Source organism: Cryptomeria japonica, chromosome 8 (genome assembly GCF_030272615.1).
Source record: "Cryptomeria japonica chromosome 8, Sugi_1.0, whole genome shotgun sequence".
Taxonomy (NCBI): Eukaryota; Viridiplantae; Streptophyta; class Pinopsida; order Cupressales; family Cupressaceae; genus Cryptomeria; species Cryptomeria japonica.
This window is the reverse complement of record NC_081412.1, coordinates 246,325,444-246,397,532: the sequence shown is the minus strand read 5'-3', so window position 1 is coordinate 246,397,532 and position 72,089 is coordinate 246,325,444. Positions and strand designations below refer to the sequence as shown.

The window sequence follows — 72,089 nt, the reverse complement described above, 5'->3', positions numbered from 1 at the left end:
GAACATAATCTTTGTAAGCAAAGTAGTAATCGGAGAAAGAGGGCATATTACTTACAAATTTGTTTTGCCAAACATGAGGTGATCTTACCAGTTTGGCATCTCAATTTCTGTTTCTCTGAGGATTGTTCTTGAAATGTCTAGTCACTATAGTCCTTTCATTTGATCTCATCTTCTTCCACAATTTTCTTGACTTGTGGACAACAACATCTGTTTGTCTTCTACCGGTAGGATTTCTTCTAGGTTGTTTTCTTCTCAAGTTATTTCTTACAGTGAAGCTGCATTCTCTCATCTTTCCTTTTCCTTTGGGATTCATATTGTTCCTCTTTGCAGCAGCGGTCTTCTTTAGCATCATGTCCTCACTGGTTGTAGTTAGATCAACCTTCTTCCTGGGAGTATTCCGAACAGTGAAGGTATGTCCTTTGTTATCTCCATTTGAGGAGACAAACTGAATGTCTTTGTGGGAGACATTCTTGTTGGTGGAGCATTCATCGGCATCACATCCTAATCCTCTGGTATCCTTGGAATGTTTTTGGTTCTTCAACATTTTATCCAAGGCATCATTGTTTCCATCGAACCAGATCCTCACCTTGTGTTCATCTTGACACTTCTCAAGGTCTTTGTTGAGTGTCTCCACTTCATCTTTTAGCCTCTTACACTCTTTGTCTTTGGCCTCTAGCCCTAATGCTATATCTTTACACCCACACTCCTTGATGTGAAAATCTGAATTTGAATCTACACTCTCCCTTTTTGCATCATCCACTTGTGTTGTCAGATTTGCAGGGTTTGACTCTGACTCTTGAATGCATTTGATCAACCGGTTTTGTTCCACAACCGCAACATTCTTGAACAACTTGTATTAATTCCTCAGTCTACTAAGTTCCTTGAGTGCACTTGTAAGTTCTCCTTCAAGATCAACTTCTGCTTCGTCTTCTTCTTCATCTTCACTATCACTCCCAAACACATCTTGATGGTAGGATTGATTTGGATGATTACATCCAGATGTGTGTGTCTCACTTTCTGTCTCTTGAGCCATCAAGAGGTGAGTCTCCTCTTCATCATTATTGTTGCTGCTACTAACTGATCTATCTTCATCTATAGACCCATGTGACATATTTCTCTTCTTTCTCTCACAAACCTGTTATGCAGTGGTAGGCTCATTTCCATAGAGCTTCTTCAGTCGGTCCCACAAACTCTTTGTTGATCTGCATCTATCCACCTATGAGGAAATATTACTGGATAGCCAACTGAGTATAGCATTCATGGCTTCAGCATTGCATTTATTTCTTCTTTATACTTCAGGATCGATGGGAGGACTGACCGGTCTAGAGGGACAATTTACAACTAACATCCACACATCATACCCTAAGGAGGGTATAGGTAGACTTCCATCCTACAAATCCATAAAGAATATTTTGAACCATCAAACACCCGAGTAGGGGTTGAAACAAAATAAACCATTGTGTTTACAAAATCTAGAATCTACCCAAGCTGGAGAAAGCTTATCAAACGGGAACCTAGGCTCTGATACCAATAGTTGAACACAATATGCCACTAAGAGGGGAAGTGAATCAGTGGTTTCCAAACTTAACCCTTTTAATCCTAAAGCATGTCTACGGTTAGCAGATCTAACACAAGGTAAACATACCAGTGAGATAGGGAGGTGACATAAATGCAACCACACACAAAAGGCACATCACATAACACCAGATGTACAAGGAAAACCCAACATGGGAAAAACCTCGGTGAGAAATGCTGCTAGAGTCTACTGCTCCAATCCAACCTCATAATAAAACACTGGTTACAACATTTAGGGCATAAACCCAAGGAGCACCACCCCTGCTTTAGGGCACCAAACCAAGGAGAACCAACCCCTAATTTTAGGGCACCAACCCAAGGAGCACCAACCCTTGTACTGAGCTCCATCTCAGTGATTACAATGACATATATCAATACAAAGGTAATATCCCGGTTACAAATGAATTTTGTAACCTCTCACAATCAACTTGTGCTGTCAATTCTACTCTTCTCCACCAGTCTTCCTCTTCTCTGCTCACTCAGATCCTCCTCTCATTCACTCTCTACTAAAATCTTACCGGTTCAGCCCTTCTCAATCTGCTACTTCCATTCTTTGTCGGGACTTTCTTCTATCAGACACACTGCTGCTTGCCACCACTAGTACTCTTCACTTTGATCTCTGTCGGTTTTATCCTTACCGGTCAAGCCCTGCTTGAATCTTGCTTTTCCAGATCTTCACTGACAATCCCACTGCACTGTAACACCTTCTCTACCTTTCTACAGGTTCTAGCACCACCAGTTTACACCACTACAACTCACTTTACAGTTTACCGGTCACTCTAACCTTGCTAGTTAAGCCTCTGCTAAACCCTCTCACTAGTTGCACCTCCAATACTCAGTCTCTATGATCTTCAATGAAGTCTCTAACTGGTTGGATCTCTTCTTCTTTTTCACACTCCACTCTTCAACATCCGGCACCTAATCTTCTGGCAGCATCAATCAATCTTGATCTTTAGTTGGCATATTTATATGTGTGTTTTCCTACCATGACCAACATTCAAACTTCTAGTGCACTAGGGTTCCTTCATCAATCATGAGGCATATCAAATCCAATCAGATCTCCTTCCAGAGATCGACCACCTACAAAGGATCACTCAACTCTTCCAATCATGCTTCTTCCAAAACATGTTTGCTATATTTAGCAAACAAGGCCTCAATCTGCACTTGTCAATCACCATGAAGTGATCACGTGGTTAGCTTCACCTACCCTCATTAGCACCTAGACACACTACATCAATCATGATGCCATAAATCAGATCTCTATCCTATGATCAGTCTCAAGCCGCATCCTTCTGCTCTTGACCCGTGATATTCGCTATCAACATTAATATCAACTAACTCTTCAACTGCCTCACCGACAATGCACGGTCCTTTTTTTTGACACCTGGACACCGCATGGCGTCTCTGTCAGCATGTACCTCAGCTTAGTCATTGTGCCGGTTTGGACTCTATCATCGATCACAACATACAATACCGATGCTTCATCTATCGGTTAACCTTCAATCCTACACTTGGTAGATCTACCAGTCACCAAACATAAAAATCCACCACATGCCCATCTTCATCAGGTAGGAGCACATCACTTAGCACTTTGTCCACTTTACTAGTGGATATTCTTACCAGTAACCACCTTGATGACACCATGTCAACAATCTTCAATTGTCTCCATCTGCATTCTGGATGCAATGTCTGTCTATAGCTATTAAACCTTTCCTTCTTCTTCATCAGCCCAAACATCATCTCAACCGGTTTGTCAATGTGACAAACCCATCACTTCTTTACTCTTCCTTCATTGTCCCTGTGGCTCAATTTGCCAACTCTAGCTGATTTGGTTTATATCTCTAATTTCATGCACCTGAGGCATCCTTATGTTTCATCGGTTGATCCAGTGTGAGCCTTCAATCATTTGCCTTTAATATCTTTGACTTGTCCCAGAGCATTGTCACTTACCGGTGGGAAAGGATCCATGTCATCTGCTTTCAACATTGCACCAATATGCCTTAGCTGAAATTAAGAAGATACATCTTCAATCAAGCACATATGATCCAATTGGGTACACTCATTATCAGTCATATGATCAATCATGTGATATCATCTTCATCTAGTGGGAGTCCTGCTGATTGACATCCAACTGCATATCTGCTCTGCACTTCTACATTAGCTCACCCTGCATTCTCACTGGACACATGCTTGTTGGTTGGCAACTATACACTGCCAACATATCACTTACCAGTTATTATATCATACCGATCTCCAGTCCTTATGTATTCAACACAAGTCAACATTAACTTGTGTACCGGTTGTGTGTGTGAAAAGTGGTAATTTGTAAGTTGTAAGGCACAAACACTTCAATAAATCATTGCATACATGGTTAGACAGATATAGTCATGAATATAAAAACCATAACAAAACAATCTATTGCCTCCTAAAAGAATGAGATTGACATGAGTCACTGGGGGAGGATTAGCATATGCCTGTGGTGATCGATTGTTGTATGTGTACGGGGGTGGTGGCTTTGCGGCCATGATAATTTGCACTGTCTTGGAATCAATGACTCCATCGCTAATGGTGTTTTTGTTCTTGTTCCAGTACTGTTGTCTATCATTGTCAGGCTTATCAGAATATTCTTTGTAGAGCTTGATGACTCCATCAATTAAAGCTTGCTCGACAAATGGTCCTTTGGACATGATGTCTTTAAATGTACTCATGCAATTCAAACGAATGTTATAGGTGAGCTTTGGGTGAAGGTTGTTGATGAAAATCGGGAACAACTAGGTATCCGGTACGGTACATGGGAGACGACCAGTCAGGGTTCTCCATCATTGAATGTAATCAGGTAGGCTTTCACCACCTTTCTGCTTAGCCTAACATAAATCAAGCATAGAGATGTCATTTTCTATGTTGTAAAGATATTGAGCCACAAAGCACTCAGATAAGTCTGCAAAGGTGGTGATGACATCGAATGGCAATTTGTAGAACCATTCTAAAGAAGAGTCGCTAAGACTCTTAGGGAACAACCGCAGAAGATAGTTGTCGCACCACAATACCTCCTGACAAGCCATGAAGAACTCTTTGACATGATGTCGTGGATCTCCTTTCCCCTTGTATTTGTCGAATCTTGGTGTTTTGAAGTGTTTGGGGAAAGGCATAGTTGTGATGGACTTGTCGAATGGGTAAGGACAAAGTACTTCGAATTTGAAGACCTATTCAAAGCTATTCTCCTATAATGACTTGAGAGTGGCTTTCATTTCCTCCCATTCGGTATTGACTGGGAAAGCATCAGGAGATGGCGTAGCCGATTGATATCGTGGTACCTGATATGACATTTGTTGAGAATGGAGATAACCATGTTGGTGTGGTGGGTTATGACAGCTTGTCGTGTTTTGATAATTGGGAATCTGTGGTTGACCTAGTGATTGTTGTTGATATTGGGTGGCAATTGCAAGTAATCGTAGTTGTGAGACAATAGGTTTGAATGTTACTTGTCGTTGGTATTAGGTAGTGCCAACAATTTGCATCATTGATTGAACGGGGGTGGTATCATGATGATGGTACTGTGTAATTCATGCCCCCAGTCGCAATCTGTGTGGTGATGAGGAAGGGTAGCCTGGGATTCCTGTGGTCCAGGTCGGCGTTTGTGTAGAAGACACGTTGATGGGTCGAGATACCAGATTAGAGAAAGGTGTGACCTGCATCACACTGGATGTCATGAGCATATGTGTCGTCAATGGTAGTGAGGCGGTGAGTTGTGTAGACAACACATTAACCGGCGCATTGTAAACACAGCCTCCTGAAGATGAAGATCCTTGCCACCTAGTATAAAATGGTTAATAGTGTCGTGTAAGTGTATCCATCGACGTTTGCATAGGTAGCGTGGACATGTTGTTTTGCGACGACGTTGGCATGGGTAATTGAGTTTGTTGTCGAGGAAATCCTTGTTGGCTTGTAGTTACAGGTGCATCAGGTGATGCAATAGTCATGTTGTTGGCGACAATATTGGCAAAAATAAAATTTTTGCAAGCTTCAATGATTTCATCAACCATTTGGGCATTATCTGTGTTAGCAAAGAATTGATCAACCGGATTGATTTTGGCATCTGTGTCATTTGGTTGATCGACAATGGTATCATCAGGAATGACAGGATGAAGAGTATCGTAAGTGATGGGAACGTTTCCTGTCATGATGGGACTGACATCAGACAGGGTTTTGTTGCGAATCTGAAAATCCCAATCCTAACTGAGATGATTGTTCCATAACCTATCTAGATCTAGACCGAGTAGTGATGGGCATGAATTGTACAAGACAAAAAGATTGTGAATGACGAGTTCAAGAGATTGGATTGACTGATGATCAAGTGAGAAAGAAATGACGACCTAAAAAGTGACTGAATATTGTCTGAATAGAAAAAATGTGACACTAAGATAGCTCAGGAGGATACACCAAAACGAAACCCAGTAAGGTAAAGCACTATGGATCAAACCTCCAACTCAAGGTGATAAGATCATAATGAATTATGAGATGACAACCTTGAGACACGATATAGTCCAAGGAAAGATGATGACTATCGCAAAAAGGATGCAGACTATTTGATCAAGATGAGACCGACAAAAACCCCAGGGGGCTAGAAAGACCTGGGTCAATGAGCGGAAGATGAACGAGACAAAAGAGCGATATGATGAAAGATCAGCTCAAACAGGACAACCGACAACTCGATGACGCAAGTCAGCTAAGCAAATGGAACGATTGTGATAACGAATAACTACCCTGACAACTGGACAAGAACACAAGTGAACAAACATCAAATTGTCATAAGAAAAAGCGACAATACCGATAAGGATCATGAAAGGTCAGCGATCTGACTGAAAATCGGCAACACTCGAACGCTGTAGGAACTCTATGACCCGACCCAACCTACAAAACCAAGGACCAACGAAAAGATACAAGGAAATCTAGCGCAAAAACGGACAGAACACCGACAGCATGACAACATCTAAAAAAGCTAAACTTGTTGGGATAAACACAAAAGCCTAACAGATCTAACAAATTCTGACGCAATGTGGACAGAATTTCGGCAGCGTGACGACACCCAAGAATTAAAAAACACAAGAAAAAGACACCAACACTAAAGATCCAAAGTCATTGTGAGGTGCGGAAAAATTTTGACAACATAATTGGACCAAAACGACAAACCCTCTGCAAGACAACACAAACCTGCCACAATAGGTCACGAACCCGCTATAGAAGATTAACTGGCATATCTTGGTCTAAGAAAGCAACTGAAAAATTTCGACAGCATAACGATAACTAAGAAGCAAACCCACCGTAATAGATGACAAACTTGTTGGACTGGACAACGAACCCACTATAACAGAGGACAAACCCACTAGAAGTGTAAAATACCTGAAAACTCCATAACAAAGACAGCGAACTCGCTAAAACTAAGAACCAATAAGACCAAACGAAGAAAGACATGAACCCACTATAGCATGAATACAAAATTAGGACCAAAAATGACAATGCAAACCCACCACAACAGAGAGTGATCTCGCTAGTTTGAGATGCAAACCCGCAAAAAACAGTGATTGCACTAAGTATGTCAATCTAGCTCAAATATGATGGCATTCCCGCCACAATAGACTACAAACCTGCTATACTGAACTGCAAACTCACTAGAAAGATGTTTTGACAAAAGACTTTGACACCAAACACAGCAAGCATGTCGGAATGACCCGAATTGAAATAAACAGTCAAGTACTCCCTAGGATAGCCAAAGACAATACATGTTGAATCCCCTAGCCCTGAATACCACATGCAATTGGATAGATAGAAGCTTGGAAGCACTGGCTCAACCCTCAACACGCACTTCTCAGGCATGCCAAGCTTTGAATTTCTAAAGATCCTAAGATCTCGAGAAAATTTCTATCTCAAATTGAGGGGTACATGAGGGGTATCTTCGGTATGCGCGTATCACAACACCTGAGTCAACATGTAGAAATATTGGGGCTGCTAAAACAATTTGGCTCGCAATGGGGGAGCTTTCGAGGTAAATTGGGTGGTTATACATGCGGTGGCTAGCTCATTTAGGAGATATCACAGCTTGTAAAACACAAGTATTTATGCATCTGCCACACAAGCACCGGGGCATTTTGACTTTCGTCAAAACTGCAAAGGTATTTGCATGGTGATATTGAGGGAAACCATCAGTATAACACAGCAACACCAGTTGATTTATAGCTTTCGCTAAAATCATGAATATTTATATAGCGGACCAAACGAAAGTACCACTTGGTTTGTTCTCCCCTGACTTGGTCTTATGGGCTACTCGAGGGGGGCAGGCCCTCTTATTAAAGAAAAATCGAGCGTCACTAACACTTTTCTCTCGCACCTAGGACCATGAGAGCCAAGGGAGAGGATAGTGTGTGTTAGCAATAGGACCGCTTTACACATGCACAAGCGTGTCAATCACTAAAGACATGGGGTTCATTTCCTTTATGAAATTGAAGTGTGCCTAATTAACATAAGACACAAAATGCAAAATTGAAAGACACTAAAAGAAATAAAATTATTTCAACGGAACCCCTCTTTGGAGATCCTGCAATGAAAGCGTTAAATGTTTAAGATTTGGGGTCTTCGACACGCTCGATTCATTGCACAAACATTAATGAAATACCATCAAAACACAAACGTCAGTAGGTTAATCCACATTAAACCAACTAGTATTCTAGAAATTGATAGTAAAAAAATTTTGTTCAAACCCGCCACAATATCCAACTTGAATGCAAACCCTCTATTTCAAATGACAAACCTGCTCGCCATTTCATAGTTCAAACCTGCCATTTTTTTAAGCAAACCTGCTATTTCAATTAAAATAGCTATCTAAAAATGACATAATGTGAATAAAAAATGCTTATTAAACATACCAATGCAATCCTATCATTTCAGAAGTCAATCCCGCCATTTTAGGAGTATGCAAAAAAAATTTAAATGCAAAAAACGAATAGGCAGAATGTTGTGAACTCTATCAGTTCATTCTCGCCATTTCATAAGTCAATCCTGCTATTCCTAACCACGAACCCGCTAACTGATTTTATAACACCAAAAAGCATTTACAGAATCTCGAGAGCAAAAAGGTTAAATTTTACTGTCTGTATGATTGCAGGAATGTGTTCACGTTGCTTCATGTAGCGAACCCATCGTTTCTCAAGAGAGACCTTTGGTTTCTTGAATTTGCGAAGTCGATGAGATAGACCTCTATCGAGGCAGAAATCCGCGTATACAACTCCCACGTTTTCGCCTGCAAGTGCTCAAAATCTGTGAAAAACACACTCAACAAAAAAACGTGAGAAAGTGACCCGTGAAGCGGGTCCCACCGGACATGCTAGAAAATGTGTGAATACAAAGGATTAAAAAGCTAGCTAATTAACCAAGCAAACACAAGACATCATACACCTCAAGATAAGAACGATAAAATGAAAATGAAATCAAACATAAAATAGCAAACACAAACCGAAAATCCCGCTTAGATTTTATAGTTCCTCAATATTATGTGTGCTCGATGACGTCTTCGGATACTCAATTGTGCTCCATCATTATTTATGCAAATGATAATGGATGTTTGGTGAAGTATGAGATCGATGTGTGATGTTGAGTGGTAATTTTGCTAGAGTAACGATGCGATTGAATGAAAGTGGATGGAATGGTTAAGAAAAGGAGGGTTTAAATAGGACATGAGAGGAATGAGGGGGGGTGAAAATGCAACACTTGTCCTCAAGGAAGACAAGTGGCACTCCAAAGGAAGCCATGTGGAAGAAGATTCCATACAGTACAAGTGGCTCAAGGGGAAGAGACAAGTGTCCCAAGGGAGGGACACATGTCTTGGAGAGGAATAACATGTGTCTGCAAGGACACATCTCTATTTGGGGAATAACCACCCCAAAATGGAGAATATCTTTTATTTAAAATAAAAGATATTTGGGAATGTGCACACAACATCTGTGAGGGGAGATGGTTAGGATAAGGTTGGTTAGGGAGGATAGGGTTAGTTAGAACCCAAGGGTGAGGATAGGGGTTAAATTAAATAGTGGTTAGGTTAGGTGGTTAAAAGTTAGGAGACGTGACCAATTTGGATAATTAATTAATTATTCAATAATTAATTAATTATTCAAATGAGGGAGGGGACAATTAATTAATTAATAGGATAGGAGGAAAAGACAATGAGTTAAATAAGATAAAGTAAATTTTATTTAATTTAATAGAGGAAGGGCTAAAAGGGGGATTTAATTAATTAAATGGTTTTAAGTTATCTATTAATTAATCAAATGGGACCTAGCCTAATTAATAAAATTAATTATCTAGGAGGGGAAGAACGCTAATTAATTAAATAATGTGTAATTATTTAATTTAAAAGCACCCAGGATAGCAGAATTTAATAATTAATTAGATTAATCAAATTTTATCTACAATGTGCAAAGTAGAAAAGGGCATCATTTTGTAGGCTTTCAACTAACAAGAAAACAATTACAAATGTTTTGTTGGGGTTTGCGACAAATTTGTCATTATGCATAGGTAGTGAATGTGAGTTCACCACAACAATTTCAACCTAGTACTACTAGACATTTCATTATAGGCAGAAATTTTCCTCTCAATGTTCGAATTTTTTTTTAAATATATAACTTCTCTAACTTCATTCGCAAACATTTTAATTTACATAAGGCTTGGGCATCTATTAGTATGGTGCTAATGGTCAAACGAGGTGTAGATGAAGTGGACTGAGTCTCCTAATTTAAGTTTAGGAGATAAAATGAGATCTTTTTTCACATATTCATTATTATAATATAGTAGGAATAGGTAATGGAGAGTAACTCTTTGTCTTGGGAGAAAATGTGCAAGCTTTTATGAAATTAGTATATACATTTACTTCGAAATACTGAAAGATATCAATCTTGAACTTTTTTATTTTAAAATTATTGTACTTAAATTATTTAAGAAATATTATTTTTTACTTCAATTGTATACTTCATTTATTTTAAAATTATTGTACTTAAATTATTTAAGAAATATTATTTTTTACTTCAATTGTATACTTCATTATTGATTTAAAGAGTTATGTTTACTTGAGTTGTCATTTTATATTTTTCAAGTATGATAGTTATGCTTTATTTTTTTTTACATTTTCACGTGATAGTATATGTTGTTTCCATCGTAGCCCACCTCTCACTATAATTATATGAATTGGAGATCAATCCAAATAGCCATTTGATGTAGTTGAGTGTTTGCTCACAATTTTTGGAGTTCTATCTCCAAGGTGTTGCTACAAGTTACCTTAGTTTTCCTTTCATTGTAACTTTATCTCTGTTTTTCTTGTTCTATTTTAATATTTTTGCAAGTAATCCAATCATTTGTTCTCTTAAATTCTAACTCAACAAGTTGGTGACTAACCTAAGGAATATGTAGTTTGTGAATCAAACTATGTTCCCTTTACCCTCCTTGACCCACCAATCCCTAAACATAATCTATTTGCACCCATACGAAATGGTCAAAGCTCTTTAAAGATGTCACTTGGTCTTTGTTCCTCTCTAGAATTCTTTGCTCCCCTCACTTTTCTTGCACCTTCATTTTCAACTTCATCATCTTGGAGCTAACCCCCTTCGACAATTCTCAAGTAGTCCTCCCACCATTGGTGACCGTCCATCTTATGAATCCTCTTGACAATCCCTTCATTGTCTTTGCATCCACCTCTCAAGGCTCCAATCATAACAACTTCTCTAACTTAACATCAAGAAGTAATCTCCTTTTATTCCCTAGGTCTCAACAAAAATTTGCCCATCTACTTCACACATCGTTAGTATCATTTGTTTTGTTGTCAACTCCATCCTTCATAAATTTTTGTCTTTGCTCTCTTTCTATTATTCTAGTGGACTTCCAAAATATCCATGCAAAGTCCTCTTCACAAAATAGCAACATCTTCTTGTATGCAATAAACTTGTAGATAAGTATCCCCAACTGCATCTCACTTTTTTGGGGGGTTCCTCTATTTTTATGCAGTTCCCATTATGTTGTACGAAGTGCTGCCTTCAACCTCCATCGTTGCTTTTCATACTATACTTCTTAATAATAACAAGCAATGAAGGTTGGCAAGTTAACAGATTCTTTCCACAACCATGAGAGGAATATGTGTTATCACAAACTGTGTGAAGCTTGTCACCACTAAGTCACAAACCACGCCCCACCCACCTTCCTGCTTCTTTCCAATGGACTTCACTTATTAAAAACTTATTTTCAAAATTCCTTGTCATGTCTTAACAACCACCTAATCCTCAAGCTTCAAAAATAACAATAGATAGCAGAAAACAAATCGTATAAGGGCATATCATATTAGCAACAATAATAATCATGTCTCTATTATGACACTAAACCCACAGTTCAACATCAAAAGTTAACCTTACATGGTGGCATCCACATACATGAATTTCTAATCTAAATTATTATTCTTTGAATACAATAACAATAGTACATTTGCTCGTCATTTCATCTAACATAGGTAATAACAAATAAATGATTAACAATAACAAACAATTCGTAATAGAATACAAGTCTTCCATAATGCCAAGTATTTGGTAATAATAGGGCAAATTTGGCCATATAGACACTCTCTGGCAGCTCTAACAAAACAAAAGCTTAGTTTGTGACCCTAACACTTTCCTTGAACGCCTATCAGTGCCTTCTCTAGTTTGCGTAATTATATTATGCTAAAGCCCAATGTAAGGATTCAAATTCTTTTCTTGCTTTCAAGGCAAATGCAATTTTGGATCCAACTTTCAGCCTCGGCTAAGATCTCAGTTATCTTTTGTCCCTATTGTAGGCACTAATGCATTCCCATTATAGGTCGGCAATGCAATCTTTAACGCTTCTGTTTCTCCAATGAAACAACAAATTTGTCAGCAATCATGAAATGGCATGTAATTAGAATTTGCAAAGTTTGTCCATTTCTTGTTTCTTGCTCCCAAAACTGCTCAACTTCGGTACCATATGTTCTGTTGTAGGGTATTGATGTTGCTATAATCTTCCCTGGCACTTGCACCTTGAAGAGAAGGGGCATCCAACTACACTCTGTCAGAAGTATGTGATGTCCCCATCTATGCAATCAAAACATGATAATGCTGCTCTGAAATAGAATTTAATAATAAATAATAATACAGTTAAGAATATAAAACTATATATGTATAACCAAATAAGTGAATAGAATGAACTAAATAAAATCTTAATAATAATAAAAAACAAGATTTAACATAAAATTTATATTTATTAAATATTAATATTAATTTCATATTTATCAAATATTAATATTAATTTTACAATATTATATTATTGACAAAATACAAATTAAAAAAAAAGTTCTCAACTCACCGGTTCCTTGAATTTGATTGCTGCTGCTAGCATATCAAATGGTAAACTTTGTGACAGACCAAATCTGACGCATGTCAGAATGGTCTCCCTTGCAACAATATAAAATCCTTCTAAACTCCTCTAAAGTGAAATACGCAGCGATTGGTATTAAACAAAGTATGCAGACCATAACAGGATGTTTGACTGCAACTTATATTAGAAAAGAAGAAGGAGCGGTTATAAGACAGGTCATCAAAAAAAGCTCAATCCATTAATGTAATAATTAACATCTATGTGCAGCAATCTACTTCAATGATAATGACACAGAATGACAAGGTTATGATAAGCATCGAGTATCATTGAAATGGTAATATTGATCATAAACAATGATCGATAAACGGCAGTGATAATATTAAAGATATTAAGTAAATAAATTAATAATATTAAATAGAAGAAGTGGCTGTTTGAGGAACCCATTCCATTGAAAAGACGTAATTCTTAAACACTCAAAAGATGCAACCCTTTGATCTTGCAAGATATATCACGTGGATCGATCCCATTCTCAAAAGGACATCATGGGATATCTCTATTTCTTATATCACCCATTATGGATTCGTTTTTATTGAGGATATATATGGGAAAGGAACATGACGATTAAAAAAGAAATACGTAAGAGGGAGTATTCAGACATTTACGTGAAAGGAAGAAAATCGAAAGAAAGCAGTCCGAGACATTGATGAATATATAACAAATGGCAACATTATAAGAGGCTGGACTATATCAAATACAGTGATCTTTATGTGGTAGCGACACCATACATGACAATTAATATATTTGACTAAGGAATTATAAGCTCCAGTAGATATATATCTTCACCTCGATAATCAAAGGAACCAGAGAACGTGGGAACTAATTAAAATATTATTTCAGAAGTATATATGAATATGATAAACAGATTATAAGGAAGAGGTTGTGATCGCTTGTATCAAACTAGTGTCTCGTTTTATAACAGTTTCAGAAAGTGATATAAAGAATGTCATTCCGAAGAGAAGTATGTGGCAGACTTATAATCATTTTGTAGCTCAAGTTAAAAAGGGAGAATTTAGCATATGTTGTTGAGAATCTATTATGATTCTAATCTGAAGGATCAGTTGAGCGGCAGTCATGTATTTCATTGAGGCATAAATCTTAAGTGGGCAAGTCAAAGAATAATATCAAGATAAGTTCTATCTTCCGTACTGTTCTTAAAGTTTTAAGTTGAATATCATAGTAAAATGTCTTCAGTTTGGGAAAACTTCGTATCACAGTTCTCACTATAAGTTGGAATTGTGGTTTCAGGATTAAATTAAGGAAATTCCCAAAAGGGGACAAAGTATCATACAATCTTTTCACACAGAAGAATATGATACTATTCTATTCACTAAAACCCCTTTGTATGCATTACTGCCTTATTTTCAAAGGCAAAACCAATATAAGAAGTAATTTATCATATAATCTTTCCTCACACAGAAGAATGATTATTTATATCCACCAAAACCTCTTTGTATGCATTACTGCCTTCTTTTCTAGGGCGAGACCAATGATAAGAAACTTAGCATTTAATCAATAAATCTCATTATTTAACAAGAACAAGAAATGCATTATCGATTCAGTTTTCACCTGCCACAGAGCATCAACTGATCTTCTGTTGTGCAAACTTGACACACCTCATTTAACTTATAACAAAACTAGGAATATAAAGAATAGGTTTAAATGACATTTAGGAATCCAAAAATCAGTGCCGGATGATTACCTTCAGAAAAGGGTTCATGACATATAGTTGCAATAGAGATTTTTGCTTAAAATTGCAAAATGCTGACAACATTGTTCTCAAGTGCCTGAAGTAGATCAAGAACTTTTCATTTCTATACAGCTCTCCAATCACAATGGTACATACATGCTCATTTGAGCAAAAATCATGGAAGTCATTTGAGATGCCTGTGTGATGTTGACGAATGGTTAATGTTTGGGATTCTAAGACGAAAAAGATATTGATAATATCTAACACGTGTGCCCTTTGAATATCATATCACATGCATGCCTTGATCAGTTCGTACAGGCCTGACTTAAAAAGTAAAGAGGAATCTTGTAGAGTTACATCGGTCATTGAGTTTATTTAACCCATGTTAGCTACAAGCCTAAGTCCTTAAATCCACCTTGCTGATACATACCATTTGGATGAAGCTCTTCCATTGAGTCAATGTCTTTATACCCACCTATTTCTCGCAGTGCTAGCCAACCACGCTTTGCTAAAAATTCACGGAAGTCTTCTTCACAATATAAAATCTTCTCTTCAGTCACTGCTGGAAGCCGACCAGATCCATCATAATAACAGATCTTCACTGTCAAACCTGCAAAGATTGAGATATTAGAGATTAGTGTGCAATATTGCTGGAGTAATTACCCTCATTAGTTACCAGCTACAATCAACTACTTGGCAAACAAATGTAATAACCAACCTGGATCAACTTGGAGATTATAAGATCTTAAAGGCATGTCCCGATCAAAGCTGCGGACAACCCCATCTTCATCTTCTAACCAGAATGCCCGTTTTGATCGCAGTCCAAAAACACTCTTAATGGAATCCTTAATGGCCTCTGCAGAACCATCAATACCTATTCTTCTGGTCACATCACCCCATTTTACAACGATAACCCTGCCTGAAGTTACATTGCGTTCCATCCCAGCATTCCACTGAGGTAAACCTGAGGATATGGTCCAAAGTAACAGTTTTCAGTTGATGATCTCACATTTTACTTCTACATTAAAAAACAGACCAAGATATAAGAAAGTGCGAGCTACCTCACCATTGGCACTGGTGTCCCTCCAATTCCATGGACTAAGTGGAGATTCATGAGACAACAATGATGTTGCTTGGCTATCATTATCTAACCTTTGGTCAAGAGTTAGAGCAGGCCTCTCAAAGTCTGTTATCAACAAATTTTGTCAACCATCCTGATTGAAACAGCATCACATAATTTTTACAATCTTCAATTTAAAAAAAAATTAAAAAATTTGGAAAAAAAGGGAAGACTTCTCAAACCCAGATGATAAGCATTCACAGACAAGAATTCTGTGATTGAAAGCAATTTTCTATAAATTTTACATGTTTTGCGTATATCAACCAAACAATACTTTATGAAATCCTATTCTTCATTTGAAGCTTTAAACTAATTGAAAACATGCTCTCTTTAACTACTTGATATAGGTTATAGTTATAGCCGTTATACAATGAACTTCAGGTTCAATATAAGGCAAGGGAATTCAAGACAAACATGAACACTAGCTGAAAAGAAATCAATTCCTGGCATTCATCCCACCAGAAACTGATAGAAAAGTAATTTAATGTCTTTGCAAAAGTATGAACGAAGCTATGTGACTGCTAAAATGATTGACTTCTCCCTTTAATGATAAAAGAATTAACTAACCCTTCATCATGTAATACTGTCCCAAATATGCTCTTTTTGTAAATACTAGATATCTAAAGACAGAGAATGTTCTGAACATGCTAGAAAAGAGCTTAGTGTCTTCTGGTCAATAAGTTGTGATAGATAATCCATGTGAATTTGCCTTATAAGCAACCTTTATTTCTGCTACTTACTTTATTGTTCCCATTAGATTGTCATTTCCTAGGGCTAGATTGGCTTTCTAGTAACCAAAATAGAAGTGGATACGACTTCAAGTTGCAAAGAGAGATAGAGGATCTGAGGGAAGGAAAAGAAAACTTAATGCAAGATTATCATTGCAAGAGAATCAAGATAAAGCAACATGCATAGAACGATCCCTGCAATTTCCTGTGGCAGAGAACTAATGAGTTAGTACCATAGATTCTAGCTAGAATATATCCAGATGCTGCATATGATGCTCTATGTATTTGCAGAAGAATGATACAATAAGAGCATCATTGCATATTCAAAGCTAATCATCTGACAAATACTCTATTGCTCCACAATCTTCTATATGGGCCATAATTCACATATTCAATGATTACTTGTCAAAGGCCCTGAGGCCCTTCCTTGACATGCTAACAAGTAGTCAAAGTTGGAACTCAGGATCAAGATATATGTAAACACAGCTGGGACAGAGGAACACACTGCAGCTTGAACAGGTAATCCCTACACCTTTGATGTAACGTCCACCTTTGAGTAAACACCTAACAATATAGAACAAATCCTCTTGTTGAGAACATTAGTGAGGCTATAGGACTGTTAACCATTTGCAGGGCTAACGTGGTATCAACTTGCCGTTATGTAGAATCCCTAGTCCATAGGGCTGCCTACCCTTTGGATGGATGTCAGAGAATCTACCCAAAGCTGTACTTAAACTTGGGTGTATTAAGTAATGCAACTAGCATATGAGCCTTCAGCATTAGAAACTCAAAATCGAAAACAATTGTCACAGACACATCTGATCCCCTGAATTCTAAAGGGATGTGTACTCTTCATTGAACTGTAATGAAGAACTTGTGGTTATTAAATGATCACCACTAAAATGACTCTTATCCCTCAATAAAAGAAAGCAATGTCTTAGTAAATGTTAAGATATAAGTTAGTCATTACATTGTATAGGCAGTTAGCGGTTAAGGTTGCAGTTACTACAACTGTATCTGCTTGCATCTTCGCCTTGTATAAATGATTGTCCTTGTTGAATAAATTATCAAGCATTCTGCTATGTCATATGGTATCAGAGCACTGTTTTCTCCTGCGCCTGTGCATATTTGCTAATTCAATGGCTTATGAGCTCTAGTTTGTTGAGTGCTATTTGGTGAGGCATATGGCATGGCAGGAAGGATGAAGGCGAGCAGGCAGCACTAGATGGGATGAATTGGCCATTGAAACCTGAGTGACACTAGTATCTTGATTATAGTGATGGTGTTTGGCATTGGCCATTGCAAGTTTGAGTGCTAGAAAGGGAGCTAGAAGATAAGAGTTTACTTCCCACACTAGTAAAGTAAGAAAAATCAGTCTTGAAAATTACAAAAAAAGTCAAGAGAAATGGCATTGAAGATTGAGACTTGCATAGGATCCCTATTACCATGATCAAGTGAGTTTTTGTATGTGTGAGCCGTTGGTTTAAATAGTTTCTGGTTGCTATTGGTGATGGATTAAAAGGTTCCCCCACTCTTGCCAGACTATTAAGATGGAACGTAGTTAAGTATTGAAATTTATTTGATTAACCATTTAATATCTGTTTTGGACTGTATGGAATGAAGATGCACCATACACAGGTACATATAATATACAAAAGAAGAAATTTGATGTCGTGCAAGATTTTACTAAGGAATTTAATTGTTTATACATCTGGCCATTTTCCTTAATTAAGGAACTTGACAGTAAGACTCGGAAAGCTTCCCTCCAAACCATGTTGGATATTCCTGTGATTTGCTCCAGTGGTTGCTGATTGGGAAGATCTTATGATCCGGTTTGCAGTGTTGTTTTGCTAATCACTGTTTTGCAAAGCTCAGTATTTCCTCTGGTATATTCCGGTGTGATCAGATTTTGTGTTGAGATTTTGGGATATTGTTTGGGATGGTCTTGTGTATCTTCATTTCAGATGGATAGTGATTTGGTGCTCTGCAAGTTATCTTTCTTCGTGACAGTTGTTGATTGGTTGTGTTCTTGAACTTTCAGATGTTGATCGATGAAGATTTGATAAGTGGTGTTGATGCAGCTATTCTTGATGATTCTAATGTGCTTGCTGGTGTTTCCTAGTCGTGTCCTATTTGTTTTGATAATCCGCATTGATCATTGTGCGAGTTTTTGGTGGTTTCTATGAACCGGTGATGATTTTCATGTTATGCGGTATTTCTGGTGGTGTAGTGTGTTCCGGTTGATCTTGGCGTGATTTCCGATGGAGTTGTGCGTTTGGGAATTTGATTTAGATCCATGTTATGCTATGTAAATCATTATATTGGTCTGGTGGTCCATCTTTGTATTGTGTGATGTAATTTTGTAATTGAGGGTTGAGGGTTTAGCCGACCTTGTTATCAAGGTCGATGATTTGTATATATAGGTGTATTATCATGTAATTTAGGTGTCGATGTTGTGTATGCATTATCAGAGAGTTATTTATGGGCGAACAAGTGATTTATCCTTCAGTGTTGAGTTTAAGGAGAGATTGGTGTTGCAGAGCAGACAACTGTGCTTAACCGAAACTGTAATCAGGCATTTGAAAATGCTATTCTTTCAGTTCATTTCTTCCAGGCTGTAGTCCGAATTTTATTGTAAGTCAGTGAGACTTCCCTGAGGGTTGTAGCCTTCCGAGCTATTATCTTTTGAGCAGTGAGCTCTAGGTAGTGTGCCTGAATGCATGTGCATTCCCCATTGTAACATTTTCACATGCTACTGGAGAGTATCATCTTACTGTGGGTAGGTTCCCACCGTGGTTTTTCCCTTAACGGGTTTTTCCACGTCAAAATCTTGATGTTGTGTGTTGTGTTCTCAATTTGCTTATCTCTGTCATTGCTGCAATTTATCAGATCTGTTTTTGTAGTTAAATTTGTAGATCCGGTGACCCCCCCCCTCTCAATCTTCCTCTTCTTTGCTGCTAACAAACCATGCATATAATATATATAGCAATAGTGCCCTTTCCTTTACTTCTCTAATTCCTTGAAAAGAACTAAGGAAAAAAGCATTCAATTTGCAGGATATGGGGCAATAAGGAAGCAATTATTTTTCTCTTTCAGAATTTCATCAGCACTTGAAGAGGAGAGATATTGATACTCAGGTATACATGCAACAAACCTGCATACAGACAAGAAACTAGAATCAAGAGTTTCTTTTAAATTCATTTTCCCTTGGTGTGGTACTGAGCCTATAATTACCTGAAAGAAGCAATGGCCGCTAGGGTGGTGACTGCTAGGGACAAAATCCAAATTAGTATACTATGGACTCTCTACCATGTAATAAATGTTTAGAAAGTTAGACAACCAAGGAGAGAGGACCTGTCGTGTTGTTGATAATACTTGAGTTTGAAGCCTAATTGCTACATTAAGGTGTTATTGTCGTTTAGCAATGCCCAAAGATTGTAAAGAGACATTGAGACATCCTAAGAAGAGTAATGGGATGCAAGTCCAGCATAACAGCAGAATGCAGAGGAAGACTCCTCTGCCAGGAAAATCAAAATAAAAAATAGATATGATAGCAAAGAATGCAAAAGAAATTAGACACTTGATGATTGGACAAAATGTTCCATTTTGTTGACATGGGGAAAATTAATAATTGGGTTAGCCATTATATACATGCTTATGCCACCCTTTATGTTTGCTCAACATATAGGCAAGAATAATCTGAGAACCTAATTCTAAAAGCTACAAATCCCCTCAGTTTTGAGACGGTATAAAGTGCCCTCAAGGAAATGGAAAAACCTAGTAACCCAGTTACTGGAACCAATGTTCCATGTGAGGTAATATAGGTATTAAGAAAAAAAAATTGAAGCTTACGTGAGTTAATATAATTCTTAAGAACATTTTTTTTTAGGCTTACCATTGATCACATTATGAATCACAAAATAGGTGTTAAGCTTGAAAAATTTAGTTTCTTTTTCTCACTTACAATATAAATGTCAAACTGCCTCTTTCTCAAGCCACTCAAAACTGAAAACCAATATTGACAGTATGTAGTCAATCCTAAATTAAAAAGCAGTCAATCATCAATTAAAAAACAGAAGTTTGTACTAGGTTGAAAACAGTGACAACAATTGGCTGAAGTGTCAGGTTAAAAATCCCCTTGGAAAGACTTGACAGAAACAGCTTGGCATTTGCACCTGAATCAAATCCATATGCCACAAAACTTCAGCAGCATACAGAAAGTCCAGGCATAGGCATGCAGTCAAATCCATTGCAACTTTAAAATTTGAATGCCCCATGAAAGAGACTAATCCTTAATACTACTAACCCCAAGGGAGGGAATAGATGCCAAATACATCCAAGCTGAATTTTAAATTAAGTCCACAAATTTTGCCCAAATTCTGACATGAAGATCATGTGCAGTGGGCCATAGCATCCAATAAAGTCGTTTGGGAAAAGAATAAGATCTGCCAAGAAAATATGTGGACAAGAGAAATGCATAATTGAACATTTTGGAGATCTCACTGGATGTACGATACCTCATCTCAGAACTATGTTGCAGGCTTCACAGCCCCTGCCTCCAATGGTTCTGGGTCCAGGTCCAGGGATCGGTACCCCAAGGATCCATCCCAGGTGTGCTGCAGTCAATTGGACAACCAATACAGTCTGCGAAGAAGAGATGAGTATCAGAGAGAAATGCAATAATTGAACATGTTGGAGACCTCACTCTAGTCCAACACCTCATCTTAAAACTATATTGCAGGGTTCACTTCTCCCCATCCCCATAGTTGGCCCAAATGGATCCAGGTCCAATTCCAATGATGGGTACCCCAGGCATCCAGGTCCAGGTCCAAGGATGGGTACCCCAGGGATCTGTCCTGTGTACACTGCAAGCATACCTAGGCACTCAGGCTACCCAGACAGTGCACTGGGCAAACCCTATCCTTATTTGAAAGAAACTTTTTGTTTAGAATCGAGAAACATTAAAAAGAATGCATTTTAAATCATTTCTTTTGCAGGAGGTCCCAAATGGCCTCTGCTGCTTATGCATGCAACTCAACCCTTGCTTTTAAATTCATTTTAATTTATTTTTTCTTTAGTTACCGGCTCAGATACAGTTGTTCATGTGTGCCAGTACGGCAAAAAAATATTCAGGCTTGGGTTATTTTTGAGACATCCTTAAAAAAAACATATAAGAACGAACAATATATGTAATATATATTTTTTCTGTAGCCTAAAAGCAGGCATTAAGTTCAGATTATCACATAAAATGCATATAATATATTAATAATGTAAGTTACATACAAATTATATAAGATTGAACTGATAAATATATTTAATTTCAGAAAAGCCCAAAAATATAGCTGTAACCTCAAATGTAGAAAAACTAAACATATGTATACTCCACATAAATTATACATTTAAAGGCTAAATATCTGTTTAAGTTAGAAAATGTAAATAAATGTAAACATTTAAAACTAAGTAGAGAATTAAAACTAAGGCATCATTAATAATTAACATTTGGTACCTTAAATAAATGTAACCCAAGATACAAATGCATTGGACACTTATAGGAACTAAAGAAACAAAATGTGTTTTGTACGTGACGCCAGCAATTATCGCATTTTAATTTTACAGATATATGCACCAGGTTAGACTCCAGGACTTGCCATACAAAGAGAAGCCATAAAAGTTGAAAACCTCCAACAGCTGTACAAATCCCCAAAACGTGGAAAAAAAAAACAAGTAAAAAGAGCAGCAAACAAAACAGCAGCAGCACTGACAATAACAACAACACAACTAAAACGCCATCATCTTTAAAAACATACCCATCAGCCATTATTAGATGGAGAAGTAGAGGCAAAGCCAGGGAATGATAACCTTTCCATCACGCATACCCATTGGGCCATCAGCCTTATTGGATGGAGAAGTAGAGGCAAAGCCAGGGAATGATAACCTTTCTATCACATTCTTCTCAGCCTCCTAACCATAACAATGTCATCTGTACAAGTCCACCATCATTGATGATGAAACAGCAATTGTAGCGGCAAGGTGCAGGGTCATAAAATTTATTCTTTCTGTGAAATGCGATGCCAAACAAAAGATCAGAGGGAATAAAATAATAAAAAAGATGATGGTTCCTACAACTTCCTAAAGGTTCACTTTGAACACAGGATTTTGGGCCTGGATTTGCCCAGGTACATCCAGCATACAAAACAGCAGTGGTGCCAACAATGACAACAGCACCACTGAAACACCATCATTTTTATACACATACTGATTGGGCATCGGCAGACACTGAAGCAAGTAGGAGGAGAAGCCAAGGAATGATGACCTTCAAACCACATTCTTCTTGTCTTACAACTGTAACATGGCATTTGTAGCAGCGAGGTGCAAGGTCATTTTATTTATTATTTCTCTTAAGTCTGATGACAAAAACAAAAATCAGAGAATTTGTTTTAAATGGGATTTGCCCTCATGGAGATACACGGACAAATCTGGGCCCAAAATGCCATCCCCTACCTGCACCCACAGTGAACAAGACTATGAATCCAGACCAGGAACAAACCAGACCATACCTAGGGGTTTTTCTGAGCAAACTGACGACAAAGTTTGTTCCATGTTTAAGCTGCAAAATCACCTTGGCTTGGTTTTCTTTTCCTCACTTATCTTGTTGAAATCCAATCTCATATTTTGTCTCTCTTAGCTCTCTATTATCTTGATGATGGATCACGGAGTGTCATCCGAAATGTTGACCGAAAAAATCAGAGAGTGAAATCCAGAAGCAGCATCAAATAATCTCATCCCTGTTTTTGTTTTGACATCCTTCATACTTTTTTACTCAACGTCCATAGCTTATGGTATTTTTAGCTTTCTCCTTTTATTAACCTTTAAAAATTTATTTATTAACTCATATGTATACACATTTATATCCTTATTTATAAATAACTTTTAAATTTGTATTATTATTATTATAATTAATCTAATATAATATATACATACATATATGAAGATGCATAAACATACCTACATACATACACACAGTCTACATATATGTCTGTAATTTAGTTATTATAATCAACTTTCTACTTATATAAAATATTTAATATTATTAAATCTGCCCCACTCTTATATAAAAACAAATTTTACAATAAATAGCTTTTAAACTATGTTACCAGGTTCCTCTAACAACCTCCACCCAGGTAACCGTATGGGTTATAGTCCCAGGCTGGTTCCTCTCTGGGTTCTCCCAGGCACCTGAGCAAACCCAGGAGGACCCAAGGACTGCCCGAAAAGAAAACAGAAAAAATAGTTATTATTCGAAACAAAATTCGATGAATAAGATTCAGATTTTTTTAATTAAACATGTTGATGTTATAGATAAACATTGCTGTTACACAGAAAACATTACAGGCTTATTTCTTTTCCTGCAAATAAATTACTACAGGCAGATTTTGACAGAATCCTACAGGCAGCTGTAGACAGGTAGAAATAAGTTGTGATACAAAATCTGGATTGCCCCTTGGTTGTAACATCCGGTTAAAATGATGTCAAGATTTGGATGCTGAGATTGACTGTTGCAATGAGACAGTTGTAACCCATGAACAAGGAGTCATTGTATATGGTGAAAATGGATAATAATAATAACAATATTGAAAGGCTAAATAGATTCAACCACAAAACCCTAGCCTAACAATCAACAAAGATCCACCATAACATATGAAGATTACCTAAGACAATGCAAATCACAAGAAATCACAAAGATTATACCATCACATGTCCAATAGGGTTTTGATCTCCATCCTTCCTATCTCCATTGATCTTGCTTGATATATTTGCTCTCAGATTTTATGTGCACAAGAGCTCAACAAAGAACGGAATGTGGTTGCAAGTAGGATCGTAGTGTAGTCAAGTCCTCCAAATTGTCGATTAGGGTTTGATAATGAAGAAGGCATCTCCTTAAATAGAAGACACAATATGAAATGGAGGGATGAGATTGAGAGGTGTAAAAGGAGGTCGGCTAAGATTAGAGGGTAGGTAGAAGAAATAATAAAATAATGAAAGGGGTAGGTAGTGTATGAATTAAGAGATGAGTGACATGTGTCATGTGTAGAAAAGGGTAATGAATTAATTAAATAAATAAAGATTTATTTAATTAATAGAAGAAGTGGGACAATTAAATAAATAAAATATTTATTTAATTTAGGAAAAGGATAATTTAAATAAATAAATGTATTTATTTAAATGAGAAATAAGGCTAGAAGAGGATAAATGAATTAATTAAATAAATAAAGATTTATTTAATTAATAGAAGAATTAAGCTTAGATAATTAAATAAATAAAATATTTATTTAATTAGACATGACAATTTTAGGTGTCTACAGTCATAAAATCAATTGACGAAGATGCAATACAATCAACTATGGAACATTGGCAATTCTTTGAGCTAGAGCAAAAGGTTGAGACAGAAAACAAACCAAGAAACTAGAATTGCATGTGGAACCAACCAAAATGATCTAGCAAATTCTGACGTAGTGAGCACCTCTAAAATTGGGTTGCACTCCCCACTCTCTTATAGTCTATTTTTAATAACTTCTGGTTAAATCTGTGTATGCTTCTGGATTCGATTGTGTGAGTTTTTTTGCATCAACGTTTCGGATCACACTCTGTGATCCATCATCAGGATGATAGTAGAGAGCACAAGGAGAAAATGGATAATGCTGCAGACCTCGACACAATAAAAAGAGAGAGAGAGAGAGAGAGAGAGAGAGAGAGGGAGAGAGAGAGGGGTGGAGAAAGAGAGGTAGAGTGTACCAGGTTAGGACAAGTGCCAGCTCAAGATAGGGGAATTAAATAAAAATAAGTAAAAGATTCTGAAAACAAAAAGTTAAGAATGAACAAAATAACACATCAATAGATAAGAAAAAATAAATAAAAGAAGAGTCAACAGGGGTCAAAAATGAAAACCAACAAAACCAAACACCAAAGATCAAGACCACCTAAAAGGAGGAAATGAAGAAAAATAGTAAGAGAAAAGACAAGAAGCCCAAAAAATACCAAGGAACAAACTAGACAAGACAAGCAAAGATGAAGCAAAATTAAATAAAAAAATACCAAGGAACAAACTAGACAAGACAAGCAAAGATGAAGCAAAATTAAATAAGAATATATATACAAAATGTAAACAAGAAAAGGAACAAAAAGAAAAAATAATTAGACATGAAAGTAAACGAAATAAACAAGTAAAGAGAACAAACGCAAAAACAAAACATTATCCATTTTCTCCTTGTGCTCTCTACTATCATCCTGATGATGGATCAGAGTGTGATCCGAAACGTTGATACAAAAAACCTCACACAATCGAATCCAGAAGCATACACAGATTTAGACTAATGGATTGTGGAAATCTACTGACATAAACTTCTGGTCATTTTACCTTTTTGTTAGTTAATGGGTAACTTCTTGTTAGTTATGAAGAAATTGAAACTTAGTTTTTCTCACATAACTACCCTTGGTTGTAATAAATAGAGCATCAGAGTCCAGCGTGTTCTTCTCTTCAGCATTACTGAATCAGCAAGAAAACCCTGCACTTCTAGGTAAAATACATCTCAGAATCAGATTCAGTTGCAATTTGACTGTGGAAATGGAGAGGGTTTGATTTTTGGTGGTCAGAATAATGTAGTATCATTTAATGGCTTATCTAGGTGATTCTAGGGTCAACGTGGCATTTAAAAATCAATTCCATAGACAGACAAACCATCCAAAACCCTCAATGGCACTCTCAAAACCCTAATTGACTGTCATATAGTAGGTTTTAATCAGTTAACTCCTTGCAGCAATAGCAAACAGGGTAATATCTCATCCCATTCATTATATCTGTTTAACATGATGATGTTGAATAGAAACAGATACAACAGGAACATGACCATATATAACTTGAAGTCTTAATAGTTAATACCATATCATAACTTTATATGCTGTAACAACTAACACTGAGCCTACGCCTACACCTACACCTATATATATCTTAATACTATGTGTGTAACTTTATAAAGTATGGATTCAAAGGAGGCAAGTAGGTAACAATTAAATATTAAATTATTAATCCATATATATATATATATATATATATATCATACTCTATTTTAATATAAATTAGTGTAGATTTCATGATAAGTACTAAATTAATAAATAGTATACAAATTAGATAAAAACAGTATATATTTATTATTTTTACATGTTTTTCATACAGATATACCCAGAATGTACCCAACCTTTTTTGGCCATATTGGTGTACCATGCTCGTACTCACTCTCAATCCTGATTCAGCAACTTACATAAAAACCAAAGAGGTGAGACAGCAGAAAAACAACATAGTGCATCAAGGCCCTAGTTGGAATCTCTGTTATTTTCCTGATTTTGAAGTTTTATTCTCCTTTTTTAAACATTTCCCTCTCCAAAACTGGTAGACAACAAGCTCCTCTGCATAGTTATCCTGAATGTTAGCATACACAGAGTGTCATTCCATGAGGGAGAGAGAGAGAGAGAGAAGATACAATATATTTGTATAGCATTCTATTCTCATTAGTCTACGGATATCTACATGCTTGGAACATCGATATTTTAGGATCTATAATTCCAAACTTGGAACATCTGCCTCACGTGCACCCACACTACTGCTAAGTTGGAGCCTAAAATGTTTACTGCTCAACTATTACACACCAGTTGCAATCTTGTTAGAACATGATAGTAAATAACGATTGATTGTAGATGAAGAACAATGATAGCTTTATTCCAAGGTAGTGCTTTGTACAATGAAATGTAGAACAAGGAGAATCTTGTGTAAAATCAGACCCCTTCCCTGATTACAAGAAGCATATTTAAAATGTTTGACAGTTGCCGATTAGATCACAACCATCACAAACCACTTACAACTAATTCCTAGCAACAACCCACAAGGCAGCTCTTTGCATAAACTCACACAAGTCAAGGCTACTTGATCTGCTTCCTCCTTCCTTGGTGCACGAATTTCAATCTACAACATGATATATTGGTAGTAAAATTAGCGTTCATTGGCTGCCAAAATCTTCACATCTAAATCTCCAAAAGCAGAGATCCAAACCAGTAGCCATGTGTTCTGCATTTTCCGTGTGAGCTGTCCTGGTCCACCTTCCTTTAAAAACATATGTACAAACTCCATGTGACACTCATCCTCAACAAGCTTTTGAACATGTAAAGCTTCATATATAACCAAGAGGCAGTGGGAACTATCCAAATCTTTCACTATATCTGCCACTTCTAGCATTGCATCACCAATGGGTGGCAAACTCTGAATACATTATTGCATAGTACCCCATTGAACCAACAAGATCTAGCCACAGAAATTGTATGCAGAGCAACTCTATATGTCCTGCTGAAGGGTACATGGGTTGGAAAGTGTAGAAGTTGAGAAGTAATTTCCACCTGCAAATCAGGCTGCTCAATGCCAAGGCCCATGTCTAACTGACTCCTTCCTTCTTGAGGTGGTCCTGAAAGATCTGCCATATTTGGAAGCTCTAATATATCATTCATAGGAATCATTAGAGTCCATTCTAGCGTACCCAAAGGAGCTCCTAATCGATCAAGCCACTTCTCTATGTGGTGGACCTCATCACTAAGAGGAAGAACCAGTATTGGAGATACTGAAGGAGGAACCTGCACCTCTAACTCATCAGATTCTTATTCCCACTTACTCTCTTCTATGAGTGCCTCTTCTCCAAAAGCACTGTCTTCTACCATATGTTTTCTTTTCTTTATAATAAATAGGTACAGTTATCATCTTGCACTTGTATATTCAAATACTGTGCTCCCATAGGCAATGAAAAATGTATGGCCACAAGGGATTGTAGGAAGTATCTGGCTGTAGTTCTCCATCTGGTGTTCCTTTAGTGTATATTGCATCCAAGAATGATCCTACAGCATGCTGCATCATATAGAATCCCTTATGTTCTATGGACATAAAATCATTGATTCTACCATACTGATTCTCCCCAATTAGACATTATTTCTTTACTGAATTCTATCATATTGTAAAATATCCACATTGTGATATCAAAAGCTCATGTTGCTCCCACCTGCTTTTAATTGTCTCCAATATAGACCTCCATTCTATTGTCGCCATGTATTCTTAAGGCCTCAGTTTCCTTTCAACCACATTTTACTTAGCTTGGTGTTGGTCAAACTTGCCTTGCATAACGTGTGAAAAGCCAAATCTTTGTGTTCTTGAGTACTTGATAGTGGTGTTATTACCTTTTGCATCAGTTCCTACCAACATTGTCTGCACTGTTTTGGTTGAAGGAGCAGAATTTGATGGATTTGATGATGCCAGAATTAGCTGACCCTATTTAGAGGTGTCATATTTCTCAAAATTTCCATGGTTTTCTGAATTTCATTCTTGACACTGAAGATGAAGAGCCTAAGGTTTACTAATTTATTCTTCCCAGTCATCACTACCTGAACAAAATCCAAATTTTCAACCACAAATTTCTTAGAAACATGGTTTATTGGAACACTTCTTCCTACACTTGGTACCTTGAAAATGGCCTGTTTATCCCACTCTAGGTATTGTGGAAATGAAAATGAAAATTTGTTGTCTTCAACGAATTTTCATTTCTGCAAACGTGTTGAGTTATCTGGTGACTGCAACCGTAACTTGTACAATTGAATCAACTGTTGGAGACCATACAAACAATTTGTTGTATCTGAATGTATAATAAACTCCAGAAAAGACTCTTACTATATTGGTTGTTTCCACAAACCATAAAGTTACTAAGGGTATAGTACAACTGCTGAAGGAGGGTGTACTATGGACATGACCTACATTGTTGTGGTAGAGCTCCCCAACCATATGGTAATAAGAATAGTACAGGATCATACATACAGTAGCATAAAAAACACAAGGATTTCAAAAGATGATATGACTGACGAAAGCAATCAAGAGGTTAGGCCATATGGCACTAAGACTTAGCGTTGTCTAAGTAACTGTACAATGCTAGAAGATGACGCTTGTATGACTTGTAGTGAATATTGTACAATTTGATACTATATAGTGTCATAAGCAACAAGTTGTATAACATACAATGGAAATTCACTGTTAGGCAAGGAGCAAATAAGTGTATGGCAATGAAATTATCAGTCAAAGATCATACAGTCTGTTTTGGAATCCACAGTACAGCAGAGGTTGTGCAAGAGCATTAGAAAGGCATAGAATTGGACTCAATGACAAAACTTGTAAATTGTTGCCTATTGAAGTAAATTAATTCACACAACCACCATGAGGTCTTTTCTAACACTCATTAGAGCAATGGCTAATTATAGGCTCTAGCAAAAACCAAAAATAATGACTTTATTGCTCTGAGTCATTACTTAACCAATTTCTTGAATTTCAAATGAGTCTGATGCTTCAGCTAGAATACCAAATAAAACCATCATAATGGTTACAATCTCTATTGATAAACTTTTAATTTCAAGCTGTGTATAGCATCTGTCTCACTCATTCCAATCAATTCTCTAATTGTACTAAGTACTAACCCATTTTCCAGTATTTCCCAAATTTTAAGCAATCCTAACCAATGTATTTACCTAGTGTCAACTCACACTGACCATTGTACTTGAGCATCATTGCACCAATTATAAATCCATTCTTCATAAATGCTTGTGCCAATATTTTATCCATTGTTGCATCATTTTCATTGCCCATTATACCATTACCCTTTGTTCATCCAATTTATTCAATTGTAGGAACCTTTCTTTCAAACTCTCAAAACTTCCCAAATGGTTTTCCACAACTATTCTTAGGCTTAGCACCATGTACTCCGTGGCTTCCTAAGCATACATCAGTTAAAAATGGTGTGTCCCCAGTAATCACTTTGTACATCATTCGATATGCCCATGAGAATATGGATGGTCATTCCTCCCAATCCATACATTCAAACCCACATGACTTTTCAATGACTAAGATTGGAACTTTGTTTGTGGCCTCTACTTGGCCATTGGCTCTAGGGTACCATGTACTCAATTAAAGAAGATCCTAAATTTACTTGTGTATACACCTAAAAATGGCTATGATTTATTAAATAAATATTTATTATTTATTTAATGATTATTCTTCTATTACATAAATAAATTGAAAAGTTTATTTATTTTAATTCATTTATCCTATTCTTCTATTTTCAATTAATTAATTAAATATTCATTATTTAATTAATTATCTTCCTAAGGTCTTCTTGATTAAATAATTCAAAATTATTTAATTATTCACCTTTTCCACCTCACACTCTTCCACATCAGCTTATCCTGCCAACTCATTCTTCATGTGGCTAAATATTAATTTTTCCTAATTTTTAATTAGCTACATTGTCTTCCAACTCCCACTTCCTATATTCCCTCCACTACTCCTACATCTTTGGAGGTTGTGTCCACCTCATCCTGGTCAAACTCCACTTGTCCTGCAATTCCTAGATTGTCTCCAACTATCCTATATTCTTGGAGTTCTTAACTGTGGTCAACTCTAGCAAGCTGCCACTTGAATTTCTCTCCCACCTTTTCCTCCATCTTGTATGTGTAGGAGGAACATCTTCCACCTTTTTCTCTCACATCCAAACCAATCAAATCATAGCCATCAACTTATCAAGATTCACTCTCAACTGTTGATCTTTGCCACATGGGATTTTGCTCATGTAAAATCTATAAAAACTGCATTTTCCACTAGTTTGAATCTAATCGTAATCTTGCACTCTAGTTATTTTAGAGCATTTTGAGCATTTTCACAGTGTGCCTTTGGCTTAGCTTAGATATCATATAGCTTTATAATATCATTTTGCATATTTAGTTTGCATTTAGAAATCAAAGACTACTGTCTGTTCATCTTTGTCATCTTGAAGATCATTATCAGTGCAGTCTGAGAGCAATCAAATCAATCTAATTCAAGAGCAGAAGGTGATAGGACACAATGGGACAGCAAAGGGAAGTTTATTTCTTCTGAATTTATTTCCTGCATTTGTTTCATTGGTAATCTAGGAGCTTTCATAGTTTCTATTTTATTTTCTAGGTTACACAACTTGTCATCAATCAGATCACATGATTGACAAAGTGACCTTCTCTATCACTTGTCATTTGAAGCACAATACCAAATCTCATAACCACTTGTTCATAAATAAACCAAGTTGTACTCAATGCGGTGTTGTCTAGTAAGACTCATGCCTCCACCCACTTTGTCATATATTCCATAGCCACTACAATTTATTTACACATTGCTTGCTTTTAATGGACAAATAAAGTCCCATCCCCATCATTAAAATAATCCCTATGGTTGTGAAGGCCAAAGTGGTACAAAATCTCTTTTCACAGGCTTACATAATTGTCGGTATGTATCACACCCAACTAATCATTCTCTAGCATTACCATGAAGTGTTGACAATCATAGGCCCACCATAAATATCTAATCTTGTGGCATCAAGCCCCATATGGCCACCTACTAATCCTTCATGTACTATTTTAAATAGAACCCTCCACTTCTTCCCACATGACACATCTTCTTAGTCTTTAATAGGGTCCCATTTTGTGCCCCTTTGGGAACAAAGATGTATAAAAGTATTCTAATGTTCTCAAACCATGTTCATATGTCAACTAGCTAGATTAAGTATCAAAATCAGTAGATTCCCACAATCCATTAGTATGTCTAAAATTAATATGAGCTTTTGGATTTTGATTGTGTGAGTTTTTTTTGCATCAACGTTTCAGATCACACTCTATGATCCATCATCAAGATGAAAGCAAAGAGAGAGCACAAGGAGAAAATCACACAATCAAATCTAGAAGCTCATATTAATTTTAGATGAAGTATGTTTCAAGAAAGTCCTCAATTATCTCTTTAGGAGGTTCTTCTAAATTTATCCCTGAGAGCTAGTATGTTATGATATGGCGCTTTCCTAGCTAGACAATGATCTTAAATGGAAATTCCTTCAATACCATCAACCATCAACTCACGTGACCTTGAATGATTGATTAATTTACCTAAAGCATCAATGCTTGATGGTCTATGTAGAATGTAAATGGTGTGTCAAGCAGACAATGCTGAAACTTTTGTATTGACTACATGTCAAGAGCCTCCCTCTATGTGGTATCTACATTGGATAGTAGTTTCTGACCAAAAACATTGAGTTATCCAACCCCTCAAGTCTTGTCTATGCCAAGAAATGGCAATATTGGAAGCATCCACACAGGCATGAAATTCTTTATGCCAATCTATATACAACAAGATAGGTAAACTTATAAAGGTGTAACTTTAGTTCTTCAAACGCTTCCCTAATCCTTTGACCTTATGAATGAAATTCCTTTCCCTATAAGTTTGTACAAAGGGTGGTATACTTGAGCAAAGTCTTTAATGAAGCATCAATAATATCCATTATAGCCTGTGAATGACATTATTCCCATAACATCCTTTGGTGTGCCCCATCTTTACACAATATCTAGTCAAACATCTATTTTTAGTCCAACGTCATACATAGATAATGTGGCCAAGAAACTTCCCTTGTGACATCATAAATCAACATTTTTTTGGATTTAGTGTTGTTGTGTTGCTCTCCACCATTGCATGCACTCTAAAGGCCTTCAAATGTATTACTTGGCCATCGAAATTGACCAATCATCAAGGACATTTTAAAATTACCCATTGACCTCTTATCAAATGTATGCAATCTTCTAGAATGTAGCCTAAGCATTACACAAAATGGCATTCAATTATAAGCACAAACTCCATCTTCTCACTTGTCATTGGCTATGCTTCTCTAATTGTAGCCAAAAAAAGCAATATATGAACGAATATTTTTCATGGCTTACTACTTCTTTGGGGATGGAGTTTATGAATGGAATGGGAAATGAATCTTTGTTTGTGACAACATTCAAGCTTCAAAAACACATATCCTTATTGTTCTAGCTCCTTCAATGAAATGACTATGGGCAACACCCAATCACTCATCTCTACTTAGAAGATTATCCCAACTTCTAGCATTTTATTGATTCCTTCTTGAAGCTTTCCTACATATATACAATTTATTATGTACAATCTTCTTTGTATTGGTTGAGTCCCTTGCATCAAGGAAATCCTATGAACACACAATTCAAATGATACTTTCTTCGAACCTTTGTATGTCCAGGTGAAGAAATCTCTATATTCCATGAATCTCCTAAATGTTGTTGCTTTTAGTATTAGGATTCCAACCATCTATGACCAATATCACCTCTAAACTTCCATCTTGTCCACAATTTACTTTCACCATAGGGGGTTCCTAAAATCTTATGCTTTTTTAACCTTGAACATGTATCATCTAAATTAACATCCCATATTCCATGAATATCCTAAATTTTGTTGCTTTTAGTATAGGATTCCAACCATCTATGACCAATATCACCTCTAAACTTCCATCTTGTCCACAATTTACTTCACCATAGGGGGTTCCTAATATCTCATGCTTTTTTAACCTTGAATATGTATCATCTAAATTCACATCCCATCTTTGTTGCCTCAACGAAATTACATTTGGGCTAGAAAGCTTCATAGTCTTCTACCAATGGAATAAACCATTAAGTGGATTTGTTTCTTCTTCAAAGAATGGGTGCAGCTCCAAGATTCCTTCAACATTCAAGTCAATGGGACCTTCACATTACTCTATGTAACCTTCTCTAGAATACAAATCTGATGCATTCAAGAAAGCTACTTCCTCACTTATTATTTGATTCCTCAAATCAATTTTGTACTTCCTATACTTATTTTCAATGGAGTGTATTTTTTCCAACTATGGTCAGCTTTGGCTGCTATCAACCATCCCCAACCCAACAATGCATTGTATGTTTTTCTTATGCAATTTAATAAAATGATTGAAATCCGATTAGCATTTTTTGTGCCATTATAACTCCAAGCACTTTGATCCTTTGTTAGTCCACTCCCACCAATTCAAAGGTAGGAGGCCAAATGAATAGCTTGCCCAGACTTCTCCAAGTATCTTTTAGGAGTACATTTTCACAAGACCTGCCATTAATAATTGTACTAGTGAGATTCTTCCAAAGTATCTCAATTTGGACCACAACTAGTCTAATTGCCCAATTAATTGTAATCTGTAAGTAACATTCTCTTATATGCTTTTCTTGTTTTACTGCTTATATTGTAAGTGGCAGCTCCATCAATATTATATTTGTGCGATGATTATTTACAGGTGTAGAGGCAGCCATGTATGCAAGGGTGGCTTAACAAAGGATTAATAATCAAACAATTAAAATGTATGTTTGCGTCAAAAGCTTTGAGTATAAGTAACATTTTACATATCTTAAAATAATGGAATTTTACTTATCTAAAAGCACAAGCATTACTTATCTTAAAATAATGTTGGGGACAGAATCAACATCCTACATCTTGCAGTTTCAACATCTTGCCTATCTTTAGAAAAACCTATATAAAAGATGTCTAGAGATCATTATATAATTATCTGGATACAGTATGCATGTTGTGCCTAAGAGTACTATATCCATATTCAATATCCAAAACATGGATATATACAGGCAGGAAAGGGAACATATCTAGTGATTTTGTTATACACATTATTCACTCTTTCTTATATTGTTAAACTTAGCTAGATTATAAGTAGTCAGCAAAGGTTGACTGACTTGTGTTTACTGCTTGTGTAGTTGGTCTAATAAGTCATCGTTCATTGCACTTTTGCATATTCTTTATTTCCCTTCTTGTTTCCTTGGTACAGTTGGGCATCGGCAAATTTGGTGAGATAGCATATGTGTTGCACATCCATTTCCACCTATCCTAAGGGATTTCCTAGCCTGTATTTACCCTACCCCGTCAGCATTCCTCTGCATTTCAAACTCCCCTGTGTACCACTATCCTCTTTTGTTGGCTCTGATTTTAACTTGTTTGAGATGCTTGCTAATAAAGAAAATATTCACCCTTTTATTTTGGATTTTTTAAAAAACCTTTCATGTTAATTTGGTAGGGCTATAGAAGCTGATAATGTTACCAAAAAGACACCTGGTAAGAAACAGGCACTCACACACTGCCAGGATGCTTTAACCTGATGAAAAAGGAAGAAAAAGAGCATGCCTAAGAAACAGAATAAACAGTAGGAAAAAAATGTCAAAGATGACTCGGATAATTAGACACTGTATAGATCTAGATCATCAAAGTAAGGCAGACTGCACATAAGAGTGGCAGCAAGAAAAGTTTATACAAGGGTATAAGGAAAAAATTGATAGCTTATCTTCTGAAACGCAAATTAAGAAATTTGTCAATCAACTAAAATTTAAAAACTCAGATCTAATAGTGTCTGTATTTCTGACAAAGAGATCTAAATTTCAGAAATAGAAAATTTGAGTTCTGGAAATCTGAGTCAACTACAAAAATGTGTGCCTGAAATACTTAAAAATTAAAAAAACTGAAGCAAAAATAATCTCTGAAATCTAAATCTTTGATGCAAGGAAATCTGAACTCGCTAGATACTAAATGTGAAACTTATGTAGAACAGAAACCCCTAACTGCTGGAATTCAAACTTAAAACTAAAGTTACTGAAATATCAGAACTGAGCTCCATTTTTTTCATGAATAGGAAAAGCAAACAGAGTTACTATATTACTGAAAGTAGATGAACTGGGTTCTAGTTTTTTTATGAACTGGAAAGGAAACAAACTTAAATCTGAACTGGTTTCTTCTTTTCTATAGACTGGAAAACAAACCAAAGCTATTATATTACTGAAAACGGTTTAACATTAAAAAGAGAAGAGAATCTTCCAAATAAGATATGCACACCATCTCAAACTCATATATCCAAGCTTCAAAGGTAGTATTGGATGCTGCCTATGCCCAAAAACACAATCACTGTAGAATTGTTTACAATTTCTGCTAACAGAGGCATCTTCTAGTGCATAAGAGACTCATGTGACTAATTTACATTCACAAATTAGTCCATTTATGTACATGGAGTAATTACTTCTGAAAGACCTACTATACCATACCAGACTAAATATGAACAAAATGTGAGTTTGTCAACTAGAAAGGTGTGTTGGCCCATTAAATCTCAAGACTGTCTACCTCAATGTTACAAGACTCAGCAAGACACACCCAAACTCAGTGAATCCCAAAGAAAGCAGGTCAAACAAAGCCCAAATACTCGTGACTCAGGTACTCGCCAAGTCCATCAGACATGCCAAACTCAGCAAGTCCCATCTGATGGACTTGGCCATGTCTATGAAAGCAAAAGCATAAAATTTTGAAAATGCTAAAACGTAAAAGCTGTTTTTTCAAGGGTTTGGAACTTTGGAAGACTTTTGGAGAATGGTTAAATGTGATAAAATTATGAGAAATAGCATGTGACATGATAGTTTGTGTACTCTCAAAAGACTTTAATTTGGACTTGCTTATGGGGGCTTTGCCCCTCAACCCCAGCCCATGTTGCAACAGGGAGCATGATAGAGGCGCACCCTCAGACCCTTCAAGCGGCAGTGCTCCTAACTCTACTTTTTAAAAACACAAAAAAATGAAAATATTTTGGGGCCATGTTGGATGGAAGAGCAACTTTTTTTTTAACTTTTTGCCGGTTACATACCTAATAATTAAATAACATGTATACTTTCATTCGCTGAATCAAACCCTATTCTAAATAATACTCCTAAGGCTGTAGTAGCATTTGCAAACTTACTTGAGATAAATGTGCATGATTCCACCTAGAGCTAGTAATGCTGGGCCGAGGTAATGCAAGCTCATTTCCACCATAGTTCATGACTCCATATTGTGATTTATGTTTTTAATGCCGAGGATATCATAATCCATGAGTTTTGTATAGGTTAAACACTTGACAATATTTATATATTTAGAAATGTTGTTTGCTTCAACTAAAATCCGCTTATACTCATGTGATCAATGCATACCTGAGCATGTGATCAAAGTAGCTTCTGTTTGATTAGTTTATTCTGTCTTTAAAATATATTTATTCAAGGGTGCATGAAACAAATTTTAAATCCTTAAAACTCTACATTTCATGGATTTTTCAATTTGCTGAGCCTTTACACAGAGTCTGAATCTGGATAAAAGATCAGCTTGCCAAGTCCAAGTCTTGCAACTAGGTATACCTATCTTAAAAGGTGGGTTGACCCCACTATCTAACACCAAGGTTGTGTAGATGCAACTAGGCTTTAAAGATGATGGCCACCTATGACCGTAAAATAGTATTTTGTGATAATTATGTAAAATGCCCTTCACAACTTTGCACAATATTATTGTTCTGACCATAATGATTCAATCAAATAATGTAGGATTCAAAAATGATTCCTGTGTTAAACTCCCTTTCAAAATTGTGCACAATTATATTATTTTGAACATAATGATTTAAACAAATAATGCAGCATTCAAATAAGATAGTTGCATTTTTAAGCTTTTAAAAGAGAACACTTCCTACTTATTCTTAAATTTTGTACTCAAATAAAAATAGTGTGTATATATATAACATAGTGATAGGAAACTTTTATAAAGCAAGTAAATTTTACAATTAAAATCCTCAAAGACATGTGAATGGATATTAATTTTGAACATTAGTTGCACCTACCAGATCAAAATTGGCTTCCACCCATACCAGATATTGGGCATGAGGATGCTAAACAAATGCAACCAAATGCATTGTTTTGAAACTTTCATAAAGCAAGTAAATTTTACAATTAAAATACTCAAAGACATGTGAATGGATATTAATTTTGAACATTAGTTGCACCTACCAGATCAAAATTGGCTTCCACCCATACCAGGTATTGGGCATGAGGATGTTGAACACGCCCTTGAAGTAGCAAGTGCGGCCCAATGCATTGTTTTTACCATGATAAGGCAGGCAAATCATTTAGAGTATCTATTTATCTGTATCATAACTGAGATTCTTTACAACTATTTATTCAGATACCATGGCCTGCTATTTTTCTTCCTTTTTAGTCAGGTGAAATCATCCTGAGTCATTTGTCAGTGCGTCTGTTTATCAGCTTGTTGTTCCCTTGGATTTTCTAGCCTAATCCTCTTAGACATTTTTGTCCTGCGAAATCATCTGCTTTAAGAACTTTCTAACCAGATATATAGTGCAGATTCATTCATAGTTTTACTTTCATTTTCTGCCTTCTCTCCCATGCTTTCTGTTTTGGAACAAAGAACTGGAAGCACCTCAAATTTTTGTCTACATTTTCATTCTTTTTTCTTGAATTCAGTTCCCTCTTCTGCCCAGATTCTCAAATGTGTTAAGATCAAAGCCTCGCAGGGTTACCTTGCTCCATTTGGTCATGTTCATCATGCCAAGAGTGTTTCCATACAGCATCAAGGACCACAAATCCAAAACATGGATCAAGGAAGATATAAACCAACAATTGCAAAGTAGAGTATCGTCAAATGAGATGCTATCCGTATCATCTAGATCATTTGTCCATATACTTACACAGTATATTATCTGCTTCAGAGAAATTTGCTCTTTAGTCAAATTTACTAGGAACACAGGAGAATAAAGAAAAAAAAGGCTGTCATGGCAGAGAGCAGAAGAGGGAATAAACACTAAAATTGGTCTAAATGGGGATGCAACCCAGAAGTTTTTCAGAACAACCGAGTTTCCTATGCATTTCAGGTTCATGTGAACTGCCAGGAATGTCCCATGGGTCATCCCCATTTTTTGATAGGGAGAAGAAAAGTCCCAAAATGAGACCATGAGAGGAAAATGTTGAAATGATGATTCGATGTTGTATTTAATTACAAAGGAGACGAAGGCTCCTTAAAAAGAGAATACAAGATGATCTTTCCATAACGGAAACCATCGAGAATAGAAAAACAAAAGAAAACATTCTAAAAAGGAAACTAAACGACTAAGACTAAGATGACCATTATAGAAACATTACAATATTATTTTAATACACTCCCTTAATGGTCATTCTACTAACTACCCTGCAAAAGACTTAACATAATCTGCAGGTCATTTGGCCACAAATGCATAGAAAGCTGCCCCTTCTCCCCAAAACACTCTATGACATGAGACCCTCCCTGGTTCTACATAACTTTTGGATATGACCATGCTTACCCCAATCTATTGACCACAATCCTTCCAACCATGATGTTGGGTAAGAAAGCCATCCCTCCCTTTATCTAGAGACACCAAGATCAGCTTCTCAAAACTTGCGCAAAAAAACCTATCATGATTTTTTTGAAAAAAAAAATCAAAAAAACCAGAAAACAACAACACCCTTCATGATTATTTTGTGGAAAAAATAAAAAAAACCTCCAACACTAGAAACAATCCATGATTTCTATGTGAAAAATTCATGCAAAAAATGAACAAAGAAACCACAATTTTTTAAGAGAAAATCGTGCAAAACCCTTCATGATTTTATGTGGAGAAAAATCTAAAAACCAATCCATGATTTTTGAGGAGAAAATCATACAAAACCCCCTAATTTGTTCAAAAACTTTACTCACGGCCATCACAAGTAGTAAAAAAAAAAACTCCCTGAATTTTGTGGAAAAAATAAAGCAAAACCCTTCCATGATATTTTGTAGAAAAAAATCAGAAAACCCATCCACGATTTTTGAAGAGAAAATCATACAAAACCCCCCAATCTGTTCAAAAACTTTATTCACGGCCATCACAAGTAGCAAACAAACATAAAACTCCCTGATTTTTGTGGAAAAAATAAAGCAAAACTCTCCCATGATTTTTTCCAACCCACAAATTTTTTTACTAAACAAATTTGCCAAAAAAGAACTTAAGCTTTGATACCATGAAATGATAATTCAATGTTGTATTTAATTACAAAGGAGACAAAGGCTCCTTAAATAGAGAATACAAGACAATTTTTCCATAACGGAAACGATCGAGAATAGAAACATGAAAGAAAACATCCTAAAAAAAAAATAAACTACTAAAGCTAAGATGACCATTATAAAAACATTACATTATTATTTTAATAAATGTCAAGGAATGTACCAGGGACAGCAAGATGTTATACTGATGTCAGCAAAAAAAATTGTAAACATGAAAAAAAGTGTGTCACGTGCATGAACTTACATCTTGTTTCTATCTAAAGTTTGTGAAATATTTCATCCTTTTTTTCTAAGCTTGTAATACACTTTTCTAGCAAGCAGATTTTATTTTTGTTAATGTTATATAGCTTCAGTCAGATTCCTTCAGGCCGACGTAAATGTTTAAGTGGCCTATCGGCCTTAGACATTTATGTGCATCGATTTAAATAATATACTTCTTGCCGACTTTCATACTTTATATTGGCGATTGCATGAAGCGGTTTGTTAATAAAATATAACTAATTATATTACCCACCACCTTGGTGATAAGTCGTGTTAGTTAAGAGATGCGTTTTTTAATGACAAGCCGACTATTGGAAAATACATGCTGTTTGGAGTCACCCACGTATGGGTACACATAAATCAACTCTCTCTCTCTCTTTCACATCATCAAAATCAGAATACATAAGCAGTTTGAGTATCATCTTCAGCAGTTCGATACCTTCCTTCAGCAGATCGTATACCATCTTCAGCATATCGTGTTTCATCTTCAGCATATTGATTCCTTCTTCAGCAGGTCGTGTTCTCATATAAGGCAGATCAAACTTATTTACCATTCTTTGTAATGTAAGTTTGGACTGCATTCACTGAGATCTAGGGCAAATCAATTCTGACATATAGCTTCAAAGTGTGAAGCATTTTGTAAAGACATCTTGCTATCTTGTCTAATATATTACAAGACATTTGTTGCTGGGTTTTTCACCTTCAAGTTGGAAGGTTTTCCCAGGGTGTATACTGTGCAATTGTGTTTGAATTATCTTCTATCTAATCTGATCATTAAACTTAACACTTTTTCCCATACCCAAACCCAAAACCAAACCAGAAAAAGACCCAGTTAATATGAAGCCCTAAAGTGCCAAACCCATTGAAAAAAAAATGTTTTGAGAGGCCATGCAAATAGACATACAAAACTAGAGCAATCACAAAATCTCTACAAAACTAGAGAAGCAATAGCAAAATCTCAATAACAAGAATGGCCTGTACTGAAAGATTTTTTTTCCTATTTGTTTCGATGGATTTCACACACCAATATAATTGCTGTTTCATCTTGTCCTTATCTAAAGTTTGAAATGTATTTTTTAATCGTAACACAGATTTAAAACAACATTTGAAAGGTGATACAAATAGGCAAACCAAAACGGAGAATTCGTTTGCAAGTTAGAAGCCTCAACACTATGAATTACCTACACTACAAGTAACAACACTATAATCAAATTAGTTTTGTCTATAAACTTAGACAGGTTCTGCAAGGACTTCAATCAAATTAATTTTTTTTATACGCTAATATAAATCCTACATACCAACCTAATCTAAAGAATGTTAGTCATGTCAATACGATCCTATTTTGTTATTTTTCCTATTCCTTCAACTGCTGTCCCCAAATAAAAGCCTCCCATCATCACTCTCCCATCCCCAAAACACATCCCTGAGATTCCTATTTTTCCATCGCAGAAACACTGTGGAACATCTATTTGTCCTTGTAACTGTTTCAGGGATACCATGTTAAGTTTACCTACAGTTGTTCATTTCATTGTTTTCTTGCTTTTCTCTGCTTTATTTTGTTAGCTTTCAGTCTAGGACCCTTTTTCCCTACTACTTTGCTGTTCCAGTCCCATTGACCTTTTCTTGGTCATTTGTAGACCAGAATATATTTTTTTCCTTTTTTCCTTTTTCCTTTCTAAAAGGAGTTTAATGAATGATTATGACAAACTGCGATGATGTTTGCTTTGGAAAAAAACTAATGCGTAGATTCAACAAGGTGAGGCTATTTTTATCTCACAAAAACTAAAATGCCTAAATTCCAAAACAGAGAAAATGGTGAAGAACTATAATTTATAAATGGTCTTCCTGCGGAGACCTTGAGAAGGGCATAGTAGAATGCATCTTTTGGGAAACGGAAACACCAATGACTGGTGGAGGGTTACAGACTGCTAAAAATGATGTCTTGTAAAAGACCCAACTATGACAGAACTCTGTCCAAATATGCTCATCAGTGTAACTGATAAAATGAATAATAATTTGGTGGTCAATAGTATAAACAAAACTAAAGAAGAGAAATTAAAACCCAAATATGGCAAGATTTATCTCCTTTGATTGAAAGGAGTACGAGGTCAAATATAAAGCTTGTGCTCTTGGATTTTGAACTACACATGCTGTCATTTTGAGGATTCTGACATATTTATTGGCTTTTTGCTATCAGAGTACAAATTTAAATTTTATGTATCAAAAAATTGTTTTAAATAAAAAATTTGAGGAAGCGGTATATGCTTTTTTCCTACGACAGAATAACAGCTTAGTGCCAGCCCACACGGGCAGGTGAGTTGGCTTGGGCCATGGGTTTGCTCCCCATGGGTCTCGGGTTCTACTCCCTCCCTGGATTTAAGAGGGGGACTGCTTGCGGGCTGTGGATCCTCCCTGCATGGGATTAGTCTCGCCTCAGCTCACTCCTTCCTGGACTCCAACTTGGCAATGAGTAAGACCAAGGTAAGGCAGGATGGGTGCTGGGCTGGGTCGCAGGGATACCCCTGTTGGAACAAACAGAAAAAAAACAGCTTCGTGCCACAGTTACTCTTGATATATTCCAGATTATGGTTTCTTTAACCGATGCTCAATATCCCTGTTTGACCCAGAGTTGGGCAGTGAACTGTAGCAGAAAAAGTGCAAATAAGTTTGATTGCATGCTAACATCTTTTCTTGATATGGTGAGCACCTGTGAAATTTAAGTTTTAACCTAAATATGTGGCTAATACTAATGACTAATAGATTAAATACAAAGAATCCCTAATCCCTCCACAACATAGTTATTTGTAAAATACCTGCTGTAAAACTAAAAACTGTTCCTGAACTATATGAAATTTTTGAATAATTACAAGATAGTAATCGTAAATTTAAGGAAAATGTCTAGAATATAGCTATTTAGTGATAGATTTTCGATGTACATAACAATGCCCAAAAAGTGGTCCACAGCTTGAATCGGGTTTGACATATGAAGAACTAAATTTAGTAAAATACGTACATATCAAATTTTGAACAGCGAGTTCCAGGGCTTGTGATCCGATAGTAATGTACAATTGTAAACAATGCAATCTATGGTGTAAAGAGTATGACCTATTTTGGAAACCCCTCACAGTAATGAGGTGACTCGTACCCCAACAAACATGTGTTAAGGTTGATGTCGTGATCTAACCAATATTACAGACCCGTTGCATCAAAGGCAGCTCATAACCACTGAACCTCACACATAATTTATCTTGCTAAGTAAAACTGAAAATGAAAAGATAGAGATTAACCAAATTCATCAGGCTGTCAAAAGTTCAATATGGGTTAACAGGAAAATGGAATTTTGATGGTTTACGAACTAAGCCCACGACTGGAGAGCGATTGGTTAGCGTTGGACTCTCAAACTCCCAAGATGGACCCGCTCCTAATCTGATGCAGCATTCCTCTCTCTCCAGCAACAGAGAAAACAAAACAAAAGCAAACCAACTTTTTACACTTTTGAAAACGAAAATGAATATACCTTTGGGAACGATTTGCAATGCAGAAGACTCGTACTTGATAGGGCTGCTTGAATAGACAATGTTATTATTATTCTTCGTCCTGTCGCCAATGATATCTTCAATATCCTTATAGAAGCCACTCTTGGGGGTCCCCGGCTTGTGCTGGTGACAGAGCTTCCTATAATCCTTCAGCAAATTTCTCCACTTATCCTTGCACATGGTGGGTGATCTGTCGTAGCCCCGCTCCCTCATCTTGGCAGAAATCTGCTCCCACAGATGTTTATTAGACTTGGAAGCGTTGAAAAGGCTGTCTAACTCTTTTCTGTGAATGAGAAGGGTTTTAATCTCGTCGCCGATCCACGTCTCGGCCCTCTTCTTCGGAGCCCTCAATTCATGGTCATCCCCACTGCTCTCCGTCAACACCAGCTGCTGCTGATGCTGCTGAAGTTGCTGATGCTGCTGATGATGTTGTTGTTGCTGCTGATGTTGCTGTTGATATTGTTGGTGCTGCTGGTGAAGTGGCAAGGCCAGAGGAAGCGAAGTTACGCCGCCGGTTACTACTTCCATGGTGCGAGGTCACGGGTTCGCAAGGGCCGAATTAGGAAGTTCGAAAAAATTCCAAATAACCAAAAAAGCTCTCCTCCTTCACCAGTTTGAACCCTTACAAGAAAAAAGAAAAGAAAAGCCAGGAATTCCGATTAGGGTTGAGTTAGACGTTTGAGGACGCCTCCCAAATAGCACGCAACGCCTCTTTGTTTCTGCGAGATCGTGAGCTCGAGCCCTTACAAAGACCAGGAGCTCAATTAGAGCTGAATTGAGAAGCTTGGGCAAAGTACGCTGCAATCACATCACATAATTTTCCGTCCTACCAATTTTGAATTTCCTTCGTTTTACTATTTTTTAATTCTCTTGCCGTATCAAGACACAGCATCGACGAGACGGGCATCAAAGCTGCCAACATTTTTGGTATTTGAAAAAAGAAAAAAAAAACCTTGTCTTCCTCTATGTGCAAGGAAAAAACCCTAGTCACGAAAACTCAAATGAAGATTCCAAGTTTAAACGCAGAATTCAATAAAACCATAAATTTACAAATTTTCTGCTCCTATTGCAGACAGAATCGACTGGAGGATTGTTTGGGTTGGCGTTATTTGCAGAGCTTCCTTCCCCTTTCTTCTTCTTGTTTTATGGACTGCTTTCTCGTTAATTGACGGTGGTTTTATTTTTCTCTCTAATTATTGACCCATCCTGTATACATTGGACTTTTAGTGGAAAACTATTTATTGTAATTTGGGATCTTAATTAATTGGAATTTTTTGTTCTTATCGCCGCAAATGTTCGGTAGGCTACGGAGAGCTTTGCATTTGATTTTTTTAAATAACCACCACATGCATGGGTACCCATTATTCTCAAAGAGATAGGGAAAGGCCCCACGAAGTCCCCCTAAAACTAACCAAACCAACTATTAAATTTATTATTTAGGGTTTTTATCACTGAAGATGCAGTTATATCAGTTATGTTTTTTTTTTTGGATTATTAGGGGAAGAGCATCACTAGTCGTTATAGCTAACTTCGCGCATCCATAAATCCTAAATGGTACATCGGATTTTGAATTATTTTTTTGGGTTGTCTTCGTATGTGACTTAACTGCTTAAAGTTATTGATCTGGCTTCTGGGTAGTAACAATCCGATTTCTATGGGTCGTTATACGTCGAAAGGTCAAAAAGTGGTCATTTCAAAGTGTCCCCCGATACTTGACCTCTTTTGCACCAATAATCATACACGAAAAGGCTAATATATGTTTATAAAATACCTATTAACTAATATGTTTTCCACCTTTTTATAAATTAAAATTAACCCAAATATTTTATATTAGAAATATTATTAAATACATATTTCGTGTTATAAAGTTTAAAATGGGTGGTCCAAAAAAACATTGACCGCCCATAACCGACTTCCCGCATACGCATTAGCAGCTCACGTGGCCTGAAAAACTGCCATCTATGCTGCCCTAAAAACTTAGGGAAATGAAGATTTTTTGGGGCATTTTCATGGTTTAGTCTGCAAAAAACTTGTTCTCTGTCGTTTCTCTTTCTCTGACGTTTCTCCTTCACTCAACCGAGCTCGAGAGCTCTCCCAGGTAACGGTCGCACTCTTCCTCCTTGCATTTTGGATGTCCAATGATGGTATACTTCCTTCATAGTTACATTATGCTTTGTCCATTGATGATTTTTTTTGTATGCAGCTTAGGGTTGTATTTCACTGCTCTCTTACAGTTTAATAATATCGAAAACCTCACAAAGAATGGTAAAAAAAAATGATTATCTCTTTGTTTTCTTTGAAACCCCTTCATTATTTTTCATTTCATTTTATGGGTGCGTTGTTAAATGGTGTTTCTCTATTTATAATGTCAAAATCCTCACAGAGAATGGCAAAACAATTGATTATCTCTTCGTTTTCTCTGAAACCCCTTCATTATTTATCATTTCATTTTATGGGTGCGTTGTTAAATGGTGTCTCTCTGTTTATAATGCCAAAAGCATTACAGTGAATGCAAAAAAAATTGATTATTGTTCATAATTGTTCGAAACCCCTTCATTATTTATCATTTCATTTTATGGGTGCACTGTTAAATGGTGTCTCTTTGTTTATAATGTCAAAATCATTACAGTGAATGCAAAAAAAATTGACTATTGTTCATAATTATTTGAAACCCCTTCATTATTTATCATTTCATTTTATGAGTGCGTTGTTAAATGGTGTCTCTCTGTTTATAATGCCAAAATCATTACAGTGAATGCAAAAAAAATTGATTATCGTACATAATTTTTTCAAAACCCCTTCATTATTTATCATTTCATTTTATGGGTGCGTTGTTAAATGGTGTCTCTCTATTTATAATGCAAAAATCATTACAGTGAATGCAAAAAAAATTGATTATTGTTCATAATTATTCGAAACCCCTTCATTATTTATCATTTCATTTCATGGGTGCGTTGTTAAATGGCGTCTCTCTATTTATAATGCCAAAATCATTACAGAGAATGCAAAAAAAAATGATTATTGAATTCATTTATTCGATACCCCTTGAATATTTATCATTTCATTTGATTGTTGCACTATTAGATGGTGTCTATCTATTTATAATGTCAAAATCATTACAAAGAATGCAAAAAAAATTGATTAATGTTCATATTTATTTGATACCCATTGATTATTTATCATTTCATTTTATGGGTGTGTTGTTAGATGGTGTCTGTCTATTTATAATGCCAAAATAATTACAGAGAATGCAAAAAAATTGAATATTGTTCATAATTATTTGAAACCCCTTCATTATTTATCATTCATTTTATGGGTGCACTGTTAAATGGCGTCTCTTTATTTATAATGTCAAAATCATTACAGAGAATGCAAAAAAAATTGACAACTGTTCATAATTATTTGAAACCTCTTCAATAGTTATCATTTCATTTAATGGGTGCATTGTTAAATGGTGTCTGTTAAATGGTATAATTATTATGGGCTCACTTGGCATGAATTACCGCCAACTACATTGCCCTAAAAACTTTGGGAAATGAAGATTTTTTGGGGGCATTTTCATTGTTTTCTCTACAAAAAAAAACCTTATTCTCCTGATGCCTGATAATATTAGTTACAGTGAGTATATACTCACTGTAAATAATATTATCAAGCATACATATTATACTGATTTCAAACAACTTAATAATATTATCAGGCATACATATTATATTGTTTTCGGAGAACTTTAATCTTTTCTATTTAATACTTCCAATAAATTTCATGTGGTAAACACAACAACATCATTCAGTAGTTAATCATATGAGAAATGAATATGCATCTAATAGAATATTAGCAATATCCAGTTCTTAATCACATCAGAGTTACATCTTTCACTCGTGCATCTCGTGCTTTTATTTTATGTCCTTGTGATATTAAGTTTCAAGTTCGGTGCCTACACACACACACACACACACACACACACACACCTCTGTGTGTGTGTGTGTGTGTGTGTGTGTGTGTGTGTGTGTGTGTGTGTGTGGACAATAACCATATAGCCATGGAACTTAACAAATTGTTAATATTTTTAATTTCAATATAATGTATGCCTAATAATATTATTTATTGTGAGTATATACTTGTTGTAATCAACAACAGAATTACTAAATTCCTTATTCAAGGACGTTGATTCAAGTTGGTACACACAGAATAACTAAATTCCCTCTGCAATCAATGTTTGATGTTATAAATCTTTCAATTTAATTTATATTGTTTTCAGTAAACCAACATTTCTTTCATATATTTATTTCAATATCTCAAAATTGTATTTCATTCCAAGTTTTCCATTCAATATAGTCACTGTAAAAATATTAACAGGCATATTGATGTCAAATGATGGTTTATGCTCCTTCGTAGCTGCTTCATGCTTTGCATATTGATGATTTCTTTGTATGTGGTTTACGGTTTCATTTCAATGATATCTTATAGTTTAATGTGGCTATATGGTTATTGTCCCCACACACACACACACACACACACATTTTGTTCAAAGGTTTTCAATAATGGATTTGTACTCATTGGTACCTGCAAAAATTCATTTGTTTTTTCATCAGTTCTCTCAATGGCATTGAGGGTTTCATTTCAATGATTTTTCTCTATTTATAATGACCCTATATTATAGTGTGAAATTGACCCATTATAGTGTGAACTTGACTCCAGTTTCTTTGCTTCATTATAGTATGAACTTGAGTCCACTTTCTTATATATATAGACACACACGATAGCATTTTATTTTGTTCAAAGGTTTTCAATGATGGATTTGTACTCATTGGTACCTGCAGAAAGTCATTTGTTTTTTCATCAGTTCTCTCAATGGCATTGAGGGTTTCATTTCAATGATTTTTCTCTATTTATAATGACCCTATATTATAGTGTGAACTTAACTCCAGTTTCTTTGCTTCATTATAGTGTGAACCTAAGTCCACTTTCTTTGCTTCATTCAACTTATGAACAACCTGCAATTATATGAAATGTAGTGTCCATATGTATTGGTATATAACACACACACACACACACCCATTCATTGAAGGCAACATAGAAAACAAACCTTGCTTGCATTGAAGGATTGCATATTAAATATGAGATGACCGATTGTTTTCCACAACAATTCAAATTTGAAAATCAAATACCACAAATGAATGCATTCATATTCTACATTCGAATTATTTTATAAGACAAAATTTCTCATGTCACTTTTATTACAATCCAATTCACTACATATTCCTGAGCTCTACAAATTCCCTATGCACATTCCTTATGTGACTATTTATATCCATTTTGTATGTATGTTATATATATGCATATGCACGTGTATGTATATGTTCATATGTGTAATTCTATGTATATGTATGTACTTATATATTTAAATATGTATGTATGAATGTGTGTAAGGATTGTATGCATGTTGTGAAATGTTGAAGACGATCAAATAGTTGGTGTGCATGCAATAATGTATGGATGATTTGTTGTGACAACGTTACTACCCTCGATTTTTACAATTTTTTTGCAGGGCATGTCGGAGCATCGAGGGAAGAACCGTACTTGTCGAAGATCATTATATCAATGTAAATGTGTTTATTAACACACTTTAATTATGTGGGAGATTATGCCTTATATGCTTACATTTTTTATTAATTTGTGTAGATATCTCAGATGATTATGCATTTTTTTTTAAATGTGTTTCTTAACACACTTTAATTTGTATTACATTTTGTTGTGATTGTTTTGGCAGGCATCTAGAGACGCGATAAGGAGTTGTATAGAAGACAACAAGCCTTCCTCTGAGGTAAAGTCTTTATGACTTTACTTTGGCAATGACCTAGTAGACACTACAATTTGTGATAAGATTGAATCTTCTCTTTCTGGACTGTATATTTATAACGCCTACAATTTCAACACTTACATGCATATATTGTTTTGTTCTTGTTATCTTCTTACACACACACACACACACACACACAAAGATAAGACCAAAAGGAAGTGTCCCATTTGTATAAAAAAGAAGATAAATAATTATTTAATAGTGCCTTACTAGACATTTTGTTAGATACTTCCAACAACCAAAACTTGTCTGCTAACAAAATATCTTGTAAGGCACTAGAAAATAATTATTTATCTGTTGCCTTTTGCAAATTGGACAATTCCTTTTATCATTTTAATGCAATGACCTAGTAGACCTAGTAGACACTGCAGTTTGTGAATTGTTGTCTTCTTTTAATTTTTATGTTTCGATCTTGTCTTTGTAGATTGTTTATATACAATGCATGCAATTTCAACACTTATAAGTGTTGAAATTGCTCACTATCAAAAGAGGGCATATCAGTGGCATAATCAGATGAGTGGCATAATCAGATGCCACTGATGTGACCTTTTTGATAGTGAGCAATTTCAACACTTTTATGCATATCTTGTTTTGTTGTTCTTCTTATTTTCTTAGGTTCTTGTTATGTCATATATTGTTAATTTCAACATGTATGTTGCCTCTTTTGATAGCGAGCAACACACTTAGTTGACATTACAAAAAAATCATATGAGATTCATTGGTATAATCATTAGATGAAAATCACATGGTTGCAAGCAACACACTTAGTTGACATTAGAAAAAAATCAAATGAGATTTATAACAACAACATCAATTCATTGGTATAATCATATGAGATTTCAGAAAAACAATGGAATAACACAACTAGTTAACATTAGACAAAAATCATATATGCTTTACAGTTGAATTTTTATAACAACGCCATCAATGCATATATGTATATAATTGATCACAAACTAGATCAATTATCCATGTGGGTATTAAATGGAGGAGGGGCTTGTAAGCAACTTTCTATACGAGCAATCAACTCCTGGTTTTGCATGATGTCTGAGCATCCAAGTGCAGTCCCAACTTGCATATTACTAATAGCTGCTAATGCTTGGAACAAGAGGCTCATCATATCAATTAGCCTCCTCCTCTTCTGATAAAATGGTGTGTGGACCCCTCACAATCGTGCTTGTAACTCTCATCAGTCATGCCCTCACAGAGGTAATGGGGATACCATACTTGGTTGATGCGACTCTAACAGACATATGCTTGTCTTCTATACATGATATTACTGCTTTCATGTTGGATATGCTCCATTTTGTTTTTGGCACCTTTGAGGGCAGCACATTCAGTGTTTCGGGAATAGGATTGAAACCTGCACTAGAAGGCTCATCTACAGTAGTAGGTTCCAGATCAGTTGCATTGTTCATTGTATTGGGCAAATTAGGAGTCACTATGTCTTCATTTTGTGCCATATTATCTTCGTCAGCAAATTGCACCCACGAGTGACTCTAACTGTTCAAAGTCTAATGAATCTGTTTCTCTTTCTACCTCATGCCATGTTGTTCACCTAACCTACAACCATACGGTAAACAAAGAGAGAGACAGATCATTGAAATGAAACCCTCAATGCCATTAAGATAATTGATGAAAAAACAAATCAATTTCTGTAGGTACCAATGAGTACAAATCCATCATTGAATATCTTATAACAAAATAAAATACTACTGTGTGTGTGTGTGGGGGGGGGGGGGACAATAACCATATAGGCACAGAACTTGAAACTTTATATCACAAGGACAAAAAATAGAAGCACAAGTTACAGTAATGAAAGATGTGACTGTGATGTGATTAAAACTGGATATTGTTTATATTCTATTAGACAATAACCATATAGCCACAGAATTTGAAACATCCATGATCAAACATCTTTGAACAAAATAAAATGCTCTCTCTCTCTCTCTCTCTCTCTCTCTCTCTCTCTCTCTCTCTCTCTCTCTCTCTCTCTCTCTCTCTCTCTCTCTATATATATATATACATGTATATGCATATAATGTATATATGTACAGATACATGTATATGCATATAATGTATATATATAGAGATACATATATCACAAGGACAGAAAATAAAAGCACGAGATGCAGGAGTGAAAGTTGTAAAAACAATTGATTATTGTTCATATTTCAGCAGGTACTTGAAACATCCATCATTGAACATCTTTGAACAAAATAAAATGTTGTTGTGTGTGTGTTTCTATATGTATATATATACAGATACATGTATATGTATATAATGTATATATATACAGATACATGTATATGGATACATATACATGTATATGTATATAATGTATATATATATATATATATAGAGAGAGAGAGAGAGAGAGAGAGAGAGAGAGAGAGAGAGAGAGCACAGTATGCAGGAGTGAAAGATGTAACTATGATGTGATTAAAAATTGAATATTGTTGATATTTTATTAGATGCAGATTCATTTCTCATATGATTAACTACCGAACATGATGTTGTTGTATTTGTCATATGAAATTTGTTGGAAGTAATAAATAGAAAAGATTAAAGTTCTCTGAAAATAATATAATATGTATGCCTGATAATATTATTAAGTTGTCTAAAATCAGTATAATATGTATGTCTGATAATATTATTTACAATGAGTATATACTCATTGTAACTAATATTATTAGGCATCAGGAGAACAAGGTTTTTTTTGTAAAGAAAACAATGAAAATGCCCGCAAAAAAATCTTTATTTCCCAAAATTTATAGGGCAGTGTAGTTGGCGGTAATCATGCTAAGTGGGCCCATAACTTGTACGCAGGAAGGTTGTTATGGGTGCTCAACAATTTTTTTGACCACCCATTTTAAACTTTATTATATTAGGAATATGCTTTACATACATATACATACATACATATATAACCAATCTATACTCACTGTAAATAATACTATCGAGCATATGTATTAATGAAATGATAAATAATGAAGGGGTTTCGAATAATTATGAACAATAATCAATTTTTTTTGGATTCTATGTAATGATTTTGGCATTATAAACAAAGAGACACCTTTTAACAGTGCACCCATAAAATGAAATGATACATAATGAAGGGGTTTAAAAGAAAACAAAGAGATAATCAATTTTTTTGCCATTCTCTGTGAGGATTTCAACATTATTAAATTGTAAGAGAGCATTGAAATACATGGGCATTATAATGAGTCAAGTTCACACTATAATACAGGGGCATTATAAACAGAGAAAGATCATTGAAATGAAACCCTCAATGCCATATACCAATGAAAAAATAAATCAATTTCTACAGGTACCAATGAGTATAAATACATCATTGAAAACCTTTGAACAAAATAAATGCAATCGTGTGTGTCTACACACACACACACACCATAGAGCCACAGTAAATTGTAAGAGAGCATTGAAATGAAACCGTAAACCGCATACAAAGAAATCATCAATATGCAAAGCATAATGCAACTACGAAGGAGCATAAACCATCATTTGACATCTGATATGCTAGTTAATATTATTTATAGTGACTATATTGATAGGAAAACTTGGAATGAAATACAATTATGAGATATTGAAAGAAATATATGAAAGAAATGTTGGTTTACTTAAAACAGTATAATTAAAATTGAAAGATTTATAAAATTGAGCATTGACTGTAAAGGAAATTTAGTTATTCTGTGTGTACCAACCTATATGAGCGCTCTTGAATAAGGAATGTGCAAAGGGAATTTGCACAGCTTAGGAATATGCAGTGAATTGGATTGTAATGAAAGTGACACGAGAAATTATGTCTTATAAAATAATTCAAATGTGAAATATGAATGCATTCATTTGTGGTAGCTGATTTTCAAATTTGATTTTTTGTGGGAAACAATCGATCATCTCATATTAAATATGCAGTCCTTCATTTCTTTGTTCCCTTCTGTTTTCTTTGTTGGCTTGAATGAAATTTGATTTTTTAATTATTTTTATGCAAATTCTTGGTTACCGGGGAGCCTTACACCAGTTGTTGCAAATGTAGGTACCAAATGCATATCTATTTAATGTATGAAGTTGTGAAGTGATGTTTGGGAGAATGTACACATGAGTGTCTATGAAGTCAATATTTGATTGTTTTTATGTCATGTAATGCACCAATAATTGTGCATATGTAAATGTAGTTTGAGTACATTTGTACTTTTTAGCCACTTGCATAGAGTGGCAAATGTAAACATAAAGTTTTTAAAATAATAAATAATCATTATATTTTGTGTAAGATGATTTGTATTAAAATTGGAAATGTACCAATAGTTCTTTTTTTTATACTTTTTTGTGGTCAACTACACATTTAGTTGTGAACATGTATTGGTGTTCAATTAAATATTTATTGGTATTTTTTAATTATGTACTGACAAAAATATTTTTATTTTTTGGGGGGTCACTATGACAATAACATGGCGGTTATTGGAACTATGTTAGCTATTGGTGCTCTTCCCCTACTCATGGAGGAGGATTTTAGAAGTTGAGCAATTTTGCATTATGTAAATAATCTCCTTTCATTTTGTTATGATTCGGTTGGTTAGTCAAATAGATTAGTCACTTTTTGCTTTGAAGTATGTGTTGTGAGTGTGGAGTGTAGTTTTGGTTTCATGTGTTTGGGAGTCTAAGTAATGTACAATATTATTGTGAAGGTCATTGGTTGTGATGTAGGACACCTGCCCTAATCAGATTTTTATAAACCATGTTTGACTTTTAAGTGGCCTTCTTAGATGGTTGATTTACCATGTTGTAATGTTATAGTCAGATATTATGATTATTGTGCATACCTGTAAATGTGTTTTCGCATCGATTCTTAGGTAAGTTTATTTGTTCTCCCGATTCGTGTTATTAATCTCGGGCTAACACTTTCATTAAATATATATGTATGCATGTGTGGCTCATGGTTGCGGGAGATTGTAGGTATAGTACCGCATAGGTACGAGGTTTGTCTCCACCTAGATTCGTAGGTTTGAGTGTACCTTATTGGTCCTAAGGAATTGGATTAGGTAGTCGTAAGACCCTCATTTTACCCTAGTTGTGCTCAAGTGAGCGTCGTCAATCGTCCGTCAGTTTCCCCTTTGGTTGTGTATGCGGGTCGTGTATCTGGTTGACTTTCTTGGGTTTCATGTTTTGCGTGTGGTAAAATTGAGTATTTAATCCTAAGTATTTAATTTGATTAAATGTGTTCTTTTATGCATTAGTAAATTAAGGGACTAAATTAAATAGGACCCCTTTGTGTGATTAATCATTAATTAGAATTGCTTGATTCATGTTTGTAGCAAGTTCGATTAAATGACTATTTTTAAATGATGAATTAATTAAGTATATGCATTTTGAAAGCAAAGGTTAAATAGTATTTGAAAATAGAAATATTTTACCCTCCTTGGCATTTTGAAATAGAAATGTTAGTTTTAATTAAATTAAGAAAATCAAATTTTTTTAAAAAAACAAGTTTTGCATATTTGAATTGTTTGAGAAAAATGATTTTTCATTTTCATTTGGAGGAAAATATTTTAAATCCAAAAAAATGATTTTTGGTCAAACAATTTCCCTTTTAACCTTGGTTTTGAAAATATTTTTGGAGAGTTATTTTTTGGAATGGAAATTTTGGGCATTTGTGGGAGAAGGATTTTCTTGAGCCTGCAGGTTGGGCTCTTCATCGAATCATTCCCAGGATTGCTGATAAAGGTTGGATTCTTGTTTATCTCTTTGGTTTTGTTTAATAGAGATTGTTTTGATTTTGAAGAAACCTGGTTGTGCATGTTGAAAATCTCATATATTTTGTGGAATAAGGAAGAGTTGTAGTTAAATCTCAAATTCAAACCCCCCTTGCTTTCTTTCCCAACCTCCAGATCAAATTTTGGTTGCTCAAATTGATTTCAAAATCAAAAAAATTGGGGTTGGCTATTCACAATAAAATTTTATTAAAACTCCAAATGAATGCATCCAGATTCAAGTTTTAGATTGTGAAATTAGTTTGTTTTGGGCAAGATTGGTTGGATTGGTTGGATAAATGTGTGTAAATTAATTTTATATACCCAAATATGGTATTTGGTTGGAAGAATTTGCCCAGTTTTATCTATTCTAGGACTGGTTATTCAACAAGTTTTTAATACATATGAAACCCCTTGTATTTAGGAAATTTTTTTTTGGGTCTCAGTCTAAGACCTACAATGAATTGGGGCTTTATGAATAAAAAAATTATTTATTTAAATAAAACAAATAAAAATAAAAATTGAGACTGCGAGTATGGGCGTGGGGAGCCATGGATCTACCCATTGCCCACCATGGAAACCATAGCCTGTGGCTCCACGACAGTGGAAACCACAATTTGTGGCTCCACACCATGGAAACCACAACCTGTGGCTCCATGGCTATGGAAACCACAAATTGTGGAGACCACAGTTTGTGGAAACCATGGTTGTGGTAACCACGGGTGTAGGGGCCACTATGTGGCACAATAAAACAATAAAGAAAGTTTGTTTTTAAAAAATGTTTTTTTATTTTATTTTATTTTTATCGGTAATTTTTGTTATATATTGATTTCCAAGAAAAAAAAGCTACAATAATTCGAGGCCATACAGATTTCAACATCGGTCCAAAAAACTAACAGTCCTAGCCTACTATGAAGAGCGTTCAAGCTAAAACGGAAATAAAACCAGTACTGTGTGTTTCTGCACTAGATATTACAGTCATCCATAAAATATATATATATTTTTTTTAACCAGCAAATAGCAGAAAGCAAAAAGGATTTTTAGCACCGTATCCACTCAGTCGGTATCACTCTGGTTCATCTGCTTCTCCTCCTCATCTGCAATGTCTGCCAGAGCTTTTCCTTTGGCTGCTTCGGTCTTCATCTTTGGGATGCAATCCAAATTCCCAAAGTCTGGGTCTCCCTCTAGACTTGCTAAAAACTGGACCACCCGCCCTTCCTCAAACCGGTCTCGCAGTTCTCTCCCCACCTCCATGCGCGCCACCACCTTGAGGGCTTTCAGTACCTCATCTATCCTTATTAGTCTAACGCAGAGCTTCATGGCTTCCCAACCTATGCAAGCTCGCTCTCTGCATTGCTCCTTTATTCGATTCTCCAGCCCTCGAACAAAGGGTAATATCTCCTCCTCGACATCTCCTTCCCGAATGCGGATTACAGTCTGAGGGATCACCCACTCCAAAATGGAGTCAAGGTTGATCAAATAGTCCCCGTCAATTAGCTTTATCATTGTGAGCTTAATTTTTTCCACCTCAGGTTCAAATTCGCAAGCCCAGGCCATAATCAAGGAATAAACCTCCATATTTGTCCTATACCTAAAGTGAATGTGCACCAACTCCTCCCCCAGCATTAGATGCGCTGCACTCCATAGTTTCTCTTCCTTGTATTTGAAGAGTCCTTGCATTCTTTTGTCCGACACCGTTCCCAGAAAAGGAACCAGTTTCTTCTCTGTTCTTAGGGTAAAATTCGCCTCCATTGAACTTGCTCAAAAACTGTTAACTCCACACACTACACTGCAAAAGACATAAAAATCCTCATTAATTCGATTCTTTGATGATACATTGCTCATAAACCAAAATAGAAAATCCTTCGTTGTCGTTTGCAACGGGTCATAAATGCATAATCAACGATATAAATGGAAAAAGATTTCACGGCAGATTTACTATCCTCCGCCATTGTCTCAAACAGATACTTTGCACTCAGTAACTGCCTCATTAATTACAGTACCTTTGAAAAGGCGTACCTAGACAAGGTAGACAAATCTCAATCAAAATTAGATCTATTAGAAAATTGGATCAATTGTAATGTTTAAACGATATGGAAGAAGATTGTCATTTCCGATTTATGTCTACGCATGTTTTATTTTTTTGCATTTGCATTTGATTAAGAAATGGCAAGTCCTTGATTGTGATTGGTGGATATTGCCCTATGTTTATTTTGGAATCCGCTTATGTCCTTTATCTCGCGTATTGATTGTTTGTATCTAGTCATGTCCTTTATGCGAGTGTTGGGTGTTGTTATGTGGTTGACTGTAGCTGGTCATGTCTCTAGTCAGAGTACCGTCAGTTAGTGCACCTCGTATGAAGACTTGTTTGGCCAAGTGGGTATTTCTATCGTATTGAACTTCATATGTTAGTCCTTGTGTATACCTTGGGTTTTGGAGTTTCGTTTAATTATGGTCTAGTGTCATATGGGAGAGTGGCTTTCGAGTGGGGGTTGCGCCCAAAGTGGTTGCAGGGTAACCCATCGAAAGTGTGCCTAAATAAGTGATAACCTAATAGCATATTAGAGAGTTTAGTTAATGAAAACACTGAGTAAGATAATTGTGTCTCACACATGGGATGAGGGATAGTATATACTTGGCATGCAGTGAGAAGGCTTGAAATGGCATACCAACAACCTTGTCTTTACGAAAGGATGTGTTGGGTCCACATGAGACTTGGATGGGCCGGAGGTTCGGGAAAGGTTGCCAGTGTAACCCAGTAGATGGGGCCAGGACCTATGGAAGCCTGTCAGGGTAACCATACCAAGTTATGTGATGACACTTGTTCCTTATGTTCGCTAGTGTGCAGTTTGTGTTGTCTTTGCTAGGAGCACTGTTGTGGAGGCATATTTGGTTGTTTATGCCCTTGTGAGAACCTGATATTCATGTTAGACCATGGGTTGCTTATGATGGGTTGCAAGGACTTAGTTTCACGGGTGCTCCAGTTGTTCTTTTGAGATTGCTTCTTATCATGTTTCAGATGGATCCTTTTCCTTTTTTTGGGATCATTCATGTATCTATTAGACCAATGTGTTCGTATGCATTATTTGTTTATGTACGCCTTGATGGAAAGATGTAGATAATGTGAACCTTTTGTATTCTTCACCCTATTATTTATTAAAGGGGTCTTACAGTTGAACAAACCCAGAGATGTAGCCCACTAGGGGTGAACTCCAATATCATTTTGGTGTTATGTGGTGTTTGTGTTCTTCTGTTTCCTTTTTATTTACCATGTATGGATGGCATTATGGTTAAAATGTATAATGTGGATTAGATGATGTTAATCTTAAATGCATGTGTGTGATTATCTTATTAAATGCAGTATTATGGATCATGAAGAATGTAGATTTGAATAATGGAATGTATTCATTAGTTGTTAATGCAATTAAAGTATGCATGGAAATTAGATGCATGGCATATGTTTTAATGTAAGTTTGGATGTAATGTATGGTTAAATTGTAATGGATGAACTTAATCATGTTATCTATATTTTTGAACCTACCGAAAAAATTTATCCTTTGTTTCAGTATTATCATGTCATTAAGTTAATCAACTTAATTGGATTTATTAGCATGAGTTGAGTTAAGTGTTGAATCAAGTAATCACGTTGGGAAACTCTTTAGGTGTTAGTTAAGTCTTTTGTTGTGTAATCTGAACTTAATGATAATTCAATGTGTCATTATTATGTTTTAACTTTTAAAAAATAAAAAAATATTTGCACTCTATTCTTGTGTTTTAGCTTTATCCCTTCGAGGTTTCCTAGCGGGGCATTACATGCGACTTTGATGTTGCATGGGGTATGCAAGCTAGAATAGACTCTTAGCTTTGTAAAGATAGAGTTCAAACACTTGAAAAACTATATATAGTAGAGCGTATCATCAAGGTGTTACCAAGTAGGATTGAATCCACACATTAGAGGCTAGATGCGTTAAGAAGTCATCTCTAGTCAATGTGTGGAAAATGGTAGGCTCTCTTTTGTCAACCATGTTACAATCTCCAAGAGAGTTAGAAGTTTTTGTGGCATTCAAAGGTGTGCATAAACAAGGATTTTGTGAAATTGTAGTATGGAAGGTGATGCATCAAGTTTCTTGAAGCTTCGATTATAAAAAAGTGGCATGGAAAAGACCCTTCACTACTTTGTATACATTGGGAAGATCAACTGTCACCACATCAACTCAAAAGTAGAAAATCCATTACATGGAGGTTGTTATAGTCTATAATAGGATGTTACATGCGAAGTAAACCACAACAATACGAAGTGTTGGATATGTGGGGGTTGGAGCAAAATTTTTGGGTTAGAACAAAGTGGGTCATAGGCGTAGATGAGCTTGTAAAAGATGATAAATAATACAATATAGACTTTGCAAGTAGGATGTGTTTATTGAGTTAGGTAGCATATGTTGGTTGGGTTCTATATGATTTTGGGGTGCCTCATATAATGTACAAATCTCCTACAAATTATATATGTGGTGTATTTCCTTGATTCTTCATTATTATTCCATGATCTTATGTTTTTATTTTCTAATTAGGCAAGTATTGGTCAACTATTAGTTTGACTCACTTGTGGGTTGTATCAAGTTGTATTTGTGAAATTAAAAAATAAAACCAATGCAATTATCAATGGATTCTTCCACAAAAACCCTCAAGTTCAAAAAACAATTATAATCTACCAAAGAAGCACGTAAGATTAATATATGAATAATGAATCAAACAATAATTTTACCTTCACACAAACACCTTACTTATCTTCAATGTCTCTTTAAGATCTCTTTAAATGATAGTATTGTTGCTCTCAATTTTTTGCACAAACACAAGTAGTAATATGATCGCAAGAAAGCTCGACTTGATTGCGATTAGAGAATTATGATGGATGAAGATTGATTTTAAAGAATTTCTTACATCGATCGATAGTGGAGATTGGTTGAGACAAATCTAAAGATCAATGGTTAAGATTGATGAGAGGAATTCAAGACTAAAAATAGGAGTTAACTGATCATCTCATTTAGTGAATTGAACTGCATGGAAGAATGATGAATGAGAGAAGAGAGTAAGTGTTAGTTGAACTAAACAGGTGGATGTGCATGAGAGATAAAAATAGAATTAAATAAATAAATTATTTAATTCTATGTACACTAGCATACCTATCTTTAGAAAAATATAGATAAAGTATGTCGAAGATATCATAATTGTTTATTATTCCACTTAAAAGATTATTATATTATTATATTTATATTAACTATTGACCAAAGCAAAAATAATAATGACTACATTATTATTATATTATCACATCATTATATTTTTATTTCATATACATTCTTATCCTTATCATTGAGAAAAAAGTGGATTTTATGTAGGGACACTTTCAATCCCTTGTAATTAATAATATTAATTCTACTCTATTATTATACTACTATTTTTATAGACTACTATTGTATCGATGAATGGTGGAGATTTGATGAGAAGATTCGATGAGATGAATTGACTAATACGATTATGAAGTTAACCGATTGCATGATGGAGATCTAGACAAAATTGATTGATCAGAGAGTGAGTGGGAGTTGAGAGGTGGAAGTGAAGATAAAATAATATAAAATTAAAGAATAATAATAAATTAATTTTTTTATTTTCATTGAGTAGAATATGTGTTGAGTGCAATAATAGAAAAATAAATAAAATCATTATTTTATTTAGTTTTGGAAGAACACAAATGAATAATTTAATAAATTAAAACAATTTATTTAATTATAGAAAAAAGTTAACTAATTAAATAATTAAATACTATTATTATTATTATGCTAAAGGCATTTCCGATATGAAATGTAGAACATGCATTTTGAAATCAATGATTCAGAATTAAGGAGGATGCAAGAAGGATGCAAGAAATACAATTAATCTGAATTGAATGCTTACATTTATATTAATTTCTATTTTTTTTATTGTTTTTGATAGGTGTAGACACCTAAATTTCATTAATTAATTTAATCAAATTAAAATCCCTTTCTTCTAATTAATTAGTTTCCCTATCCTTTCCTCTAATTAATTAATTTAATTAATTAATTTCCCTATTCTGTTCTTCCAATTAATTAATCCCCGATCTTATCCTTCTAATTAATTAATTAACCCCAACTCATTTCCTCCTAATTAATTAACCTAGTTAATTAATCCCCTTTTTGCCATCCCATTTGATTATTTACCTTTAATTAATTAAATGTCCAATTTCCCAAAACCCCCATGGATTAATTAATTAGACTCAAATCCTATTTGAGCACATGGCTCCTACTTTTAACCCCCATCTAACCTAACTCTTGTCCTAACCCTAGGGTCCTAACAAACCCTAACCTATTCATCCTCCAAACCTCCCAACCAACCCTAACTAGTCATCCTCCAAACCTCCACATGTGCACATCCTAACCCCTTTTCCCCCTTTTTGGGGAAAATATCCTATTTTGGGTGGCTTTGCCCAAAATGGACATGTGTCCTTAGGGACACATGTCACTCCTTCCCCTCTAGTTGAGCCACTTGTCCCCTTTGAGGAAAAGTGTCTCCTCTTCACACCCCCTCTCCTTCCTCTCATCTTCTATATAAACCCTTTATTTCCTATGCAAAGCCTCCACTTTTCATTCGCTTGCATTGTTAATCTGTCAAAATCATTACTCATCCTCATTATCACTTTCGTAATCACTCATATTTGCATCCATGGAGTATAATCGAACATCTATTGACGTCATGAGCACACATTAAATCCTAGAATAATCGAATCAAATTGAAGATATTGGTTTGCATTGCTTGTCATTTGTGTTCTTTGTTTTGATTTTAACATTCTTATCTCAAAGTGTTGAGTTTAATGGCTTGTTTGGTTGTTTTCTTTGTTATTTCAATTGTTTAGTTTAGCACACACATTTTCCCCTCACATAATAGGTAATAGGCCGAGGTCGGTAATTTTATTAATTTTAAAAAAAAAATTACAATCCCAGTTCAGTGTGGGCACCAGTAGGAAAGAACCAGGAAAAGAAAACCTTTAGTCTTGCCCAAGGAATATACATTCCTAGATAAAATGAACAAACTCCCCATAAAACATTTACATTTGATGGCTTTCTGCCATGTAGTTACAATGCAACCTTCAACCAAGATCGTTATTCAGCCTAACTAACAACTACCCTTATTACAAAGGCTAAAGGTATACATTCTTTCATAAATCACCTCCAATTGGCGTTAAAGTTCTTGTTACAACTGTAGCTTGTCATACTGGAATACCAAAATTACAACATTATATTACATACTTCCTTTTGATTTTCTGGATCCATGTCATTGTAATCCCCTACTTATTTCTAATTTTGCAAAACTTGCAGGACACATAAGCATATCTCCACAATTCATAGGTTAGAAATTCTTTCCGAAAAATTTAATAAAACCTGAAGATACCTCTATAGCGCAATCCATTTGGGATAAACAAAGCTTCTGCAAAATGAAGTTAATCGTCTACAATTATTTCATAAAAACAACCACATCAATTACCCAATTCGAAAAAGACTATCAAACATGTCAGGAGCATAATCTAAGATGCTCCCGTCAAATCAAAGATAAACTAACAATTCTGCTAACTTAGAAATCCGCACTACCTTATCTGATTAATCAAATGCCAATCTTCTCTTAGGAGAATAAAGTTCATAACATTAAGAGAATTTTCCCACCTAAGTGACAAAGGTTGCTCTGAAGCCAATAAGCCAAATAATTTAAGACACAAAGCACACACACACACACACACACACATACATATATATTCTTTTTCTATTTGGTTGTATATATATATATGTATATGTATATATTGTAGACACCTAAAAATGTTTCATTGATCATGTACTAATTATTCGTCCAATTAGTTAAATAGTTTTTAAATTATTTAATTAAGCTAATTAATCTTATTCTTCTAAATTCATATTTCTTCATCATCGTACTAATTATTTTAATTTTTATTTATCTCATCAATTAATCATTTAACCTTTTCTAAATATTAATTATTTAATTAATTGTAATTTTAATCCTTTAATTTAAACAATCTTCATTATTTAATTAAATTAAATTTCTAAATAATTAAATAGTTTCTTTAAATTATTTAATTAGCTGATTAATTCTTCTAATTCAAAATCAAAATCCCCAAATTCTAATTTCATTAATTCTCTAAATTCAAATTCAAATTCAAATTCATATTTTCCTAATTTCATCTAATTTCAAATACATGTGCGTGATTTCAAAAATCAAATTGAATACCAAAGTCAAAGTTCTAAATATATTCAAATAACAAATTGAATTTAAAATAAATTCAATATTTGAATTAGTTCTCATGCAAAGATTAAATTGAAAATCAAAATCAAAGTTCAAGCACATGCTAAATTAATCAATTCAATTAATTGATTAAGTAAATAAATTATCTTTCCAATCTCTATTTCTATCTTCCACTTTGTTTTTTTCTAAAAAGCTTTCAATCAATCATCTTCAGTTAACAATTCAATCTATTTTAATTCTTCAATTCAATTAATTGATTAATTACATCATTCTTTAATTCTTCTCCAATCATTCTTTTTCATCTTTCAATCAACTTTTTTCTCAACCAGTTAACTCAATTAACAATTCAATCTATTCTATTCCACCTCCTAATCAACAGTTCAACTATCAATCGGCATGTGAGCTCACCTAAGTTCCACCTCTTGATCATTTTGTTCCACCTCTCAATCAACCCTCTCCAAAAATCTATAAATTCGGGATCAATTCTCCATTATCAACAATCATGAACAATCATGAACAATCATGAACAACACACAAACTTTGAATCTTTGTGTCACTTGCAGGTTACTAGGGCGATATCTGAGAGTCACCATACCACAAAGAAGAGAAGAACAATGGAAGCCATGATGCAAAATAGGGAGTTTTATATCGTTTAATTGATTCAATTATGCATCTATTTCATTGATTATGTTTAGGATTGCTTAAATAGTCAAGGAATCCATGGATTTTACTTATTTCCTATTTAACTACGATGAATTTTATGCATATACATTTTGGTGAACCCAAAGTGAAATTGCAGCGTTTTGATTTGGAATTTGTGTATGACTACAGGTATAGGTCTTGGATCTTGCAACTACACCTCTCTTTTAAATTCATATTTTAAGAGGTTTCATGATCTTAATTAGTGTTTTATTCAAAAATTCAAAACTAATATTGTGCAGATCAGGCTCCAAGTAAGATTGCAGGTTGTTCAAAGATTTTATCATATATTCCAAACAATTGATAATTTCTTCATGATTATTTTTACAGTAAGTTAATGACCATCTCATGACTCTATAATAAAAAAATAGTCTTAGGTCGTCATTTTTGAGTGAGATATGGTAGTTTCAATATTTTTCATAAATCTTTGATTTTTTTAGAAAATAAACGAATTTCTCTGAGATTTTTTTACAGCAAGTTAAGGATCCCAAGACACGCCTACGGTAAAAAATTCAGATCTGTAGCACGTGTTTTGTCCAAGATATGATCATTTTAATTTTTTTTTTTAAATTCTAAATTTTGGGCGCAAATTAGAGAATTTTTCTAAAATTCTTACATTTTTAGAAAGCTCTTGAAAATTCACAGAGGGTATCTTCTTTACACTTTTTATTGTGATGTCAAAAATCTAATGTAAAGCTATATATTTAAACATTCATGTTTTTCCATAAATCTGCTCTCCAAGGTGCAAATTAATGTCTTTTTCTAAAATACATTTTTGGAAAGCTCTCAGAAATTCATCAGGGGTATCTTCTTTGTAATTTTATTTTGGGGTTGAGAAAAGAAATATAAAATAAAAAAATATTCATGCTGTAATTTTGATTTCTACTACTAATATCCCATTGTAACATGTGGTGAGAAAGAACACAGAAGGCACGATCAGTCAAAGATTTTTCATCAAACTACTAATGTGTGTTTGCAAGATTTCTATATTTAGCCAATCTTTGGATTTGGGTTTAAAAATGAACATGTATGATTGAACATCTCAATTTGGTGCTTAAAAAGAACATGAAACACACTCTTGGATGACTGGGCTTAAAATTGAACAAGACAAATTCATCTTTAGATTTGGGTTTAAAATGGACATGAACATGCAGATCTTATATTTCGATTTTGGGTTTAAAATGGACATGAACATGCGGATCTTATATTTTGATTTTGGGTTTAAAATGGACATGTGCCTGTTTTATGCTTGGTATAGATCACACATTGCAATATATAAAGGGAAAATAACTTTTTTTGTGTATAGGGTGGACCCACTGTTGCATTAAGTACCTTTCCACCCGCCTTCGGGGTCTTGGGGGAGAGGGAAAGGTGATAACAACACCCACTTTTTTCTTTTAGTAGTTGAGGGATATCTTTGACTAGAGATTTCATCACCCCACAGAGGTATTTCGAATTCGGATGCGTTGGGGATATCATCTCTCCCAACGTACTCTCGAGCGGGTTTTTCACGCCGCTATATAAACATACTGGTCAGGCTACTAGAGTGTTGAGTGAATTCGACGTATGTGGAGGCCTTCTCTACACCGATAAGCTTAACTAAAGCCTTAAGTGGCTTGCTTTGAGAATCAGTCGTTGGATCGGGACCCCTCGAAATTTACAATAAGAACTAACTTGGTAGCCCAAATCCCACATTCATTGATTCAGGGAGTGCGGATTGCACCCCATAGATATTTGTTCATGTACCTTGCATTATGAAACATAAATCCCATCGTTTATAAGATCTCATGATCTTCGGGGTAAGAGAGATTGACATGCCCAAGAAGTGTGTGTCATGGAGTGGAGCCAGTGCTGCAAGACTCTCTAGTTGTTCATCTTGTTTCCATATTACTTAAGGGCCTCTTTGAATGGTTTCCAATATCTAGCATAAGATTGCCTGCTATGTTTTTGTATGTATCGTTGTGTTAAACCAATATCGAGTCAGTAATGATCTTGGGCTATATTAGGCCCTACCTTGCGTGGCTCTGAAATCTCAGAGTTTGCCAGAACACAATTCATCCGACTATACTTATCTTAAGATAGTGTTCTCAGAATTGGAAAAATACTTGTCCCACAAACAGAGTTACTTAAAATAAAGTCTATCTTGAAACATCAAATAGTTCAACAAGGCCTAAAATTTTCACAACAAAGACATCTTACATACTTGTGACCATAGATTTTCCTAGAGCTGCATAGTCTTCATTATAGTCCTTATTTACATCCTTTATTTGCATAAGTCCTTGCATAGTCCTCAATATCGTCCTCATTTACATCCTTACTTTGCATAAATCTTTGCATAGTCCTCATTTGCATCCTTACTTTGCATAAGTCCTTGCATAGTCCTCTTTATAGTCCTTATTATAGTCCTCATATAGTCCTTATATAGTGTTCACCTACGTCCTTATAGAGTCCTCATTTACATCCCAATTACGTCCTTACCTTGCATAAGTCCTTGCATAGTCTTGCATAGTCCTTGTATATTCCCCATTTGTATCCTATTAGTGTCCTCATAATCTCTGCATGTAATCCTCATACAATTGGTGTAATCCTCGTATAAGTCTCCATGTACATCATCATAATCTTTGCATTATAGCCCTCATATAGTCTTGCATATTCCTTATAAAGTCCTCATTTGTATCCCATTAGCATCCTCATAATCTTTGCATGTAATCCTCATACAGTCATTATAATCTTTTCATATAGTCCTTGCACAGTCATCATAATCCTCACATAAGTCCTTGCATAGTCGTCATAATCTTTGCATAAGTCCTTGCATAGTCATCATAATCCATGTTTTAGTCCTTGCATAGTCTTAATCCTCATAAGACATAGGGTCAAATCATTATCTCCATTTTGCATTATCTTCAAAATTAGGTTGTTTCCTAGTCCAAGTCTAAAGTTGCATTGTCATTCTTTAGGATTTCATCTTGTCATTCCTTGATCAAATTTGTCAAAAACAACAAAAACATAAGTTGCATTGTCATTCTTTGGGATTTCATCTTGTCATCCTTAATCCAATTTGTCAAAAAAATTCAAAAACATAGGTTGCATTTGTCATCCTCAATTGCATTTGACCATTTTCAAAATTCTTAAAATCCAAAAAAATAGGGTTGCACTTTCATCACTTAGTAGCATTGCATTTCATCCCTAAACTTCAAAAATCCCCCAAAAATGGCATATAGTGCAATGGTTTAAACAAGCTCTCAAACTTTTAGGAGACAATATTACCCTTATCAAAATTCCAACTTTCATGGGACCATGTCATTGCAACCAAACAATCAATCATCTCAATCCAACATATATATGTCCCAAAACGTGCATCAAACTTATCAGGAACAAACAAGTGTGATACCTATTTCTCCACCACTTGAAGAGAAACTAGCTCGTGAAATAGAGATCTTGGAATAAAAAGTTAAAAAAAGTGAAGAGAGTATATCCCAGATGTCTAAACTATTTCAAAAATTCTGAGATCCCAATACAAACTTAGAGCTAGTTGATGTGCGAGCTCTTTTTATACAATCAGACATACCAGCTATTCTCACACAAATAAACATGGGAAACTGATATCAACAGCAAACATGTCCAACAATGCAAGTCCAACAACCAATACAACAAACAACACAACTCTTAGCACCACAAATTGCGCAAACAAGTCAACCACTACCAAGGTCACACACAATTACACAATCAATTTTGCCTTCAGTCACATCACGTGTCTATGAATATCCTCTTATGTCTTCAAATACATCACCAAGGGTGTCCCAAATGAATGCAAGTGTATTTACAAACTTGTCACCCTTTGGACATCAATTGAACATGGTCAATGTGTCACCTATCATTCAACAAGGTCATTTGCCCATGTCTAGCAATGACTCTTCCCATCAAGAATTTTCACCTCAAGTAGCCTCCATATATTCCACCATTTCCTCATACCCTTAAGTCACACAAGAATATTCCATACCATCTCTATCCAATAATGCAACCCCCCAAGGGCTATCCACAATAAGTTTCCAAGCTAATACAATTCATGATGCTAGTCCCTTCCATGCTTCAGAAATTCAAGACCCAATCACACCATATACTTCTATTATAGAGAGTCCCATTCAAAATCCTTTCTCATCAGGCCAAATTGTTGAAACCTTCCAAGAGTCCCCCATGCATATCCAAATTCCTACCCCGTGTCAAGAGGACAATCCAAAATTAGAAGAAATGAGTATTGAAATAAATCAAGATTAGAACAAACCCTTTCATCTAATCTAATTTTTGATCAAGATCCCACCTGTCAAGAATTTTATGATGATCCTTTAATATTTTTGTATTCCATCCAAGATGATCCCCTTCCATCTCTAGAGAAAAGTGTCTTTCTCTATCTCATTCAACATCCACTTCCTAAGCAAGATCATGATATCCCTTCTATCTCCTCCAATGATCCAATTCAAAATCAACAGCAAAGCGCAAACTCCAATGATCCAATTCAAAATCAAGAGCAAAGCACAAACTCCAATGATCCTCTTCTAAGTAAAGATCAAAGTTTTCCTTCACTTCCATGCCATAATCCTCCATATCCACCTAAAGATCCAATCATCCCTTCTTATTCCCCTCATGGTCCTAATCTTCCACCAGATCTCGTTGCATCTACCCAAGTTGTTCATGAATCTCGTGCATATCAAATGGGTTCCTCCACTTTCATTTGATCATGTTTACTTCAAGATCCTATCATTTCTTCCATACCATACCCTCTCAAAATGGACTCGCGTCTTTTTAAAAAAATAACATGTATCCCATTGCTAAAAAGATTTGTAAAATCATGCATTATCAAGGCAAAGGGTTAGGCCTACATGAACAAGGTCTATTAGAACCTCTTCATATCAAAGAAAATCTTAATTGTCATGGCCTTGGCTACACAACTCACTTTTAAAACATTGATGTCCCTTCTAAATCCCACATTCCTCCATCTAAATCCAAGCAATCATAGTCCTTATCCTCCAAATCCATTTTGGGTCCTTTTATTCCAAAACCAAATCCTTCCTCCCTTCTATCCATATTAGGACCATACATCCCGCCATCCACTATTCATATGATCCCTAGCTCACAATCCAATTGCCTTGTCATAAATAAATATCAGCAAGGGCACACATCTTTAAGCACCTTCCAACCATCTACCTACACCAACTCATCCAAACTACCTCTGTATCATTCTTATTCATCCATGAATCACATTCTCTTTAGAATAAATTCCACAAGTCCAAAAATCCACATACATCCAAAGATCAACATGTCTCATCTAAAAGACATGTCAAATCAAAGAAAAAATTGATCCAAAATAATAAAGCAATATACAAAAGGCTACAAAGGCCCATTATGAGAAAATAAAAATTGAAAACTATGTGGGTTCCTATGTCTCTTATAAAAGCAAAAGTGGCATCTAGACTTCTTGTTCCAAAAGCTTCCTTCAATCATCCATCTACACATCTTCCACTTCCCAAATCTATTCTTCCATCACTTCCTTTATCCATTTTGGGTCCTTATGTCCTAAATTCCAGATCCACTCCTCCATCAAAATCTCAAAATCGAAGAATCCACTTATCCTCCATCACTCCACCACCTCTTAAGGTGTGTGCCAACATTGATATTGAAGACATTTCCATCCATTCTCGCTTAAATCTTTCAACACCCTATCTATCATCCAACACCTCTTTTACATCCTCACATCCTTCCCATTCAATCTTTTGCATAAATTCTTCATTGATCAAAATAGGCATTTGTGTCATTTTGTCACATGCTCGCCCATGCTCAATCTTGTGTTAAGTTCATTTCCTAGATATCTATTCATGAAACGCTTCAGAACCTGAGGTTGTTCATGTTTAACACTATCTTTTGGTTGGGATGCATACTCAATCCGAAAAGAGAATCACTTGTTGTATCTTGATACCGACATCTTCATATTACTATATCTCACACACTTGATCAATCGCTCTATATCATTTTGATCTCTAAGGTGAAGGCATGGCTAGTGAAAAATCTAAAATCCTACTTCAGTTCCACTATAATTCTCGAACCTATGTGAGCTTCATTGATTACAAGCCAAATCACAAAATAAACAATGAGAGAAAAAACAATATCAAAGGATCAAAAGAAAAAAATGAGCAAGAAAAAGCAAAAATGCAATATCAAAATGCTTGGCTATGGGAACATGCGAGTAACTCCATCGGGGCTATGGATGCTTGGCTAACAATGGAGCAATATTAATAAGGTTACAACGATAACCTCGTCGGAGCTATGAATGCTTGCTGGCAACGAGGCTTTATCCAGGATGCTTTTGAAGTCAGGATAACTCACGTAGCTAGTCATATCAGATTCTAACAATTACAATAATCATATGAGCTAGAATAAACCCACTTGCACACACATGGGTAATCAAAGACTAATTACCTTGATCCATTTTGGGATTCTTCTTCCCTTTTGAGTATGCTTCCTAGTCACTAGATATGTTCGGTTGAATTTTCCAGAGGTTTTAAGTGTTGGTTGGGTCTCTACCTTTGAAATGTTCAGGAACACTTATTCAAGTGGTATTAGATGTTGTGACGATTTTACACATCATCCTTTTTGCAAATGGATACCTCTACACTTGGGGGCAAGTTTCATCCACTCTATCCTTTCTATCACATCTCCCATTATCCTTCCTCCAATGTCCATTACCCTATCAACATCCATCTTTTTTTCCATCTTTGATCTTGACAAAGCTAAAGATCTTCACAAACATCATCCATCATTATCTATGATCTTGCTTCACCTTATCCATACCTTCTAGTCCATATCCCTTATCATATCTATTTCTTGCTCCCATCACCCATCACTATCTATGATCTTGCTTCTTCTATCCATATCCTATCTCTATCGATATCCCATTTCTATCCCTTGATCTTGATCAAAACTAAGGACAAAAATAATAATATAAAAACATGGTTTCAAAATAGATCTTGACATGTCCCTTCATGTAGACCACATGTTATTCAATGCACCATTCCATCACCTTACATTGTCAAATCCCTTAGCTTGGAAACATTTTATCCATCGCGCGATAGTCCTTAGAAACCAACTCATCTCTGATTCCATAATAAGTTACCTACATCTTTCTCCTCTCCATCTTCACCTCAACAGTTCA

The 72,089-nt window shown here is 35.3% G+C and overlaps 1 protein-coding gene across 1 annotated transcript; it reads right to left on the bottom strand.

The window, feature by feature from the left end:
- Nucleotides 1–14,694: 14,694 nt before the first annotated feature.
- On the bottom strand, nucleotides 14,695–45,438 carry LOC131049939 (trihelix transcription factor GT-1). The gene is made up of 4 exons (XM_057984044.2): nucleotides 44,218–45,438; nucleotides 15,807–15,926; nucleotides 15,459–15,704; nucleotides 14,695–15,350 (listed from the first exon to the last, which is right to left on the bottom strand). Exons 1-4 carry the CDS (start codon nucleotides 44,762–44,764, stop codon nucleotides 15,130–15,132), a joined length of 1,134 nt encoding a protein of 377 aa, XP_057840027.1. The 5' UTR covers nucleotides 44,765–45,438; the 3' UTR covers nucleotides 14,695–15,129.
- Nucleotides 45,439–72,089: the final 26,651 nt, after the last annotated feature.

Bases quoted from the DNA above. Each gene is read 5' to 3' on its own strand.
- LOC131049939 (XM_057984044.2), bottom strand. From the start codon at position 44,764: ATGGAAGTAGTAACCGGCGGCGTAACTTCGCTTCCTCTGGCCTTGCCA. The intron at 15,927-44,217 runs GTATATTCATTT...TGTTGATAACAG, and splicing joins ATTGCAAATCGTTCCCAAAG to ACTTTGAGAGGCCTGCTCTA. The intron at 15,351-15,458 runs GTTGGTTATTAC...CAATCTTTGCAG, and splicing joins TAATCTCCAAGTTGATCCAG to GTTTGACAGTGAAGATCTGT.